This window comes from Tachypleus tridentatus, chromosome 5 (genome assembly GCF_004210375.1).
Source record: "Tachypleus tridentatus isolate NWPU-2018 chromosome 5, ASM421037v1, whole genome shotgun sequence".
Classification (NCBI taxonomy): Eukaryota; Metazoa; Arthropoda; class Merostomata; order Xiphosura; family Limulidae; genus Tachypleus; species Tachypleus tridentatus.
This window is the reverse complement of record NC_134829.1, coordinates 26,962,170-27,034,258: the sequence shown is the minus strand read 5'-3', so window position 1 is coordinate 27,034,258 and position 72,089 is coordinate 26,962,170. Positions and strand designations below refer to the sequence as shown.

Sequence of the window (72,089 nt, the reverse complement as noted above, 5' to 3'; positions counted from 1 at the left end):
GCGGCGTAAACCCTCTCACCTACAGCTGTGCCAGTTGGGATCGTATCGATTATACTAATATTTTTTGAAACACAGGTGTCCAAAGGGGAAAGGCGATCAATCCCCATTTGGATTGCAACTAAACATTAATTCCATGAACTGCCATACTTACTTGTAGGTTGACAGTGAAAACATTATCGTTTGTACAACCATAACGTATTCAAACGTTTTCAACAGCCAGTTTCCCAAAACAATGTGAATAGCCAAGTACCATATCATTTTACATCGTTCTGTAAAAATCACGTTCCAACCTACCCGGCATGGCCAGGTGGTTAAGCTGCTCAACTTCTAATCGGAGGGTCGCGGGTCCGAATCTCCATCACACCATTATAATGTGACAGTCAATCCCGTTATTCGTTATCGCCAAGAGTTGGCGGTGGATAGTTATAACTTGTTGCCTCCCTTTTAGTCTTACACTGCTAAATTAGGGACGTCTAGCGCAGATAGCCACGTGTAGCTATGCGCGAAATTCAAAAACAAACATTCTGGCCAGGATCAATCCGTCATATTTCCAAGGTGTTACGTAGATGTAACCAAATACTCTTCAGAAGGCTGTGACACAACTACGTATTCCGGACAGTTTGATACACTTGTAATTCAAATTAAATTACGTCAACCTTAAAGTAAACACTAAGGTGCTATTAAATTGGGGTTGGAATACGTATAACTGGAATATAAACAATAACTTAAATAGAATAAGAACAGATATCATCTAGTTTATTTTCAAAACTAGCATTAACAACTATTTCATTACGACTTGGTGATAATCGGATTTTATTTATAATACGTACAGTTTAAGATACATATACATATATATATACATCTACACTTATCAACGATAGATGAACCATAAATTAAAACTACCCCTTGGACCTCCCCTCTCCCAAGAAACTTCTAGTGACGCTGATTTGAAGGATATATATTTTATAACTATAAATATATTAACTAACTTACGGTTGAAATAACTAATAAGACTGAGCAAGTTAAACTGTGGCGGACTTCCATATATTATTTGACTTTAATGACTGATTTGATCTGATTTCTAGAAGTATTACAGCGTTTTTCGTAAAACGTGATGGAAAATTCTTGTATATTTGGTGAAAGTCATTCCACATAACGATAATAAATTAGTTCATCTTTATCGACTTATTATATACTGTTGTAACTAATAAGTTATAGGCCTAAATTTACAAATGACATTCAAAGGGAAATAACTCACTAAATGTGCTAACGAGTATCGTAAAAGTAAAGATACTTATACAGTTTTATGGCTTATTGAATATGCGTGAAACCCTACACTGACACTAAATATTTCACGAAATGACTGGCGCTCTACCAATTGGAAACAACTCTGATTGATTCTCTGCTAGCTGAAAGCAAAACATTGACTCAATGTTTCACTGTTTTGCGTAATGACAATCCACTCTCGTTTCTAGACACTCCTCGAATTTATTAGATTATAGACGTAAAATTTAGAACATTCTAGGTATTATATAGCTATTTTGGTGTTACACAATTTAGATAAAATTTAAATCAAAGTGTATAAAATTACAACAGCATTCATAAACAGTACTTTAATTGTGGTATATACGTCTCTGTGACATAAACTATACTATTTGGTTATTAAACGTGCACAATTATGTTATTAGGGCTGTACTTTAGAATCAATGATAATTAATTACGTTTAAAGATAAGGAATGTGTTTGGTAATATTTGTTAAATAGAATAATTTCTTAATGTTCAGCAATTGGTCGAACTTCATGTTCGATCTTCTCTACCAGCTCGTTCTGTTTCAACTTGGTTTCCTTGGTAACGGTTAGAAGTACTGGATAACAAAGTGAAGGCTTTGGTTTCTTATCTCGGAAGGCCTATGGTTGAGTAACAATTGATTATGGGAAAATACACTTTTAGTGTAAGTGATGTTTAATTGTTCAGACCTTAAAGTAGCGTCCTGAAATTTAGCAAGAAACGATATTGGATGATCTAATAATACTTGAGAGGACTGGCAGAATTTTGTAAAGCAAAAGCTATCGAGATAACTTCTCAAGTATTTGTCTCTTTCGGTCTTACGCTGAAGAAAGGTTAAGAGCACAAATAGCACCCTTCAATTGATAAGGTACTTGAACAAACCACAGTTTTAGAGACTAAATAGGTTGCTAAGCAAATGTACAAACTAAAAACATTTCTGACATTATACAATGATTACAGAATGCATCCCCCCAACTATGTAACTCTGATAATTATTTCTATGTATAAAAATACGAATAAATCAATGAAACCATTCGTGAGCTTCACCGCGCACAGCTATACAGAGAAGCAAGGTTAATTAAATAGTTTATTATTTACATGTTCAGTGTCAAATGAAAACAGATGTGGCTAGCTGAAGAGTCCAACCACCAAGAGGGATAAGTCGTAAAACATAAAACAGATGTGGCTAGCTGAAGAGTCCAACCACCAAAAGGAATAAGTCGTAAAACATAAAACAGATGTGGCTAGCTGAAGAGTCTAACTACCAAGAGGGATAAGTCGTAAAACATAAAACAGATGTAGCTAGCTGAAGAGTCTAACTACCAAGAGGGATAAGTCATAAAACATAAAACAGATGTGGCTAGCTGAAGAGTCCAACCACCAAGAGGGATAAGTCGTAAAACATAAAACAGATGTGCTAAAACGTCCCCCGCTGGTGCAGCGGTAAGTCTACACATTTGCTACGCTAAAATCAGGGATTCGCTTTCCTTCTGTGGACTCAGCAGAGAGCCTGATGTGTCTTTTCTATAAGAAAACACACGCCCACACACCATCCTCCTGAAATATTAAGTGAAACAAGAAAGTACTTTTGATGCTTAAAACGACCAAGATATTACTAGGTGATAACTTCAAACATAATTTTCCTTTGAAAAAATAAGGAAATTAGTCTAATCTCTCTTTGATGTGCGCACACAAGTTTTAAGTATAACTCTCTTACTTTATTCGATCCCCTTACCCAGCACTGAACAACGAACAGTAAGTAAAACTGCAATTCTGAAAAGTTGAACTTTCCTGCTGTAATCTACTTTGTTGTAGCAGCATGAATCACAGGACCAAGAACGCTAATGTCTTGAATTCTCAAGAGGCGGAACGCCGTTCCGAGCCGTTTCGCCCAATTTTAACCTCTGAATTATACTAGATTGTTCTTTGTGTTTCACCTAGATTATTCAGAAACAGAGTTATTTTTCATGTTATAAATCTTTGAAGAACAAAATGTAGCTAAATCTAATGTGACATCGTGTAGTTACATCTTTGTAATGTTATTGTTTACTGCATATTTAAACAATGTTTAAAGTAATAACACAATACTCTAAAGAAGTAAAACTCGTAGATTTTGTCTGTCTGTATCACTCTTTTTAAAAATAACTTGTTTGGTAAATACAAAGAGATACAGATGAAACTCAAACATCAGGTAAAGGTTTAAAGTACGTTTCTGTTATTTTTACTGTTTTTTTTTTGTATTAATATTTGACTGTTTAAAACTGAACGATTGAAATTCTTAGTTTTTGTCACATTACACACGTTTGTCTTGAAAGAATAAAATGTCGAACACTTTCAAGCCCTAACACCTTAAGCAATTGACAGAATACAAATGTTGAACACTTTCAAGTCCTAACGCCTTCACCAGTTGAAAGAAGATGCCACAAAACTGTTAACCTCTGTAATTTTTATTTTTGTTCTGTTTTTTGAATTTCGCTCAAAGCTACTCGAGGGCTATCTGCGCTAGTTGTCCCTAATTTAGCAATATAACACTAGAGAGAAGGTAGCTAGTCATCACCACCAACTGCCACCTTTTAGCAACAAATAGTGGGATTGATTGTAACATATGACGCCCTCACGGTGAAATGGCAAGAACGTTTGGTTTGCCAGGAATTCGAACCCGCGACCCTCAGGTTACTAGTCGAACGCCGGGCCTAATATTTTTTGCCAGAAAAGGAAGCAAAATTTGAAGTTATGGGTATCGTTTGGGTCTCATAAAGTGTTGGAAATGGACTCAGTTAAATAACGAATGTCATAAAACAATCTGTTGTTTCTATTTTTGGTTGCACAAAATTACCTCTATTCACCGCTAGTGCCCCTCAGTGGCAGAGCGGTATGTCTGCGGACTCACATCCCTAGAAGCCGGGTTAAGATATTCTTGGTAAACAGAGCACAGCTAGCCCATCGTGCTTACTTCTAAATAAACAAACAAACCACCTCTAGAATCGGACATCGAATTTCAGCGTTTTAAGATGCTAAAGTTACCGTTAACCCACGTTTTACAGAAGTTTTTCATGAATTAATTGCGAGATATTGGCATCGGAGAGAACACATATCCTTTTAATAGTTATAAATATATATACATGGTTAGATAAATATATATATGTATCTAAAGGTGGTTGTAGAGATCCAGAAATACAATATATAAGAGAAAATTGCAGAATCTAATGGAAATACGATATGCAAAGTCCCAAAGTTATATTTACTGAACTTTTTAATAACCTACTCTAAATAAATAGTTTGTCAACCGCTTGCTTTATTAGTACGTTAATTTTCACAAATTTAAAACCGTTAGAGTTGATGAAAATATTTGATTAATCTCATACATTAAAAGCCTATAGAATATTTAAAATATTTACCACCTATAGTTATTTCTCAGGTAATTTGTGACTCGCTTTAATTACGATTCAAAAATCAATTTGTTATATATTAAACCTATTTCTAAATGTGCATCAAAACCTTACCGTAGAATATGTTTTCATACCAGTTGAGTCAGTTGGGTAGGGGGCGCCTCGCGTAAGCCTTTTTTTTCGTTGTTGTTGTGTTTTAGGGATTGTAAAACGTCTAGTTAAAGGTGAATTTTACAGAAAAAAGAAAACTTTGCAGTCAAAAGAACTACTCATACTGATTAACATTGCAGGTTCACATTTTTTATAAAACATATGTGCTAATAAATGAAACATAGAACTTGGTGCAGAAAGAGCCCTTTCCGAGCGGCAATCCGAACGTTTTAGTTTTTACGTTTTCCGCCAGGAAAAGTACTGTGACGTAATAGTTGCCAAACAAACCGCCAACGCCAGCGCATTGAATGTAAATAAACATGGCCAGTGCATACAGAGAAACAGAAGCGGAGTCTGTTTTGACTTTGTGTTCTGAACAGTGTTGAGTAGCGCCATATCAATTCGAACCAACTCTGAACAAACCTATAATAGTTACTTTTGACACAGATCTGACAAGTTCTAGTGATGAAAACAGTTCCACGAGCGAGAGTAGCGGAACTGTGAGTGATACTGAAGAAATAAGATTATATATTAAAACAACATGCTTTATGAGGTTTATGAGATTAACATTTAATATGACAATGTCAAAGTACTGTGTTAAGATTAATTTTATTATGATGAGTTATAGAAATATGTTATGGAGTTTATATTTGATTTTTTACAAGTCTACAATGGTTTTTTTAATACATAATATGTACTTGATTACTTCAACATGTTAAAGACATAGTCTTATTTCAATTTATCTTGAAATGCTAAATTTGAAAAATGGTATTCTTTAAACTTTTCCATATGTAAAAATGATACAAAAACATCTATAGAATGATCTACCAGCTTTTAAATTTGGAGTATACTCTATTTGCGATAGATTTGTCCACTGTCTAGACTAGGAAATCAAGGTTTCACTGACTTTCAGGTGCCACAAATGCCAAACACGCTCATGAATGTGAAATGTGTATGTCTAGTTACATTCTTCAAAAACTTGTACTTTTTAAATTATTATATTATACTAGTTATTGTTTATTACTTTATATTGCACACATACCTTTAAGTTTGTTCTTTTCGTGATGGCAAAGGATGGCTTCAGAGGGGTGGAACCTGTACGCTGAAGGCTGAGATCAGTCCTCAGCTCCACATGAGGAAAGATGGTGGGGACGATCCTGTCTACTGCCGATGGATTTTTCAGTCTCAACCAGGCTGGCTTGAAACCCACGGAATCTAAAACAGTGGGATCCGACACAAAACATGAGCGTTTAAAGTGATCTTAATAACGCTTTGCATGGTGTGAAGGAGTCCAGTTCTTCCGATTGACCATCCGCACCCATTGTCGCCACCTTGCCGGTTCCTTCTCCATGCACGGAAACGAAAAGAAGCTTTTGCCCGATGCCGAACCGTTTTTACAAACATAAGAAACGCAGTAAATAATGTTATCATGAAACAAACATAAAGTAGCAATATCAAAACAAAACTTTAGTCTCACAAAGTATTTAATCCGAAAAAAGCACCGATAGATTTACATAAAACACCAGCACTGAATGTAACAAAATGGTCGGCGCGCAACGATTCGTGTTTGGCAACTATTACGTCATAGTTGTAAAACGTCACGGGAACGACCGAGAGGAACTTGAGTTCAGGATCCGCATGTTTTGTTTCATTTTTTACTCAAAAACTAAAGTGTTTAAAAATATGGCAACCACAGAGGAATTATACCTAACCAAAGTACAGTTTCTAAGGCAATTATTAAATTTGTTGAAAATTTACCTTTAAAGGGCTGTGTTTATACGAAATTACCAATATGCAAGTTCAAATTCAAAATTTCCATGATTTAGGTTTGTTTCTCATAACTCCCTATCTCTTGCGTACTTACTGCAGTTGATGTATGAAATTTGAAATGCGCTACGTCATCATCAATTCATGTATTTTATAGAAATTAGGGTTTAGCCGCCGTAAATTTTGTTTAATGGCGCCACTGTTTCACAGCAAAAAATGCTTTCTGTAATTCTTTAAAAAAATAACAAGAATAATAATAAGAAAATACATCGTACCCAAAAAAAGGCCAAGAGAAATTCCGTGATTAAACTGAAAAGTTTGAAAAACATCGTTATTTAAGGAAACAGAACTCTCTTAATAATCTAAAAAAGGAATGACGAAATATCGTAGCCCCCCCAAAAAAAAGATAATTAAGATATTCTTAACTCAAACAAAGGATAAGAATAACTTTGCATAATTCAAAATAAAAGACGAACTTGCAATATAAAGAAGAGGACAAAAACTTGTAGTTCAATGACAACAGAAAAACTTCTAATTTGAAAGAGATAAAAACAATTTGTTTTGCATATTAAAATTAAAATTTTGTTAAAATCTTATTAAAATTATTTTGTTTATTGCAGTATAAAGATTTACAAATACTTTAGGATAAGAAACTTTAAGTTATTATTATTTTTACCTTACGAGAACTTAGTAACTCAGCGATAAGTTTGTGCACTCATAACATTCAAAATCGGGCTTCCATATCTATGGAGGACATAACACACACAGCCCATTTTATAATTTTGAACTAACAAAGAATCACGTAATAAAGCTTTTTATTAGCATTAATGTATTATAATATTTTTTATTTCTTACATTTTGGATTAATTGTTTGTTTGAAGTTAAGCACAAAGCAACACAATGGGCTAAGTGTGCTCAGCACATCACTGGTATCGAAACCTGGATTCTAGTATTGTAAGTCTCCAAACATCCAGCTGTGCCACTGGGGAGTGTTTGGATTAATAAAAGTTTTTATTTTATCTTTTCAGATTTTCATATATTAGCTGCAAGTGTTGTCATCGAAAAAACATTATTTTCAGTAGCTACAACTTTATGTAGATTGGTAGATAGACACCTATATATAAAAATACTTATAATACTTTTCATCCATTTTTATCTTTGGTTTAAATTAGAAGGTGTTTTCTTTATATTTTTTATTCCATTTAGATTATGAATTGCGGTTTTTTATTATTCATAGAGTACTAATTAGAAGGGCCATTTTATTATTAATACTTACGTTTGTCTCTTTTGGTTACAGGTAGTTTTACGTCATGAATAGTTTTTAGTTGTTTGAAATTGTCGCGGTTTACCTGTTTTTTCCAATTTTTGTTTGAGACAATTCCATGTGTGTTTTATGTATAACTGTAGAAAACACTTATTTTTTTGCACAAAATTACGCAAATGGCTATATATCCATATGTGGCCTAAATTTTGGATTGATAAGTTAGAGGAAAGGCAGCGAGTTAATTGTACCCACCGCCAAATCTTGGCTACACTTATTACACTTAATAATGGGACTTGATCAATAATCTTCCAACTCATCAACGGCACCTAAGTGCGGAACACAGTTTTACCATAAAGATGTTAGTCACTAGACCATACCCTCTTGTAACAAATTTAGTAATAATCTCTATTCTTACCTGCATACGTTACTACAAAATATGATGATTCTCCAGGTTTTAGTGAAATTTGATTTTAACTATGTTTTTTTGTTTTCAAATCTGTATAGCATATTTAGTTTTGATAAAATAATTACGTAGTTTCATAACTTTGGCAAAACTAACGTAATTTCTTCCTTTCAGGTTATTTTTCTTTCCAGTCCTTTCTTCGCAAGACTATATGTACATGTGTACGATATACATTATTCCTCCTTTTGCTAGTCCGATGGATTAAGTAAATAGCCCGATGTAGCTTTGCTATAAGAAAACACACACGCGCTTTTGCCCGTCGATTTACTGCTAAATCTATGGTCACTTTCCGGATTTCGATCGCAGTTTATTATTAAGATGAATTGATTTCCTTTTTGGCTCTTAGATTCCCTCAAATACTAGTTTTCTACCACAAACTACATAGAACCTTATTTTCCTTTTCCAACTTTATATCTTCCAGAAAGGTAAAGTGCTCGTTTCTTGTCACTTATCAACCTCACAAAAAAATCATATTTATCTTTTCATATCGGGTCAATAAAAACATTCATTTCGATTTCCAAAATTTCCAAGTCTCTCATTATCTGGCCCGGCATGGCCTGGTGGTTAAGGCGCGCGACTCGTAATCTGAGGGTCGCGGGTTCACATCCCCGTTGCGCCAAACATGCTCGCCCTTTCAGACGTGGGGGCGTTATAATGTGATGGTCAATCTCACTATTCGTTGATAAAAGAGTAGCCCAAGAGTTGGCGGTGGGTGGTGATGACTAGCTGCCTTCCCTCTAGTCTTACACTGCTAATCTAGGGACGGCTAGCACAGATAGCCCTCGAGTAGCTTTGTGCCAGATTCCAAAACAAGCAAACAAACTTTTTTTGTATATCATCTATTTGAATAAAAAATGTGACGTTATATCCGTTGTCACCTATTAATTCTGCAAAAATACAGATCTTTTATTTCTAGTTTACCTGTGCGATCAATACGTATATATAATCATGTGTTATTTTATATTAAATCCAAAGCTTGTTTTAGATGTTATTTATCAAGTATCCAAAGCGTGTTTTACATGTTATCTGTCTAGTATCCAAAGCTTGTTATCTGTCTAGTATCCAAAGCTTGTTTTACATGTTGTCTGTCTAGTATCCAAAGCTTGTTTTACATGTTATCTGTCCAGTCTAAATAAATTACTTTATTTTTTCAGATTATATTTTTCTGTTGAAGTCAATGTTGTTGTTTTTTAGCATTTTTACTCATCTCGTAGAAACAGTGAACTCGTTGATGCATTATTATATATTTAACGTTTTTAGGTATAAAATTTGACCTATGCCAGTCGTGGAAGGGAATTAAACCCAATATTTCAAATGTTGATTATTAGGTATACAGGCCAGTTTCTAGAAACCTGGGGCGCACTGGTAAAAATTGAAAATATAATGTTTCTTAGCAGCTGTTTTACAACTCTGTAATTTGTTGGACGTTACATCACAATAACATTACCAGTTAGTAAGTATATAATGTTTTGCCAGCATAAGGCATTATATACCACGATAAATGTCTGATAATTTGTATTGGAGACCTTAGAACGGACTTAAGGGTTTACAATGGTATTGGTCTTTTAAACTTTATCACCATGTGGGCTAAACGACCATGTCTGTTTGTTTTTGTTTGTTTTGAATTTTGCACAAAGCTACTCGAGGGCTATCTGTGCTAGCCGTCCCTAATTTAGCAGTGTAAGACTAGAGGGAAGGCAGACTAGTCATCACCACCCACCGCCAACTCTTGGGCTACTCTTTTACCAACGAATAATGGGATTGACCGTAACATTATACGCCCCCACGGCTGGGAGGGCGAGCATGTTTAGCGCGACGCGGGCGCGAACCCGCGACCCTCGGATTACGAGTCGCACGCCTTACGCGCTTGGCCATGCCAGGCCATCGACCATGTCAAAGACACTTTGGTTTCAGTTTTAGTCGTTTCCTAGTTTTTAACTACTGACCACAAAAAAGTCAGTACCCGTCACCATAAGAAACTTATCGTATAACATGACTCGTTATCATTTTTGTAATGTGTCCATGACTGGTAGTACATAGCAGGTTCATCAGTATCGTGGTGCGAACCTTAAGCCTTTTGATACGCAGTCCTCTACGCTAACAACTAAACTGTCACATTTTAGTATTCGGTCACGAAAATAAAGTAGTTTTCTAAATTCAACTTTTTATTTCTCGAAAACTTTGACATCTCTATTGGCGTGACAAACTAAATAAATGATGATTTGTTATTTCTTTAACTATAAACAAGTTAATGTTATTTTTATGTTTAAACCTGAGATTAATTTTTAGAACAAACAATTATTGCCTGCGCCAATGCCACCATGTTATCCTACAATAAGAAGTGAACAGTGTGTATGTTCGTTAAAGGTAGGAATCAATGACGTCCAAACCGTAACTTAATAAATGCACACACACACAACAAATACATACGTTTCTGCGTGTATATATTTACATACATACCTTTATAGTTTATGTATCAAAACTTTGTGTATAGTGAGCTCTGTTTTTTTAAACATGTATTCAAACTTGCGCCCAAATTTGGTCAATAAAATTCATCTGAATTTTATGTGAAATTTTATAACAACATAGTATAATTATGCTAATAATTCTTTAGTGTAATAGCTACAAATGATAAAACAATCCTAACTGAGACAAACAACTTTCACTAAAATATACTGATACAAAGCAAACAGAGTAAAGTGTCAGCCATTTATTTATTCACTTTGAAAGTGTAATATCAATTACTTTGATTAGACAAACAAAATTAAAAATCGAAATAAACCTTGGCGACCTGAGAGCTCTAATTTTAACTTGTATCAGTTATATTAAGACTAGAGGGGTTTTTGGTAAGATCATAAATAATTTTAACATAAAAACATCCACTATACGTGATCAATCATTAACAAATCATGTCAGAGTAGAGAAGTTATACTTGAGATTGGTATAATTAATTTGTTATATCTCCAACATTAAAACGTTAGGTTCTTTTATGTCTACTAAATTTGTTATAAATTGTGTTATAGAGTTTATATCTTTGGAATCTTTTTTGTTGTTTATGTGTATGTGAAGAATTGTGAATAACAACTCCATATTATCGTGGTATCAGATTATAATATGGTGTTACTGAAGTAATTCATTTCATTAACATTATTACAGTGACTCAGACTTAAGAAACTGTTCACTATAAAGATCGGTAACATAAATAGAACTTTATTATGACAGTACCCCTGTTTTTATTTTCTTTCTAAAGACATTTGATACCATAGAAACATTACAAATTCTCGATTTTCTGAATCTATACATCGCGAAATGCTGTTAAGTAGTAGACTGAAGTCATGGTAACTGTGAGAGAGTGCATTGTTACAACAGTCACCGAATCGTGAAGTGTTGTTTAAAAGTTGCCCGCAGTCATGGAAGCGGTGAGAAAACCCATTCTTACACCAATCATCTGAGATGACAATGTTTGTTTTGGAATTTCGCACAAAGCTACTCGAGGGCTATCTGCGCTAGTCGCCCCTAATTTAGCAGTGTAAGACTAGAGGAAACGCAGCTAGTCATCACCAACCACCGCCAACTTTTGGGCTACTCTCCAACGAATAGTGGGATTGACCTTAACATTATAACGCCCCCACGACTGAAAGGGCGAGCATGTTTGGTGCGACGGAGATTCGAACCCGTGACCCTCAGATTACGAATCGAACGCCTTAGCCCACCTGACAATGCCGGACAAAGATGACAATGCATTATGAGATGGCCTTCCAGCACAGAGATGGATCTATCGTCTTCTGTCGTTGTATACTTTATACACTAACATCTCCAAACCTCACTCGAAAACATGAACAGCAGAAGATGTACTTTCACATTTCGCACGACTTAAAATTTATTGGTTATCCAGGTGACTCAGCGATAAGTTTGAGGGCTCAGTAACGCTAAAATTTGAGGTTCCATCTCTGCTGTTAGCATTATAACGCAGATAGCCCGTTGTATAGCTTAGTGCTAAAAACAAAATAAAAGTATATATTTCAATATTAAAAGTGCTGAAAAATTTTATAGCGCATAAAACGATTAGACTTTAACCAAAATTACCCAAAGGTTTAACGTATGTGTGTGTGATGGGCTGTAGGAAGGGAGATTTTGATCCTGACTGAGAAAGCTTCTTTATCTTTACCTGTTTGAACAAAGCTTGCTTTTCCTTACAGAAGAGAAGACTGACTGACTAACATGCCATCTATGTTGAAAACCCCCGTCTCGCCTTACGCTGTGGGGGCGCCAACCACGCGCTCGTAGAATGTCGCATGTTAGGTGATTGACCTGAATCACGAGGCCTTTGAATTGCACGACGAGTTCTTGACATGGGTCAGGGTTCTCTTGAATTGTACGAAAAGCAGTTGTTACAGGACATTATTTACCTGCACAATAACGTAAGCCTTGACAAAGGCTGTTATTTTCTTCTTGTATAACATCAGTCATAATTTTATCGAGCTGCTTGGAGAGTACTTGACGAATGGTGACTATGCCGAGTTGTATGATGAATCTCGACACACGATTCAAATACAAAGAGTACTTACTTGTTAAAGGTTATAATCCTCATAGACTGTAACTTAAGTCGCAGGTAAAAATTATCTTCAATTACACATCGAGTAGGTTATCCTACGACTTAAGGAGATTGCTTGACACGTTCGTCCATATGATAAATGTTTACACAGGTTATAATCCCCTAAATCATATAGAAGCTGCAACTTAAGAAGAGACACGGACTGTTGTTCTCTTTATTTGTACCGTAAATGCTTGATACAAGTCTTAATTCTCCCGACTAGAAACTTGTTAATTGAACCATTGTTTGAATATTTGTGTGTGTGCGAGTGAAAAGCAGAAAAAAAACAAAAAAACTTTAAGTCTTCTCATAAGTGGCGAGCCGCTGGACCGATTTTCACCAAAATTGTCCTGTACCCTTAGGGTCCCCCTTGGGGTGACATGGAACATTCGAAAGGGGCCTCTTTGCAATTGGACGCGTACTAAAATAACTTCAACTGATGTTCATCGGTGCGCCCTGTCCTTAACTAACTATTGTGATGGTTGACTTCTGCTTATTGACGATGGTTGAACATGTTTAGTGGCTCGAAATAGCAGTAAGATTTTAAAATGCAGTAAGACAGTTTCTATGTAACACATTCTGTAGTTAACCAACAATTTACTGTAATATGAATACAAATACTTCTGGTTTTAAAATACGGAAAGAAATTCATCAACTAGCAACTCTTTCTCAGGCTTAAATATGAAAATGAAATTACGTCTGACGAAGATCACTTGTTCGAAACCCTGGTGGATAAAATACATTGGTTTCTATTTCGATTATGTGTATTTGCAGTAATTTTACTTTATTACATTTATCTGGCCAAGCGTGTTAAGGCGTTCGACTCGTAATCTGAGTGTCGCGGATTCGAATCCTGGTCGCACCAAATATGCTCGCCCTTTCAGCCGTGGGAACGTTATAATGTGACGGCCAATCCCACTTGGTAAAAGAGTAGCCTAAGAGTTGGCGGTGAGTGGTGAGGACTAGCTGCCTTCCCTCTAGTCTTACACTGCTAAATTAGGGACGGCTAGCGCAGATAGCCCTCGTGTAGCTTTGCGCGAAATTCAAAACAAACCAACCGTCTCGAAAATGCCAACTGAGTCAATACAACGTTCTAGGTTTACAGTCAGCGTTTAACCAACCGCGACGCTCGAGTTAATTGAAGTAAAAATAAATAACTCGGTTGAAGTTAATAAATAACACTGATTTATCAATCGTTATTATAATTCTAATATTTAAACATATTAAATTTAAACATTTCTGATATATGTAAAACAATAAACTATACCAGTTAATCTAGTTCACACCTTAATAGTTGTTATACACGTAGTTTGTCTTATCCACACCAGCCTGATTCAGCACTTTTACTGCAAGAAATTCCTCGTTAGCACTGGATCTAGCAGATTTAAAGTGATTGACATATTGTTATACATTCTTAGTTATTTTCATTGTTTTTAAAATCACTGCAGATGTTATGTTTTTACCTCTGACTACGGTCTGATCAAAACAAATGAACTAAAAGATTCCAATAAACCATATTTTAACCAAAACATTTTGTGATGTCATAATTCTATACAACCGCATATATCATATGAGCGTTAGGAAACTTCTCTTGTTTTTGTTTTGTTTGCAGTTGAGCACAAAATTACACGAAATCCTATTTTTAGAGTTGTAAATCCATAGACATCACTCTGAGCCATTGGTGGTACAAGCCGCGTGGTAATTAGTGTTAGAAAGTGTGTTTTGTGTGTGTGAGTTCTATGCTCGTTAAAAGCAGCACAGTTGTATACCCATTAATTTTAATATTCTGTATGGTCCGATTAACCAGTGCTGTAACTGCCTCACATAGTTTTTACTGAATATTATCATTGCGCTACCTATGTAACTTATTTTAAACTCAACTTAGTATTGCCATTAATCAGTGTAATTCGGTTACATCGTTCTAGATACTATTCTGGTTTTGTTATCAATCCTAGTAAATTAAGTATGTATCCAGACAATTTAAGAATCTTAGTATTCAGTATTATTGTTAATATTAATGTTGAGAATTGGCCACTCTGTGGATTAGCTTAGGATTTAATGTTCATCATTCAGTATTGTCATCATTATGGTTACCCTTAGTATTTAGCATTGTCATTATCACTAAAAATATGTCATCATTATGGTTACCCTTAGCATTGTCATTATCACTAAAAATAAAAGTATTTGCATTGTCTTCAGCACAAAAAAAAAATCAACAAACTATTTCTAAACTTCAGGCGGATACTGTCTACAAAAGGCGCCAATATTGTTTACTCTGCTTGAACCATACTTAAAGCATGGCTCAGTATCTAACACAGGCGTGTAGCGTGATGTTATATTATAATTAAAAATGAACATAAGTTATATTAAGATGCTACACGTTTATATTAGACTAAAGTTGTCCTAGCGGCAGTAATCAGATATTTCTCAGGTGGCCATAAATACAGCGGTCAGCAACAATGTAGCTCGTGAGTTTCTGTATTTCTTCGGTTAGTTGTACCATCGAAGATAAACTGGAAAATATCGACAAGTGTTAGGAGCTAGTTTACCTTTCTAGTCTTCATGACTATCGTGCACGCAACACCTGTAGTTAAGCAAGCTTTTCTCATGTCTTATGAACATATTTTATCTTCAATATGTTTTAATACTCTTGCGTATATGAATCACCAAAGGGTCAAGGTCTCGCATTATGGTTATAGAAAAACTGGTATTAGAAATTTCCAGCCTGTCTCAATAGGTTGTGTTAGAAATATTAAATTAGACAATTAAAAGTTAAGAAAAAACGACCTATACATTTAAATATAAATGCATGAAAACTATAGTAATCACGATACATACCTGACTGAAAATTGTATTGTCAATATAAGTTGATATAAATTTCAAGTTGCATAATGTTTATTTATCTTTAAGGATTCTAAATCAAGAAATACAGTTTAATTTTTCACTGGAATCCACACAGTTTAATACTGAACACCGTATGCTGTATGCCGTATGTGTTTTGATTTGCACTGTAATTTAACTTTCTGACAATTGGCAGCGCTGATTGTTAAATTATCAAAAGTACCTCTCCCTATTTTACAATCTCCTTTCTTTAAGACTAGATAACTGAATTTTTTTTAGATTTAACCTTAAAGAAAGTTTATTAAAGACTTCAGTTGGAATAAATATTTCCAGCATGTTTAAGCTCAATAGTTAAATAATTATCAAGTGACTAGCAAGTCTTTTGAAATAAACTTGTTACTGGAACATTCAACGAATAAAAATTATTAGCGCCATTATATTATACTATTGATAAAACATAATATTTTGGTTTATACAACTTGGACACGCCGAGTATAATCTTCCCATAGAACAAAACTGATTGATTTTTTGTAAACGCCTTCAGTCGTGTGTGTTTAATTGTAACGAATATCAACATTTACGTATTTACAGTTCAATTGTTTAACACGTCTAGTGTTTGCTTTCGTAGTGTGATCACTCTTACTGAAAATTAATTTAAAATGAAAACATTAAACACATATAATGAGCTTCTCGATATATTTTCAAATATATAATGCGTAAGTTTTTACATAAAATTAAAAAATTATAGTGAAAAAGTAGATCCTCCGAATTATTATTATTATTTCTATTTTAGCTATTTATTGCTTTTAGTTTTATAGTTTTCTTAAAATACTTCAATTCATGAAATAGACATGTTATAGGCTTTCCACAGTATTACTGGAACGATGATAACGTTCTAATTAAATGACTAATCAACTGAAAATTGAATCTTACTTAAATGGTTGAAAGCTGTTTTGTTGTTAAAATGTTCAGCTACTGTTTAATTAGCGACTTAGGCCACGTTTTAACCTTCTGATATTTAGTTTTTTGTTTTGTTTTGGACTCTATGTTAATAGTTGCATATGCTTAGCTCATTATGACATAGTTTTGACTATTATCAAGGCTTACTGAGTTATCCGCTATTTTAGTGTTAGCATATAATATATAGATTTAATGAGTTAGGTTTAAGCATTTGATTTGGTTACTATTTAGGCTTAGTGAGTTACGCTGCTGTTTCAACGTATAGTTTTCGAGATCAAGGCAAAAGATCTCTTAAGTTCCATGAAAATACACAAAAAATGACCCAGACGACAAAACACATTTTAAATAGTATTTATTATGATATAAGTATATGTTTTTAATTCTTGTAGATCATACAACAACAAAATAAACAAAAACAAGTGAGTTGTTCCATTTTAATCATATATGTATTACTGAACTCAACAAAATTCTTATTTCTCTATAAATATGAAAATTATCTGTTAACCACAAAATATTCTTCATTAAATTTATTTTTCAAGAATCTAACAGATTACAAATCTACCTACAACGCTAAAATCAGGGGTTCTATTCCCCTCGATAGACTCAGCAGATAGCCCGATGTAGCTATGCTATAAGAAAAAAACACACACACACAAATTTATCGGTGAGAGCGATGGTATAAAAGAAATTGCAAAAAATGCTACATCACACTTTTTCGAATAAGTTACCTGTTTTAAGATATTATTTTATTAGTTGATATTCATACAACAAACAACTAACTTAAAACTGAATAATAGTGGAATTCCTTACTTTTTACAATTGCTTATCTACATAGACAGTTTGGAAAGAAAATAAGATTAATTTTAGAAATTATAAAACACAAAATGTTAAATAGCAAGTTTGTATGTATCTCTACATGGACCAAAGAAACCTTCATGCCAAATTTGGTGAAGATTCGCAAAAACATGTCTAAGTAGTGGTGAAATGTGCAAAAACACCCATAAAAATTGCAAAATGTAAAATGCAAAACAGAAAATTTGTATGGATCTCTCCTTGATACCAAATTTGGTTAAGGTTCATTCACCGGGAAGTGAGGTAATGGTAATAAAAACGCTGTTAAAAGCAGAAAAACGAAGAATGGAATACTGATAATTTGTATGAACCTCCGTGTGGATCTGATACACATACACACCAATTTTGATGAAGATCTATTTACGCCCTGCAAAGTAGTTGCATAGACACCCAACAGACAGCGGATTACTATTATATTTATAAAGATTTCTGGTGCAAATTTAATTTAGTTTTAGACTCACTTGCAGTGCTTTTTATGTTTTTAGTTTACTTTATGAAATGTGCAAAAGTATTTCATTTATTTAAAACCTACAAATGGCAATATATTATATCTTGTTAAAATCTGAAACGTAATAAATATTTGTTGTTTTTTTCAACTAAATATGTATGCTTTCTTTTTCATGGAAAGTAGTTAAAGTTTACACTGTTGCAATAGTTAACAGTATACGTATTTATTGCTAATAATTAAATAATATTTCTGAAAATTACTTAGTGACACGTTATCAAAAAATTATTAATCTGAGAGTCATTCTAACTGAAGTCCGGCATGGCCAAGTGGTTATGGCACTCGACTTGTAATCCGACTGTCGCAGATACGAATTCCCGTCACAATAAAACATGCTCGCTCTTTCAGCCGTGGGGGCGTTATAATGTCACGGCAAATCACTAGCTGCCTTCCATCTAGTCTTACACTGCTGAATTAGGGACGGCCAGCGAAGATATTCCTCGTGTAGCTTTGCTCGAAATTACAAACAAACAAACTATTGTGACTGTCGTTTTATAATATTTATTCTCATGTCTGACGACCCCCTCGCGAAAAGGAAGCCTCAAAAGAAAATAAATAAATAAATCGGATTTCGATAGATGCTGTGGGCATAAAAAGATAACCCTTTGAGTAGTTTTGTGCTGAACGGCAAACACACTTGTCATTCTTACAATGGTTACTTAAAACCAAGAGAGAGCAAACACTATTTGTCCTGAAATTCTAAAATTCTTTTAGACAAATTTAGGTTATTTTTTAAAATTAAAACTCATTATATCTTACATTTAAGCAAAGGTACATATAATCAGAGCTTTCCTGTGGCTTATCGCTAAATCTGGAAGCACATAATGCTAAAATACAGGTTTTGATACCCGTGTTGGGCACATAACAGATAATTTATATGCAAAAACGGCTCGTTTGGGCTGAGAAAACACTTTACATAGAAGAGCGAACAACGTTTCGACCTTCTTCGGTCATCGTAGGTTCACGATGACCGAAGAAGGTCGAAACGTTGTTCGCTCTTCTATGTAAAGTGTTTTCTCAGCCCAAACGAGCCGTTTTTGCATATAAATTTCTCAACAAGTGGGTTTCTCGTCATCACTGATTACATAACAGATAACTTATTTTGTAGCTTTCTGCTTAACAAAACCAAAACAACCATAACCCGAAAATTGCTGTTGCATGAAAAATAGTTTGATAAAGAACCAACTTGATAAATGTAACGTGATTTGAGTTTAAAACAGAGAAGAGACAACTATAAGTATGTTTATCAAGTTGCTCTCTTGAACTGTTATAAACGTTTAACGTGTATCAGAAGGTATTTATTGAGACCACTTATTTGTTTTACGACTAACAGCTGACTCCAACTCATACAGCTGGGTTCCAAAGTTTAGCATTATCGTTAGAAGTTAGGGTAAAACAAAGACTTCATTTATAGAAGAAGGTTGTTAAACCGAGGGTGCGTTCTATACGATAATTCTAACGCCGAATTCAATTGGTGCAGATAATGTGTCTCTTATGATGTTGAGTTGAAGAAAAATCTGGAACTGTGGTAGATATAAACTTGTCCATAAAACTATGGTAAACCAGTATGCTAATTAATGGATTATACGGATAAATTATGAACTCAATAAAATTTATAGTTTGTTTGTTTTTGAATTTCGCGCAAAGTTACACGAGAGCTATCTACGCTAGCCGTCCATAATTTAGCAAAAAAGGTGAGCATGTTTGGTGTGATGGGGATTCGAACCCGCGACCCTCATATTACGAGTCAAGCGTCTTAACCACCTGGCCATACCGGGCCCAAAATTAATAGAAAAAGAGGTAAGGTACATCAGAAAATATTTATTCAGACCACTTATGTTTGTTCTGGGACCAACAGATGACCTCAACTCAAAAAGCTGGGTTCCAGAATTTAAGATTATTGTTAGGGTAAAACAAAGACTTCATTAATTGGGTTCTGCACGATAATTCTAACGCCGAATTTAATTTTTAACTGATAATTTTGGGTTGATCACGCTCAAAGTTCAAATATGTTATACTTCTGCAGCTTGGTATAACCAGGTGGTTAGAGCGCCAGACTCTTACTCTGAGGCATATCTAAAATATGGTGTGAGTTCTGTGTATAATGTGTTAAATTTTATTTATGAAGTAAAAAGGCCAAGCATAATCAAGTGGTTAGCTTGCCTTGACTATCAACCCTAGAATTTATAGTTTGTGATTGTTGCCGCGAAAATGTGCTCAACATTTTCTTGCTGTGGATTCGCAACAGGATCAACGATCATGTTTCATTATTTAGTCAGACAGTATCATCCAAAGAGTAGGTACTTTTGTTTGTTTAAAATTAAGTACAAAGCTATACTATGAGCTAGCTATCTGTGCTATGCCCACCACGGGTATCCCCGGTTTTTAGCATTGTGCTTCTAGAAGGCACAGTAAGTGCTGTTAACTAGATACCTGTAGTTTTAAGAACTTCTAACAAACAAATCTGAATTTAAAAATAAAAAAATACTGTTTTTTTGTGCTACTTGGTAGTACACTGCGTTCCCAAAATGCCAAGTGAGATAATAGGCTTCTTAAACATGGGCAAAATTTTCTTCGATAATATTACTATTCCGAATTGGAACAAAAACTGAAAACTACTGAATTAGATTGAAACTGACGGTCCCAAACATCTTAAACTGAAAGTGAGCACAATACACTTCGACATGTGTTTTAATTCATATTAGCGTTGGTGTTTGCAGAACTCGAGATATAGCTCTTCCTCCAGTCTGAATTGGGTAAAAGGGAAACTTTACAGTTTTGTAATACTGTATGTTTGTTTGTCAAATTTCACCTAAAGTTACTTAACGTCTATTTGCGCTAGCATCCCTAATTGTGAAGTAATATACCTGATAGAGGGAAGGTAACTATTCAGTCTGACCGATTAACAGTTCGAATAGTGGGATATGATCGTCACTCTTATAATGCACTTGAATGTGAATTATTTTTGGGTTTTTTTAGGCGGTAACGGGGCGCGAACCAAAGAACCTCGGATACGCAGTCCAATCAGGCGCTCGCGGCACTCTTTAATAAATGCTGTATAACTGGTATTTATTCAACTCTGCTGCAGCCTTTCCTACCTCCGAGATTGTTTTGATATTCTATATACACTGTATTGGCACGATTAAAGGGTACGCCCTCTACGTCATTCGTAAGTGATCATATATGATTAATAATATGTTCAACACCTCTTCATACCAAATATTACCTTACTACTGTGTAAATCTACGGCCTAGTAGAGGGTTGCAAGGTTCAAACTTCACACCGTCATTAAGTAATTGGTGAACTACGATTGGTAACTTGATATATCACCTTTCCCCACTGCCTTTTCTCTCGTGTTTAGCAGTTGAAATGGAAGGACTGGGCGATATATCCTGCTTCGCGTTTGTTTGTTGTTGTTTTTCAATGATCCACAGGTGCTAAAGACGAATTTCGTTCTACGAACGCAGTCGCAAATGTCACTAGACGAATCATTATCATAACAAAGTTATGTGCTTACTCATTCAAATTTGTGCTTGCGTAACGACAAAATTATAGCCACGTCCATTCGTCTTTCCTATAATTTATGGGAAGCTTATTTTCTTTGAATATGTCTCCAGCTTTCTCGTGGACACTTTTCATCCTTTTCCTTACTTGAACAATGTTTTCAGAATAATATTTTTTGCGACAAGGTCAGCAGTTGGTTATGTTTACAGATTTATACACTGAATGAAATAATTTAGCAATATTTGATAAAACCGAACACAGGCTAAATGGACAGGTTCAGCGACTCCCAGGTTTAGGCATAATCTGGAACCAGAGGGAAGGAAGCCAGCTAGCAGCAGCTGGTTCCGCCCATGAAGTTACTCTTTGTAGAATAGTGTGACTGACTATCATTACTTATAGCGCTTCTACTGCTAAGAATGGAAACCGTGTTCAGTATTATATCGAGACTTGAACATTGGACCTTCAGATACGACATGCTAACCACTGTATTCTGGAATAAAAAATGAAAATCCCTTAAACTGTGAGATTGAGACTGTATTTGTTGTTAATAAAACTTTTCTCCCGTTTTAAAAGTCTGATGCTAACATGTATTTAAATTGGTGTGAATATAACAATTATAATCCATCGCTCATTGTTACGTACCTTTTTACATTTGATGTACAGAATTAACAGCATTTTAAAGATAGATAAATCCACATGTCGATTCGGTGACATAATTTTGTCACATCTCACTTTTTCTAGATAGGTTTTGATTTTGATGTTTATTATTAAGCACAAAGATATAGAAAGGGCTATCTGTGCTCTGCCCACCACGGATATCAAAACTCGGTATCTAGTGGTATAGTAGGGGAATACGTTTGTTTGTTTTTGAATTGCGCACAAAGCTACACTAGGGCTATCTGCGCTAGCCATCCCTAATTTAGTAGTGTAAGAATAGGGGAAGGAAGGCAGCTAGTCATCATCACCCACCGCCAACTCTTGGGTTACTCTTTTACCAACGAATAATGGGATTGATCGTGACATTATAACGCCCCCACGGCTGAAAGGGCGAGCATGTTTGGTGCGACGGAGATTCGAACCCTTGACCCTTATATTACGAGTCGATGAGGGATAGGTGTTATTCGGTATCTTATCAGCTCTACAATACAATGCTGTTTAGTATTAGTAACAATAAAAACGACTCATCACTGTAAAATGTAAGTTACCAGAAATGATGATTCTTGGTTACTTTTTAATTCAGCTTGATTACCTTAAACTTTGTATTCCAGACGATTTGTTGTTAGTGTAACAAATACCCTGTGTCAATGTTAATTGTCATAACGACAGATAGTTCTTGCTGGGCTTTACCAGGATGTCATTACAACAGATAGTCTTGTATAAGTTTTAGTTGCCATAACAGAAGATAAGTAAGTGCATACTAGGATTGATTATTCTATCATAAATTTTATGAAATCTCTTGCACCCAATAATGATGATGTGTTAGCCCAAAGCTACACAATGTACTCCCTCCACTGCGAAGAACCAAACCCCAGATCTTAGAGTTGTAAGTCCAGAGCCTCACCACCGACCTTCTACACTCAATTTTATTAAAGACATATTTTTAAGTGGAGTTCTTTACACGTTTACCACGTTATATATAAAATTCCTTTTTAATTTGTTTAATAGATTCACAGTTTCTAATCCCGAGCACCTTTAAAATACATGTCCATTACTTTTCAAAAGTTGTTCTTTGGAAAATTGCTCATCGTTGCTGCTAGTATGAAAGATCTTTCGAATGAACAACGGATATGTAAACCTAACAACCACTTGGTGTCAGCTTGGTTGGGTTAAGTTTGGTGTAAAGGTTACACGGTAGATAAAACCTGAGCTGCTCTCGTGCCAATCGTTATGATTTAACACTTGGTTGGACCTCGGAAGTTCAATCCGAGAGCAGACCTACGACTCGTGACTGTACCTGCACCTAAACCACAAGCTGGTTATATGTTGCGTGTAGCAGAACACAGACTTTCAAAGACTTAACACTTTCCTCTAGCCAGCGGTGGAGAGGTGGACCAAAACTGCGTTACAAAGGTGTAATAAATCGTCACCTGATCACAGCTGATATATCTACTACCAACAGGAAATCCCTAGCCAACGATAACACCAAATGGCACAAATACATCAAGACGGTTCGGAGGTTGCACAAAAAAAGCGAAAAGTCTCAGAGGATCGAAGCGTCCCAAGACACATGTTGCCCACAGTTCCCCGCACAGTCTAGTTGACAATCCAAGCATTGACGGGTTAGCCCCACCTCCACCCTCCTTCTCCACGTCGTCTTCGATTACACTGCACAACAATTTTTTTGAAAAGTTTTGCTTCCTGAAAAGTTTTTGCTGATTGTGAGAGGTACCTGGTGGGTATGAACAAATATAGTTTTGGTTTTGCCTCATCATGTAGGAACTTTGAGAAATAGACAGTTAACTGTTTATCGGCAATAACGTATTTAATTGCGTTTATGTTTCTAATACGCTATTAAGTTCAACATAATTAAAAGTGTTTTGCTCCTGATTTTCGTTTGTATTCAATGTCCGGTGTATCACATTGCAGTGTTCAACAGTAGTCAGCAAGCATTGACGGATTTCAGTTGCCCTAATATCGTTTTTCCATTGTAGCAATGTCTTGGTGAAACCTTCAACCGTGTTTGTCACTGACAGCACCGAGACTTGTGGAGAAGAAGTCCATGTGTGAGTGGAGAAAATGAATCTAGAGTGACATGTTGCACTTCATTGTTTTGTATGCTTTGAGAAGTTTGTCTACCAGCTGAATGTAATGTGGGGCTCTGTAATTGCCAAGAAAATTGTCAACAACGTCTTTGAAGGCTTTTCAGGTAATATTTTCTGGCCCAACTAACAGATCTTCGAACAGCTTGTCACTCATAACATGTCTGATCTGAGGGCCAACAAAAATGCCCTCTTTGATCTTGGCCTCAGTTATTCTTGGGAACATCTGTCTTAAATAACGAAAACCTTCGCCTTCTTTGTTCATTGCTTTCATGAAATTCTTCATAGGTCCCAATTTTATGTGAAGAGGAGACAAAAAAATCTTTGCCGGGTCGAGAAGCGGTTCATGCGCCATATTTTTCTGTCCTGGAACTAACTTTTTTACGGAGTGACCAGCTCTGTCTAGAATAATGTGACTTTCTGGCACGACTGTCCCATTCACAGATGAAACAACACTACTTTGTATAGCCGAGCTGCAGTCCCAGTAATAGAGCAACGACTTTCAGATCTCCACAAATATTCCAGTTGTACTTGCTGTACTGGATGTGCTTCAGCAACATTTCCATGTTCTTGTAGGTTTCTTTCATATGTGCTGCATAGCCAACAGGTATTGAAGGGTGAACGTTGTCAGAACAGCTTTGAAGCTTAACATTGATGAATCAAGAGACGCCACTTGCGGGTCATGGTTACAACCCAAAGCAGAGAAAAATCCTTAGATGTCAACACAGAAACAGAGACTGTTAACTTGTGCAAAGAATTTGGTTATATAATCTTGGCGGCTTCGAAAAACAGAAATGTTCGTACCTGGTGACAGCAAACATCATTCCTGCAATCTCGAACCCAGCAATTCGGCTTTTGCTTTTGACAGACCCAAATCTCTGACCAGATCATTTAATTCTGACTGTGTTATGAGATGTAGATCGCGGTTCAAAATCCGAATCAATGTCACTTCCCTGCATTGCAGTTTCTTCATCTGGTTCGTCTAAGGTCCACTTCTCTGGTGGTTTCGGAATTGGAAGACTGTCGTTATGTGGCACGGGTCTCATTGCTGAAGGCAGATTAGGGTATTCAATTGACTTCTTGTTTTTGGCAGAAAAACCAGACACATTAGTCAAACAGGTGTAACAGTCCATCACATGGTCTTTCTGTTCTCGCCATATCATCGGGACAGCAAACGGCATTATCTTTCGAGTGCCTCTGAGCCAAGCTCTCAGACAGACAGCACATGTCGCACAACAAATGTGAGGCGCCCATTCCTGGTCTTGATCACCAATTGTACAGCCGAAGTACAGATGATATGCTTTCTTCACAAGAGCAGTCATTGAGCGTCTCTGATGAACAAGCGTATACTCGCCACAAATATAGCAGAATGTATCGCGGCTGTTACGACATTGACGAGACATATTGACCGACACCAATCGTTCTGTAAAACGTCTACAACATCTAACTTATTTGTTACAGTGCTACTGAGGCAATGATATATTCTGAAATAATACGTACACACTATAAGGTCTATATTAATCCAATGAACAGCATCCGTGTATGCAAGCCACTTTTATAGCCTGCTGAGACAGTGTCAAGCTGGCTCCCGCCTGCCCAGGCATGCCCGGGCTGCATACTTCCCTAGAACAGCTTCCAACCTGGCCTAATTTCATGCCTGGACATGCCCAGACTGCACAAAATATTGTTCATAGGTCTCTTACAGAAACGAAAATATTTGGATAGAAATTTTAGAAAAAACATGACAAATGTGAAGATTTCGATAAAACGGTTCGTGATGGGCAAATTTGGATGTGAGTTTCGTGATCAGCAGCCAAAAATCTATAAGGAACGCCAAACAGTGTTCAAGAAGCAAAAACTTTGTTGTTCAGTGTTATCGAAGGGCTACCGACAATACGATACCTGTTTGGGTTAGACTGATTTGCTATCAAGTATCACGTTATTTTGAGTGGATTGAATTTATTGTTAAATGTATACTGCACAGTTTTAAGTGGGTTGTATTTAGTATTAAATTTAAAGTGTATACGGTAAGCTGTTTAGGATGGACAGCATTTAGTGCTAAATATATACAGCACATTGGAGGACTGTATTTAGTGTAAACTGTATCTGGTACAATGCGTTAAATCATGACTCTGAGCAGAGGTGTAAGGAATAGATATAAGATATGTATTTTAGCTTTACGTTTAGTACAAAGTTAAAAACCTATATCATTAAAATCGCGTGATTACTTTCACTTAACCTATCGTTTGTCAGTGTAGGTGCAGTATTTTATAAGAAATGAACATCGATAATAACAACAGAGTGCAAACCAAAAAAAGTATGATGGAAAATCTGCTGGGGGTCCAAGTGTCATCAGTTTTTTTAACGAGCTTCTGAGCCATATTTGACGGCGTGTACAAGGACTTAAATGAAGTTTCAAAGAGGTAAATAAAAGAGCAATTTACGCCCTCATGTGCTAAACAGCCGTACTAATCTTTTGGATTGAACATATGACCGTATTTGTATTCTGAGCCATATTTGACGGCGTGTACAAGGACTTAAATGAAGTTTCAAAGAGGTAAATAAAAGAGCAATTTACGCCCTCATGTGCTAAACAGCCGTACTAATCTTTTGGATTGAACATATGACCGTATTTGTATTCTGAGCCATATTTGACGGCGTGTACAAGGACTTAAATGAAGTTTCAAAGAGGTAAATAAAAGAGCAATGTACGCCCTCATGTGCTAAACAGCCGTACTAATCTTTTGGATTGAACATATGACCGTGTGCATAGAAACCAAACTTTTTATATGAAGAAGAGAACGCTGTTTTTCTGTACTGACAGAAATATAGTTATTTCCGTATAATGTCATGTAATTTAATATGGGAATATATTTATGAAAGAAAACGTTTTGACATAATGCATGGATATATAAGAAACGTTTAGGTGTTAACAAATTAGTATAGCTAGAGCAATAGATTCAAGCTTATGGACTCCGTGTTTTTCCTATGTTTAAAAATAAGTTTATGACCTTTACTGGACGTAAGCACGGTTTATTCTTGCGCCATCTTCTTTTATTAATTTATACAATTTTGTTGATAACATATAGGCTTCGGTGGAAAGATGTATCTAACTATATATTTCATTGACTTGTAAACACATTCTAAGCTGGAAAGCTAGAACACCTAGAACTATGATGTGGGGGCTTGCCTCTTTCATCCAAAACCTAAGCTAGAGCACCTAGAACCATGATGCCTCTTTCATCCAAAACCTAAAGATTAGATCCTAATTTCATTCAGAGTGACAAAATGGGAGAGCTTGCAAGATAGATCAGCGGTCAGTGAAACATCTGTTGTAACCTGAATTAAGTTAAGGAACACATTATCTTGGCTGTCATAGATTCAACCCCAAACTAAGTGTTAAATTGTTAAAATATTCCACTAGCTTGTGTCAAATAATCACCTTTTGAGAGAGTTATCAGTTTTCTCCTTTGTTTTCTAGACTTAAACAAAAAGAATCTTTAACACCTGGAGGGGCATTCCCCTCTAAGCAACACGTGTATCTATCTACAAGAAAAACGTAGTGGAAGATCCATTGGAGCGTATTTGTATTTAAAAGGAGTGACCACGCCACCTACTTGATTTCTAAGGGGCACACTTTCGCAGTTTCTACTTTTCTATACATATCTAAGTAACTAACAAAATATGGTATAAATACCTATGATCCGATTGGCCATAGTCTTTGTGCATCTGGTTTCTTTATAGCTGCACGGAACGTCACATCGCATACAGATGTATGGAAAGAAAACTAGAAAATATTGTCTAACCAATAGGTTTACTTATCATTTAGGTGACGCGTGCAGGGAGATTTGTTTGGCAGTCGTGGTTCTGGGTGTGGTGTCTGTTACAGCTTATCGAGTGCAGGTAGAGACGTCATCTTTTACTCAACATTTAATTTTACTTTTTTTTTTTTTTTTTGCTGTCTGTATTAGTACAACATTGTTTCTTCACTCTACTGCGTTGGCAGAACCATTCCTTTGTTAGGATTATTATAATTTCCGGCGAGGATTAAAATTTGATATTTAAATCTGAAAATTAAAACACATTCTAAGCTCGATATATGTTCGCAGTACTTATTTTTAAGTTGTAATACGTAGCGTGTGGATTTAATATCCTTTGAATTATTATCCACAGAAATAAATTAAATTGCAAAATCTAAAAAATTAAAGATTAAAGGCGTTTTTCGTGTGACAAGTTGGAAGCACAAAATCACAGCAAAATCATGCGAATAAAGTGAAATCAAATCATGTTTGAAAATCATACCAAGATATGATTCAAACCATTTCTCCTTTTATAATCTGCGTCTTGTTCTGAATAACGTCTCTTGTTTATAACCTATTGCTACACCTCTTGCTTCCCCATTCTGGTACACGTGTGCTCCTCCAACGTGCAAGTTCTCCAAACCTCCCTACAGGTGGTGGTAGAATGGACTAGCCCGAATGAGCCAGTACGAGATGGCAGGAATAGCCATTCTTTCGCATCCTGTAACTTGTGTACTGATTTCCTCGAATCTCGGTAGCCGGTGGATACATTCAAGTAAGTTAAACCGAGAAAAGTGTAACTTGATTAAGGAAACTTAATTGAGTAAAAGTTTTAGCTTGTTTTGTTCTGAAATTTCCCCCCCTAGTGAAACTTAACTTTAGGCAAGACAATCTCTCTGCATCACGTGATATCACTCCAATTTGCTTTTCTCTGGGTTAAGTTACAACAGTAAATTTGGACATAAGCGTAGAACAATTTGAGGTTAAGAAAGTTCTGAAATTAAAGCGGTTTTTAATGTGTTTTTCGACTCTGACATTGTGTTTCCAACGTAGATATTTCAGCAATGTTATGGTTACATTAGGAAGTAATGTTTCATAAGGTTTTAGACTTTTATTTAAGGCACAAATAACTTAGATTTGACTAAGCACAGTATTTGCTTTCGGGTACAAATTAAACTGTTCGATCCTATGATAATCGAACTGATGAATTATTTCTTCACATCCAGTGCAACGAACTCTCGTGTTGTTTTTTGTTTGGAAGGTGTAACAACAATCACCTAGTAACGTCTCCGTATATCAGTACTTGTTTTGCGTGTCATCCTTTGAGAAGAGCTTGTCACATGTTAATTACATGGATTGTTAGTTTTGTCTCCAGTTTTTCTTCTCTAATATATGTTTTTAGAAGCTGGCTGTCCTTTAAGCCTCTTTAGATGTATCATGTGTAATTTGTTGGAAGTGAGAGCAGTCAGGCGAGAAACCTGATAACCAACCACCTCAACCTGACACGGTTAGACACGAAAGGATAAGAAGATGGAATACCCATTTATCTCGTGATACATCAACCCCTAACAAGTTCGCTGACGTCCATTGCATCGTCTTTCTTCCGAAAGTCGGTGACAGGACACCCGATCGCCGTCTTGCGCTCCGTGCAGTCAAATCTGTTAACCCTGTAGCGTGCAGTCCTAAAAACAGGTGTTTAAAAGAATATTCCAGCATCCGCATCAAACCACGTGATATCTCATCCGAGATATCTACTCGAAAGTTTTAGGCTGTTATTTTCTGTTTGCTACTTGACGTAGTAACCACATAAAATGGCGCTGTTTATTCCTGATTGAAATGGAGGACGTGACAGTAAATAATTCACACGTATACAAAGGAAATGACGATATAAATCCCCCGCGTTTAGCTGTATTCACGGAAAGATGTTCCTAATGTGATTTGAGAAGGTATGTAACAAGTTCTACTTACTGATAATTAACCTGGCAACTGTACCCTGACCTCCAACATGAAGAAAACAGATATGCAGTTCAGTGTTTAATTCTCTGTATTAAAGTGTTGCTTCTCGTGGAGATGTTATCTCTAAAGTAAGAAAATACATATAATAGTTGTAACCGTACTTAACAGTGAGTACGTGTATTGTTGAGTTGTGGTGTCACTTTTTACTGAGTAGATACTGAAATTAGTTGATAAACTAAAGCCTTATGTTTGATTTTTACCTGACAGTCGTGGTCGTTTTTTTGTTGATAAAAATCGACATGATATTGATATCAGCGCCACGTTTGTGCTAGTAAGGAGTTTGTGATACCGTATTAATACCGCCTCCTTTTGATGCCACGCTGCCGCCATACAACTTGCTGCTTCCTGCACGCTCTGCTCTTACAGGGAGTGGGCAGTTTGGATGGGACGTAGCCCAACGAGAAAGAGAGCACGTGCAGTGTGCGCGCGTGGTGGATATACCAAAATTTGCCAGGAGTAGCGTCTTTAGGTAGCAGTGTCCATGTTACGTTTTCTTGTTGGCGAGCTGAACCTTTTTATCGCATGTACATTCGTACTCGCCACATCTTGACATTTACGATCCCCGAGCTAGATATGTTTGTTTTAAGAAAACGCATGCGCACTAGTCTTTCAAATGACAGACAAGGGGAGGTCTATTAGCCTAAAGTAGTGATAAGTTATCTGGATTCTGCCGCGATCACAAACGTTATCATAAATGTATTAGCAAAGGGAACCCGGCAAAATTACTTTGAGTTAATGTATATGTAAATATAACTGAAGTCAAAATACATGGATATTCATTGAAAATTTAAAGCCCACATATCAAAATAAGGAAAGGCGAACTCAAGTTTTTTTATTTCAATCGAAGTGATTTCTCAGCATTAAAGTCGCACTTTAGTCAACAACGAAACGATTTTTCAACACTTTGACTGAAGGTTCTGTGAGATTTTCACTTTATTAATATCTTGGTCAACAAGTTGGATATGATAGCAAATCACACTCTCATGTGTAAGGATAGCTAAAACTGAGGGACACTGACCAGATCTTAAGAACTTAGCTCAAATAGCTTCATATGGAGCTGTTTCAACGTACTGTTTCAATGTCAGCTATCACAAAACCTGGAAGATTGGTTTGGTTTGAATTTTGCGCAAAGCTACTTGAGGGCTATCTGCGCTAGCCGTCCCTAATTTAGCAGTGTAAGACGAGAGAGAACGCACTTAGTCATCACCACCAACCGCCAACTCTTGGGCTACTCTTTTACCAACGAATAGTGGGATTGACCGCACATTTTAACGCCCCCACGACTGAAAGGGCGAGCATGTTGGGCGCGACGGGGATGCGAACTCGCGACCCTTGGGTTACGAGTCGAGTGCCTTAACCATCTGGCCGTGCCGGGCCAAACCTGGTAGAGAGCTGGATTAATCAAAAACGAAATTGGGTCGTTATTGGCTGAAGAGCTGTTGTGAAAGTTCTCATGGTTAACTTGGATCTCGTGCCACTTCAGTTTGTTATTTATACATATGTGTAATTTATATTGATGATTGTTCTTATATAAAGGTAAAAACTGTGTATCCTTTTTTATGGTCTTAAGTGTAAGTAATCTTATAATTTTCTTCTTTTATAATATTATCCATTCTCTTTTTTGTTTATATATATATTTATATATTTATTTTTATAATTTTTAAAATGTTCTGTTGAAATTCCTTATGAGTTACTTAATGATCTGTTTGTAGTTTTATCATCGAAATAAATAAATTGTATGTATCGACATATGGATTTAAGGATATGTTTATGTATAGCCTATATAATACTTAGCACCTTTATTATTTGAAAATAGAAACAATTTTTAAAACTTATGTTGTCAGCTATTATACCAAACCTTCTTTCCGTTTTCACTGGTTTAGCTATTTTTTCAACTTATTTGCATCTTTCTGAATACCAGTCAGACTGTAGTGGCGTTTACTGTCGATGTTACTCGCTTTTTATTAGTGCATATATAGACAACAGGTCAAAGGTGAATACAACGATCAGTGTGAAACTTTTCTTACTCTTTCTTAGATCAACCATCAAGGTTGTCTCTGAGTGTCGTTTATGGCAGAATCTCTAGAGTCCTTCGTAATTTTAAATGTTCTGTCTCACCGGTTTTCTTGCTTGATTTCAGAAGTACTATTACACAAATACATATTTGTAATAGCTCTTTTCTTTTGTTGTATTTAATTCGTTTGATTTGTAAGACTTAGCTTCATGTATAAAGGGATACATTTGTACTACTACTAGTTGTTGTTATCTGTGTGAAAGAACACGTGTACATTGGGAAGAACAACGTTTAGCATGACACACATCACTAAAGATTCTTTATTTCAATAGTTAGTTTCAAAGGTACTGAAAGACTGGGTTAACTACACATACCCGTCCTTAATTTTGAAGTAGTAGACAAGTGAGAATGCAGCTATGGTCGGACAACACACATCTTTGGGCAAGTTCTTGAGCTTCTCTTGTTTGATCGAATAGTAGAATCTGACTGCTTCTCTTATCAATGCACCACGACCTCTTAATGCGTAGCGTATTTTCGTTGCAGTGGATTTCGAACCATGAACACTCGTATTTCACAGTCCAGACACGCAGATACTAAAACATGTCCTGGCCCATCGCCAAATGAAAAACAACTTTGTTCATATTGGGTATGAATAATAAATATATTGTGACATTCAAAATTATTTTAATAGCACAAACATTGTTGACGGCAATATCTTAAACCTCGAAAGGAAAAAGAAAAAAAAAAAGTTCAATTTCAGTTCCCATAGATCAACATAGATGTAAATACTTAATATTCAAATTAAACATTACATGTACGTTTAGGGTATACAACGTTTCACTTGTCTCTGATAGAGGTATCTGAATGTTAATACTGTTAGTAACTTTCTTTGAACATCGAAATTTGAGTAAACCTTGCTATCGTTAGACACAGAACCAGACCTGACCCTTGTATAACATAACTTGGTTTTGTAAATGTTATTTATTTTAGTCTTGAACCATTAGAAAACCCTCAGGATAAATATGCTGAAATACAAATGCCAGTCCGACATGGCCAGATGGTTGAGGCGCTTTGAGTCGCGGGTTCGAATCTCCGTTTCACCAAACATGCTGGTTCTTTAAGCTATGGGGACGTTATAATGTGACGGTCAATCCCACTATTCGTTAAAGAGTGGCCCAAGAGTTGGCGGTGAGTAGTGATAACTAGTTGCCTTCCCTTTAGTCTTTCACTGCTAAATTAGAGACGACTAGTGCAGATAGCCCTCCTATAGCTTTGCGCGAAATTCAAAAACAAACACAAATGTCAGTGTCATGGAATGTAATCATAATCTAACGAAGCAACACAAGGATTATCTTATCTCCGAATGGCTGCTCTATTTTTAGAACTAGTAGATTAGGGGAAGGGCAACTGTATTGTGTTTCACAATTCTCTACAACTAAAATTGTGGGCAATTCTCTGTGTGCTGTATGGAGCTCCAGGTGGTGTTCTAATTTAATTTAATTTACTTAAATTTCGAGACCATCTCAAACCATCACACAGACGTTTGGTTTCGTAGCACCCGCCCTCTCTCCATTCTTTCTGAAACTTTCACTCGGCGTCTTCCAATTTTGAAATTATAGTGCCTACGTTAGTTGGGGAACTGTCCTCTGTACGATGTTTTGGGTAAGTGGTAATAAATTCTTTAGACTAGTTCCTATTGTGTAACAAACATGTATATCAGTGATCTTACGCTAGTGCATTGAAGTCATATGACACAACTTTAGTAACACGTAAACGTTTCTTTAATCACGTAAGCCTGTGCAACTTCGTGTTGCTTACGTCCGGGTAAGAACAGACCCATGTGCTTTTGGTGCACCAATAAGTTAAGAGCCAGTTTTTGCACACCCAACCCCAGACTGTATGCACAATACCTTAGAGATTTCAACTTTACAACAAAAGTCGTCTTTTCCTGAAGAGAGAGGAAGCTTCTTTCCCGAGTGAATAATAATAAAAAGGAAGGACATAAACTTCCGATATAACTGAGACACCCAGCGTTAGGCGAGTTCGAAGAACTCTCTAAGTCTGCTTAGTACTAGTTTGTTTTATTTTGTTAAACAAGTTCACATAGAAATTAAAGTTAAATTGTGTTTACTTGCCTCCCTCGTTAAGCCTCGCAAACATGGATATAGATGGGTACGATGTAGAAGTAAGTATTACTTCCTACGAATGAAAAGGATTTCTTTTCAATTAGAAAACGCAGAGAACACATAGAAACTATGGGCTCAGAAAGTTATTTATAAAGACTTAGGGTATAGAAGATACAAAATTGAATGATCCTGCTCTCCAGCACAAACATAATTTTATTGTGCCATCTCAAATAGTGGAACAAACAAGTACTTATTTCATAGTATCGAAAAGGTAGAAGATGTATTATTGGTAACTCCATTTCTTAGTGTTATCGGCTGTGGAACGTATAGACCGGCTTTTGCCTGAGGAGGGGATAATTACGATTAACTAGGCTAATAATTAAATGTTAATTGTTATTCGGTTATACTTTAAAACGTATTATTTATTTGACAATCAACTAATATTAACGTGTAGTACTTATCTGATAAAACTTTAACACAATGGTATAACCTTTATAAATGTAATAAATTTCGCAATTAGTTCACGCAGAAAAAAGCAAACGAAAGCTAACATTGTTTTTGGTAATTAGAATCTTTCAGTAATTTTTAAAGGTTTAGCATATTATAAGTGTTAACACTAGAACCCTAAAAACATACTTCACACGATGAAAGAGTTGAAGTTTTAACATCTTCTTTAAATCTTTTCAATCCACTCGAATTTCAGAAATTAACCGACCTTTCCAGTTTTGTTTTATCTCTGAAAAACGAGACAAAACATAATTTTACGTTCAGAGTAACGGTATCACAATGGCAACCGAGATGGCTCCTGCCTATAACGTATTTATAGATAATGACTAATATTCTTACCACGATTTGTGGTTTCGGTCGCCTCCACGTAAAGTGACTTTTTTTTTTTTTTTAACCCTGATATCTCCCGTTATTATACAAAGATTTGTGTTGTAGTAAATTTACTTTTATCATTACGTTTACATCAGATCAGTTAATGTTTGAATACCAGTGAATCATCCGAATAATTAGATTAGGACATTAAGAGTCGTGAACATATACGGTATACTGACTGCCCCCCATTTACTATCATTTTTCAAGCTTCTTTATAATTAGATGACACACTAGATGTATAAAAAAGTGTATTATGGTGCTAAACTTAGAATTTATAATTTGACAGCAAATAATTTTATACAATTGTAAAATAACTTTCTGCTACATCCATGACAAGTTAATTGAAGAGTGGGGAGGGACCTCTGTTATCAAGGTTTTGAGGGATACTACAATGTACATACAACATAATCCCTAGTAGCCATAAGGCACAAATACCCCAAAATATAAATGCATGTTATTAATACCTAGTTACCGTCTATTTCTCGGATGTTTATTTCATATTCTTTGACCACTGGGATCATTCCTTTTTATAGATCTTGGTATGTTTAAATACATTATAAAGGTCATTACATCTGTGTCAGTTAATAATTACGTGTTGTGTAAGTAAGAAGTATTCTATTACTTTTTAGCTGTGATACAGTGGCTCATAGAATGATTAAGTTTTTAAAGCGCAAAGTTTTAGCTCGTGGGTCCGTCATCTTGTGACCGATTTCAGATATAATTACAGTTTTGGACTCAGGAGGTCCAACCCTTTCGATTGATGTATTTGACCACGCCAAAGTCTTGTAAATTAAGTTATTCTTATCCTGTCTAAAATAAGTTCAATTTGAGGATGGGCTATTATAGATCCTGAAGAGTAATAGAATTGGCAACAATACTTGGTATTGTTGGTGCATAAAAATATAGCTAATATAAAGGTCACGGGAAGGTCACGTAAATTAATCGTATTTAAAAGAATTTCAAATGCCTCGGCTTCTGAGGATTTCTACTTCATTGTTACTTTAACTGAGTGCATTGGTTAGAATGTGATTATCTAATTTTGTAAGTTTAATTTTCATTATTAAGGATATTTGTTATAGGATATTTGTAATATCTTTGAACAGCGAAGGTACCCAATGGGTGAAATAATTACGAGTGAGAACAGGTATATTTAATTAGCTACACTTACTGCCAGTGTTTAGTTTCGCTGTAAGTAGGTAGCTATTTTTAATTGCAAATTATTATTAATTACGTGTATTATGAACGTCAAAAAACTGTTATTATGAAGTTAAGCTCGTGATCTGTTTATATTCGTATTGGCTTCTTTCACATTCAGTCGTTTTAGTCTATCGTGGATCATGCCTTAAAACTTCAAAACCTGTTTACCTCGCTGGAAATGACGAAATCTCTTTTTCGAATGCCTGTGTCTGTCGTTCTATAGCGCGCCCTCTTGTTGCTTTTAAAGTTATTTCATATTCAGTTTTAAACTTTATTCAATGTATATATATATTGTGGGTGGGTTGGAGGTGTTTTTGGTGAATTTTCTAGATCAGTCGCCCACAATTATTTTTTCGTTGCTTGTTCCGCCTGTACCCCACGCTAAAATAAAATTTAATAATAATAGTGCTTTATCAAACTTTTTATTCGCAAAATGGATCGGGTTGCAATGACACATTGAATTGTGAATGCATAAAAAAATTAAAAATTTTATTCCGTCGGTTGAAATACGTAGAAGGATAGCTGTGACTTAACACTTTTAATATAAGCCATACCCTGCTTCAGTGAACATGATTTTTTCCAAGAGTTGTGATATTTTCTGTAGTCGTAATGCTTTAACTTTTATTTCGGTCGATTACACTCCTTTGTCTTGTGTTGCACGAATAAAGAAAATTCCGATTCGCGAAATTTGATGCTTGCTTTATAAAGAATTGTCGGATTTTTATTTTTTTGTTAAATCTTCCAGGAAAGCAAAATATTTTAGAAAGCGCATGCACAGAAACACTGGTCTAAGTAACATACACATTTAACTTTGAATTTTTAGATTTAGATGACCCCAAGTTTTTGAAAGATTCTGTAACACGCTTCTGGTTCCTCGGCGGGTCAATGGTAAATTTGGGGATATAACAACGCTAAAAAATGCGCGGTTATAATTGCCCGTGGTAGACAGAGTGTAGATAATTCTATTGCGTATCTTTTTAGTATTTAAAAAAGCAAGTATACTGTTGAACTTTCCTTGAACATTCAGTCAAAACTGTTTTAAAGAATAAGGAAACCTACGTTGTTTTCATGTTGTCGAATGTCATGATAATCTTAAAACAACAAAATCTTTATTTGAAGATAGATAATTTAAATGAGAAGGCAAAAACAAATCTTACGACTTACTTTAATGTGAAGGATGAAACTGCTTTACTGAAACAGTCTTGCGAATTTCTTGGTAAATGTTTGACAGTTTCAAACGAAGACTCGGATCCACACTTATCTTATTTCTATACTTATATTTTATATTCGTCAATTCAACAGGAAATCAACTGTCTTGTTTGTTTTTTTTGTGATCGGTAGGCAACTGTGCCAGATACAAAACTAATTTACATAATTTATGTTAATTACAATTATTAATTTGGGATTTATATATACACATTACCATATAGTCTTATAATGTCTTAGCATTTAATTTATTCGTTACTCTTTTAGTAAATGGTAGTTTCATAAATGTGATGTATTACTGCGGACCATAGTTTGGGAACATATGTATTACACTGTTGTTAAAATTGTTTTTTCACTGTGTTTATTTGTGCGTAAATATATATTTTTAACACGTTGACTCCCACATGACCAACTCACTGGTGAGTCGTGCTCCGTTTTCATTTTAAAGGGCTACTTATTGGCTGGGACACAACGGCTACGTATATACTCTTCTCTGTAATATTTATAAAACATTTCCATAATTGGTCATACTGAAACGACAGAGTTTATCCTATGTCCAGTTTCCAAACCTTTGTTAAGTGTGATTTATGGAAATGAACAAGAGGGGTTATATCTTCAGAAGTTCTTTTACAGTGGAACATAATGTATATCAGTAAGAAAGTTGTAAGAGTTCGTTATTGACTATTTTCAAGGCGGTTCACTTGTTCCCTTTGAACTTTACCTATCATAATCGGGGTCTACAAAAGGTCTTAGGTTTAAAGCCAATCACCTGCATCATCTCACACATATCCAGATATAGTTTTTATTCATCTACCTCCTTCAGTGTTGTTCCTCTTATTTCCCAGTCACTTGTTCAATATTTTATTTCAATTTTCCTGTGGGCCTCCTCGAGGTGGAATCCTGCACGTGGTGAGGGGGACGTTCTCTATTTGCAATTTACCTCCTCTGGAAGCTGAAAAATCCATCCACGTGTTTGTTTGCCAGGCGACCAGTGAAGGGAAATAGAAGATCCTGGTGGTTGAGGGGCCAAACCCCAACACACCACTTTGGCCTCGAATTACTCTAGACGAGTGGCCTTGGGGTTCCCATCACAGGGCCATTCGGCTGGTTCTGTTGGACTAGGTTAAATTGAGTACTAGTGTTGGGCGTTCTAAATGGGTGTTGTAGACACTGTGTCTGACGCTGGTGTGTGACTATAGCTCTCACAAAACCCTGGTGTTGCTGCAATGCCCTTGTTTGGGATTGTAGTAAGTTCTTTTATAGAACTTCATGGTGGGCGGGCTCAGTGGGTACTGAAATTTCCTCTATTTATTATGAATATCTCAGTCCTTGAAAAATAAACTATTTATATAATAGCAACAAAAGACAACTTATAGGTAATCGACCACACATAGACGACTCTGTTACACAGTCAATACCACCACCAGATCCTGTACCTCGATTTTTAATCCTTCATTCTATATTTGACAAATGCTTAGGGCAAATATTTCCTTTCTTAATTAAAAAGGGATTATAGAGGGCTTGCTGGCTTTCCCAAATCCGTCCATAAGCTACATTCTGGGGACATCTTGGTAGAAACATCTACGATAAAACACACAATCTCCTACTGAATTCTAAGGCCTTTGGGGATATACTAATTGAGGTTACTTTCCACACTACTATGAATTCCTCCCAAGGAATAAGCGTTGAGAATGAGTTGAAGAACATCCCGTAGTTGAAGATCCTCGCTGGCTTTACCAGCCAAGACGTTTATGGTGTGCGTCGTATCCCCATTCACAGGGACAGAATTATGTTGCTGACCAGTGTCTTAATTTTGACATTTACATCGCCACGTCCACCTGCCTCTGTCAAGGCAGGTTATCTGACCTTTCACTTATGGCAACATTATTTCAAACTATTTCGGATGCTTTCAGCGCTAGTGGTTCGGTCATTTGGAGGCACCTTGTCGTGGTTCTGTGATGTGTGCTCGTTGTGGTGGCAAAGATCACGACGCGCTACTAGAACAAAATGGATCCTCACTGTGTTAATTGTAGTGGTTCCAATCCCTCTTACTTTTGTTCTTGCCCCAGGTGGGTGGAGGAGAAAGAGATACAGCGTTTAAAAATCAATAACAACATTTCTTACCCCGAGGTTCGGAAGATATTGTTCCCAACTCCATCTTAGGCATATGCTTCTGCACTACGAGCCACTGCTACAGTGGAAGTGCAAACAAGTCTTTCCATTGTTCTCCAATAATGTGAAGAGTCTTTTTTTTTTACCCTCTATGGATAAGCAAGTTGATAACGTCTACTCCTGTCTCTGTTCCCACCATTCCTTCTAGTGACTGCCCTGGTCTATTTCCTCTAGCTGCGGCTTCTGGCGTTTGCTTTGGTCCACCTTCTTCGGCCACGAGATGTAGAAAGAGTCCTGCTCCTTCGGTCCAGGGTAGGATCCACAGAGGTCGATAGACCTCCTCCTAATGAAGAAAAACGACGTGTTCGTATATCAAAGGGTTTTCCATCCAGTTTTCTTCCACCTAAGTAAAAAATGGCCTCTTTGATACAGTGGTAAAATTTCCATTCTCATTTGAATGACAGTAAGACCTTGATTTATTCCTCTCATCCCGTGTGTCTTTCCTTACAGGAAACATTTCTCAAACCTGCTGGTGCAATCACCTTTTGAAAGTTTTCTTTATACCAGAATGGCAGGTTGTGTGATGGACGAATGCCTAGAGGTGTGGAGTGCCCTCTCTATTTTTGCCACTCGATACACTTTTGGAAGCCGTCGCAATATGTGCTTCCTTGGATCATACCATCACTGTATGTTTTCTTTACCTGTCTCCTGGAGAGACTTGTGATCAATCAGACTTTGATGCTCATGTTGAACTTTTGCCGTTTACCTTTTAAGTCCTGGGAGACTTTAATGGACACAATCCCCTCTGGTATGGTGCTGATATTGATGGGATGGGTTGCTCTGTAGAGGGTATGCTCTGGGATCACAACCTTTTCTCTTCAATACTGGTGTTTATACTTACTTTTATGCTCCTAGTCAGTTCTTTACTGTCATTGATCTATCTTTCTGCTCTTCTTCGCTTTTCTATCGCTTTTATTGAAGGATTGACGGTGATCCACGGGGAAGTGATCATTTTCCTATCGTTTTGAGGGAGATTGAACGAAGCCGATACCTAGGTGGAAGTTGAACCAAGCCAACTGGCCGTCTTTCACTGTTCTCTCAGAACGTGATTCTACTGTCATGTGTCTTCAATTGATAGACGATTGCGAGGTAGCAGTGACTGACTGTATTGTCCAAGCAGTTGTTCAGTCTGTACTTAAAACCTCGATACATTTACTCAGTATCTTCGTCCACAGTGAAGTCCTGCCTGTAAGGAGGCGCGGAAGGTTCAGAAAGTGGCCTGGGATGCCTGAAAAAGGCATCCCATTTGTTAACTGTATTTCTTTTCAGTGTTTCTATGCCTGTGCTCAGCAGATTAGACGTCAAAGTCAAAAGGAATCTTGGATTAAACTCACAATCAGCATCTCTTCTACCACCAGTTATAAAATCACATGAAACAAGATATGGAAGGTAAGTGGAAGGTATACGTCCCATCCTCTTTCTGTCTTGGCCAGGATGTTGGTGCTGTCTAGAGCATTGCTGATACTCTCGGCGAAGGCTTTTGTTGTGCATTCAGCACTTCTGTTTCTTCTATCTGGGCCATCAAATCTCTGTCACTGTAAATGCCCCTTTACGTTGGTGGAGCTTAATAGTGCTCTTCACCTGCAAGCTTACTTTCATTCCTCACATCAAACATCTACGTGTCAAGTGTACAAGGTCACCGAGCATCCTCTCTGTCCTCTTTTCCACCTCTTTGGGAGTGGATCAATGTTTTATGTTTATTGATCTATCATGCATTTATTCGATTCAAACTGGACTATGATTCTCAGGTATATGGTTTTTCCAGGACCTCAACCTTAAATATGCTGGATTCCACTCACCATCTGGGTCCTGCTCAGGAGCTGCTCAGTCCTGCTCAGGAGTTTTCCACACTTCTCCAGTCCAGAGTTCGCAACTTTCTTTTTACAGTATACTTCAAAACTGCGATCCTTAGATAGTATCTCACGTGGGGTTGTATCTTCCTTCCTTAGTGGGCTATGCTCTTTCAGAATAGATGGTTTACTATTCTTCCTTTTGTTCTTTGTATCTGATTATTGCTGACGAAATTATGTATGTTACTGTATTAAGTTGCTGTCTCAACTGATCAGCTCATCCAACCATGGCTTATTACCATCCCCACCTGTGGCCTTACTTTGAGCCATCTGAAGATGGTGGATACTCCTGATTGGAAGTACCGTCTTTTCTTTGCTGAATATCATACAAACCATTCTTTTATACCCATTTATACAGATGGTTTAAATTCAAGTGACTTTGTGGGCTGTGCCATAGTTTTTTTTGTGTGGCTAAATGGTTGCTCACAAGATCCTTTCTACAGTTTGTGTTCACTTCCGAGTTTTATGCCATTTCTTTTGTTCTGGATTTTGTAGAATCTATGTAGTTCTATGTAAACTCTACTGTTTACACTGATTGTCTTAGCTCTCTACTGGCTGTGAAATCGCTTAATGTTAGTTCTCGCCCGATTCTCGTTGATATTCAACAACGGCGAGCCATTTTTCTTTATCTTCCATTTCTAGCCAGTTTTTCTCGATACTTGGCCACGTCAGTATTCGTGAAAACGAGTTTGTTGATACAGCAGCTAAGTTCGTCAGTTCTGGTGCCATCGAAGCCATGCCTTTCCCAAATATGGGCTATCGTATTGAGGCCTTAGCTTCACATCAAATCAAACTTTCTGTTGTTCTTTGGCCATCTTGTTTCCATAAGGATCGGACAGAGGAAGTTGTCTTAACTAGTTTAGGTATTGGTCACAGTTTTTAACTCATCGTTTTCTTTTTAGCTGGGACTGATTCACCAACATGTGATCTTTGTGACACTTAAGTAACAATAGCCCACGTTTTATAGCCTAGATAGCCTTTTTGAGGCCCTGCTTAAGTTTCTAGAGCAAGTCTCTTAAATCTTTCTCTAACATGCTAATTCTGTTCTAGGTTCTCAGCTAATACTATTCATGTGTTTCTGGTTTCCATATAGTTAGCTACAAGTCATTTATCACTAGAACGTCAGTATCCCTGTATTTTAAGGGTTGTTAAGTTTAGTAGTCAAGATGATTCGCGATTAGGGTAGAGTTAATACTGCAGTAATGTAAAATTAAGCCTTTTAATATATTTTTAGTTGGTGAAAATAAGTAATTACTACAAAACATAGCATTTTAATGCTTATCCATTTATTACATTTCGTAACTTTACTCACTCATTTCACCATAATTATTTAAGGAGGCATGAATCACAAATGTTTGGAAATGCTGGGCTATCTTTAAGTTACTATTATTAAGTTTTCCAAATTATTTAACGTAATCTCAGTAGTGTCAGAAAGATCAATTCTTTAAGAGATATAATGTGAGAAGTTGGTATTCATCCAGCTCTAATAGTAACCGAGCTCGGTGTGGCCAGATGGTTAAGGCACTCGACTCGTAATCTGAGGGAAGCGGGTTCGAATCCCTGTCACACCAAAGATGCCTGCCCTTTCAGTCGTGGGGGCGTTATAACGTGACGGTCAATCCCACTGTTCGCTGGCAAAAGAGTAGCCCAATAGTTGGCGGTTGATGGTGATGTCTAGCTACCGCCCCTCTAGTCTTACACTGCTAATTTAGGAACGGCTAACGCAGATAGTCCTCGTGTAGCTTTGCACGAAATTCAAAACAAACAAAATCGTAACACATATCGTAGCATTGGGGGTGTTCTTTGTATGAGACAATATCCAGAAATGCGCGAAATTTAAAAACAAACCAAACTAATAGTAACCACATTTTTATTTTCTCCTTTCCTATCTTATAAAGTGTATTTTGGTCCTGCCAATTTTGTTGTGTGTGACTTGAATGTCTGGGATACCTCATGATTACAAAGTGGTCTAATGTTATGAAAAGCCACGTTCGAGCCACTATAAACTCACTTTGTAAGGATATAACTGACTTGTGAATTAACTCTGAGCTATAAAAGTAATATGGTCACAATATAAGTATTTTTAGAAAGTTACGAACAATGACATCATCAGTATTACTTGCTTAATTTTAGGATTTGAAGATGCGTGTCAATAATGTAAAAATATAATTAATAACTTACGTATTCGGTATTACACGTGAGAATTTGTCTGACTTCCCAATTGGTCAGTTAAAACTGTTCGATGATATCACGAAACGTATAATAAATATCATTCATATTATTCATTATTTATGTCAAGCTTTGACTTGCGCATTAGCAAAGCACGTGATAAAACATCGATGACTTGAGCGTGTCGCTTTGCTTTTCCCTTAGCAACCAGGAAATGAAGCGAACACAAAAGTATGCGACAAGCGTTGCTAAACATCGCATGCTACTATGATACTGAATGCAAAAACACTTGGGCACAACGTCCGTCATATCTGGCTTTATTTAGTGAGACAAATATTATTGATTCTTGCACATATGTGTTGGAAGAAGAATTAATCACGATAGATCTCCAACACCTTCGTTGGAGAACTGTTACACATGGTTCTGTATTATATCAATCAATTAGTTAAAGCTCGGATAGCAAGGCAAAGTAAACCGAGAAATAATTACAAAATTATTAACAGGATGGTACTGAACCTTCAAAATCTCGGTATTCTCTGAAAATGGAAATAGAATTTGAAGTTTAAAATTATTTTTATAGGACTAGAATTTTAGAGATTGCTAAGTACATTTATACTATTCGACAATACTATGATACTGTGTCTTTGAGGACGAAAAAGAGGCTAAAGCGTTTATCTGTGTTGTGTACAGCGATAGTATGGAACCCTAAAAGTTGAAGTTATAGCCTTCAAGCTTACTGCTGAGCCATCGAGGGAGGAGGGTAGGTAGGTGGCTAAAAAGTAATTTAATAATCTGTATTATTAGCTACCGCTATGAAAAAAAGTAAAGACGAAACACAAAGAATATGAATTATAAAATAAAATATTTTGTATTTTTAGCGCGAAGCTACACAATTTGCTGTATGTTAACTGTGGGGAATCTAATTCCAGTTTGATTTGGTTTGTTTTGAATTTCGCGCAAAGCTACACGAGGGCTATCTGCGCTAGCCGTCCCTAATTTAGCAGTGTAAGACTAGAGGGAAGGCAGCTAGTCATCACCACCAACCGCCAACTCTTGGGCTACTCTTTTACCAAAGAATAGTGGGATTAACCGTAATATTATCATGCTCCCACAGCTGAAAGGGCGAATATGTTTGGTGTGACAATTCCGGACTTATGCGAAATAATATGGTTTTAATAAATAACAAACACTTTTGACCTATTTGTAGTTTTTGAAAAGACAATTAAATCTTGTATTTTTACAGAAGTCTAACATTATTCGTTCCTTTGAATATTTTCTAGAAAAATAATGGTTTACTTCTCTCCAGTGACAAAAAAATCTTTGATTTCCAAAACGATAACGTTATATAAAGAAAACAAACTATACGAAATGCCACATATTCGACGTCAATACCTAATTGAAATATATGTACAAGTAACTTTGAATTAAACGTCATTAATATTAAATATTTGTATATCTTGTCATCATGTTTCAAAATTTTCAGAACATGGTGTTAGTTCACCGAAAAAAATGATGAAAATAGCCAAACATTGACCTTTAGTGGCTCAGAGGTAAGTCGCGAAGCTTATAACGCTGAAAACTGGTTTCGATACCTGTGCTGGGCACAACTAAGATAGCCTATTGTGTAGATCTGTGGTTAACACCAACGAATAAATGCCACAAATATCTTGAAAATGGCATGTAAAAAGGTATGATCTCACACACTCTTGTGATGTCATGGTTACAATTAACATGGATGCGTTGATATTGTTACCAGTATTCTATTGAATGATCAAAATAAACCATTAGCAACCTTCTTAACTCGTTCAGATTTCCGTTGGTGAGTAAAATAGTCTTACGATCTCAAAATAAAACCTTTTCAGCTATAGAAATAATGTTTATTTGACTGTAATTTCATATTTTTTTTTGTATTTATTCGAAAGTTAATTTACATATTCTATATGGGGTTGCCTTTTTTATATGAATAAGGTCTCTGTGCCAGAGAATGTTTGTATATTACCATATAATCATACTTTCGTGGCAGCCCGTTTCTATATATCAATTTTAATAAAACAATAGTAGAAAACTCGTGCTTCGTGTACAAAACATTTTATTTTTATTGGCTGTGCTATTTTTTACTTGAATACAAAAAGCTTATGAAAACTAAAGGCAGAGTTGTACGTTGACAGTAATTAAAGCAGTTAACACTATGTAACAAAATTTTTACTTTTTCTTGTTCGTGGGCAGAAAGTGTTATTTCCCAATTGCTTATGCGTAAAGTAAATGGGAAAAAAAAAACTATTTTTCTCTTCAAACTTTGCTTTTGTGACCTGGGTAATGAAATTTTCAAATTCACCCATTTTTCCAGAACATTCCAGGTTGAGTCAGTGCCGAGTAACTGATAGTTTTCTCGAACTTACAATAATTTTCAAGAACCTTTCAGAATTTTCTAGAACTTATATATATATATATATATATATATATATATACAGGGGATCACCACTCACCACTTCAGTTTAGTTCTAGTTGCCTAAGTGAATACACAGACCTATCTGATTTTATCAGATATGGCATCAAGAAGCTGCAAGCATTCTCCAGACGCATTCTGCTATGTATGTGACCAATTTATCAAGACAAGAGCGGAAAAGTACTCTGTGACAGCATCTGCTAAAATGTTTGACGCCTACAAGGCATATTTCGGCATGCCTGTCGTGGATCAAGGTAAACCATGGGCACCTCATTTTACCTGCGAACACTGCAAAATATTCTAGAATTTAAGACCGACAATTTTTACTTGCTTGAATAGTAAGATTTTATATTATGCAAGTTTTAGACCTTTTAAAATTTCAGTATCTTTCGGTGTACCTTAAAGAGGAATACAACAGCGTCAAGACCTTACTAGAAACCTTGAAGTATGATGAATATGGCTGGGAGGTTATCGGAGACTTCAAAATGGTGGCATTCCTGATGGATCTCCAAGGAGGCTTTACCAAGTTTCCCTGCTATCTTTGCCTTTGGGACAGCAGGGACACCGCAGCGTACTACAAGAGAAAGCACTGGCCACAATGGACCGAGTACTCTGTGGGAGGCAAAATGTCAAGTGTGAGCCATTAGTGGACCTCCAGAAGGTGTTGTTCCCACCACTGCACATAAAATTGGGTCTTATGAAACAATTTGTTACAGCTTTTGATAAGGGGTCTGCAGCCTTCAAGTACCTTTTGAGACTTCTGTCTGAGGCATAGGTCAAAGCTGGTGTCTTCATTGAGCCACAAATAAAGAAGATCCTGGAGTGCACAGAATTCCCCAAGAAGCTCAGTAGGAAGGGAAAAAAAGCTTGGGGCAGCTTTGCCGCAGTGGGTCGGGGCTTCTTGGGCAATCACAAGGCCAAAAATTACGTATAACTGGTTGAGGCTCTGGTGAAGAACTGCGACAAAGTGTGCTGCAGGATGCCCCTGAAAGCTCATATCCTTGACGCTCATCTTGATAAATTCGAGGAGAACATGGGAGCATGCTCAGAGGAGCAAGGCGAGCGCTTCTACCAAGATATCCCGGTCGCGCAAAACATGCTCGCCCTTTCAGCCGTGGGGGCTTTATAATGTGACGGTCAATCCCACTATTCGTTGGTAAAAGAGTAGCCCAAGAGTTGTCGGTGGGTGGTGATGACTAGCTGCCTTCCCTCTAGTCTTACACTGCTAAATTAGGGACGGCTAGCACAGATAGCCCTCGAGTAGCTTTGTGCGAAATTCAAAAACAAAAAACAAATCTACCAAGATATACTGAACTTTGAACGTTGCTACCAAGGAGCGTATAACGAAAACATGATGGGAGACTATATTTGGGGGCTAATACATGAAAGTGATTTACATTACAGTCGCAAATCTCGAAAAACTACTGGCTTCTAAACATTTTTATATAACTTTAGTATAAATACATGTAAATTTTGATTCATATGTTGTTTTATTCAGACATTAAGTAAATGAAAATGTGCAAATTTGCCCGTTTTTACATATAAAATAGGTTAATTTCTAAATTTCATTATCCAGATCACAAAAGCAAAGTTTGAAGGGAATAATGGTCATTTTCTGTACTTTTACAAGCAATTAATAAATAACACATACTATCCAGGAACAAAACTTGTGTTACATAATGTTATCGATATGCATAAATTACTCTCGCATGAGGTTAGGCACGTTGAGTTCTACAGTAGTCTTATGTCTGTGCGGAGTGTCTCAGTGGCTACTAGGTTAAAACTAAGTGAATTAAAGTTATTTCACAACATGTGATATCCACCAAGCATCTCTCGTGCAAAAGGAACTATATGGTTAACGGTCTGATAAAAAATGACGAACCAGTCGAATTACCTAGTAAGAGACACCAGATTTAGCTGGGTACAACGTGGAAGTATAAATCCTCAACAGGGTGGCAGTAAAGGTGCTCTAAGTGTCTATAATCAAATGAAGAACTACATACACTGTTACCTGCGATGGGGCTCTGAGGAATGACAGGTGTATGCCCCATCTAGTGCTATGTCATGAAACCCTCCCTTATCCGTAAATACCTATTTCTAATTTAATTTTTTCGTTGTTAAATAAGTTTTAAAATCTTCTTACGAAGGCACACATGTTACTCTGTGAGTTTAAATAATCAATAATCGTGTGTACGTGTTGGATAATTTTAAAGTGATAGAAGAATTATTGCATCGCTGAGTTTGTTTCACACATTTCTTGGTTCCTGTAGTTTGTTACGAGATTATGCGTTGTGGAAGTGTCAGAACCAATATAAACCGATTATGTGCATCGTGTGGTTTAATTTATATTTCAGTAATCTAAACACATATATGCATCTGTATTAACAAGCCAATTGCGACAAACGAAAGATGACAAAAAGTACTTGGAAAGTATGAAAATGTCCTATTAGTATGAAAGCTTAAAGATAACGTAATTAATATAATTGATTAAAAGTGACCACAGTGTCTGTTTCTTGTTTTGTTATTTGGTTGCACCCCTTCTGGCCTTGATAACTGTTTGATATCACTGTGGCACAAAGTGCACTAGTAACTGGATGAAGACAGATGTGTTCCTGATGCCACATGCGGATCACGTCTTCCTGGTGTTTATAGGTACTTCTCGATTTCTTCTCTTGCACTGTGTTACCTATTACCTTCAGTGGTTTATGATATGGTTAAGATCTGGTCAGAGTAATTTTTTGATCCTCTGTCTCTGAAGATGATCTTTCACATGAAGCGATGTAATAAAACCTAGAATGTAAACGTTTTCAATACCTGTAGAGTGAAAATTCTTCTTTATTTGACGTCTTTTGCATACAATCTATGAATATTGCCGATTATTATACTCCTGTGGGATGGGGCAGAGCCATCCTGGAATGTGTACTGGTCAGTTTTACCAAAGTGATCCCGAATTGTTGGCTTTCACTGGGACTAGAGATCTCGGCATTGAGAATACCTTTTACAGCATGTAGACTCCCATATTCTGGTCTGAGATACATTTTTTATATTACCTGACACTGTGGAGCATCCAACATGCCAATGTGAAATGTTTCTTTACACAAACGACGTACAAACCTTTCTCCAACAGACCCGTATAGGTTGAACTTTAATTCATTTGGGATCACTTTGCTCCACATTGTATCAATCCAGTCACCATGCTTTTTGGTCTAATTGAGATCCATATTCCTCACCTTGTTGGTTCTTATTTGATCATCTTGCTGGAAGACCAACTGAACACAGGAAAGGCCAGAGGGTATAGTGACCCTAAAAGTTTCTTGCTATGCTCTTTTGAGATCTATGGACGACAGTCGACGATTCTACAAGTTCACGCATTTCAGAATATATTCGTTAGCTGCTGTGGAACTTTTCTTGTCACCCCTTCCCTTCCGCTGCTCCATACACCCAGTCTTTCTATATCCCTGCACTCAGCGGCTCACAGTAGACTGGTTAAATTTAATTATTGTATAAAAATACTCTTTTTCTCAATAAAACAATGCTCGCTTTTATCAGTGCAGTTAACTCGTAACCCTTGGCCATTGTAGCATGACACTCATAACAGATAGGCTTTTAAATTGATTCTCGGTAAGAACTTCTATTTATAAAAAAAAAAAGAGAGAAAAAGTTGAGGGAACCGAGTGATGCAACATTCAGATAGCACATAGAACTGCTGATGTAATAATTAGATAGTAATTCATCATCCATGAGACACATTTGCATCTACATATATTAGAGCCTCAAGACAGACGGATGATTTAGAAGACAAGTGTGAATAAAAATTGGGTGATGTAATAAATCTTTTCCCTGTTATAATAACATGCCTAGTTTTATTAAGACGTGCATTTAAATCATTATTAATAATCGTATGTGGTAAATGCTGAATAATTTCACTGAGTAAAAGGCAAAAGACTGATAATAGCTGGTAAATGGATATATTTACTGATCCAGATTTGAATTTTCGTCTGATTTGGGTATGGTATTTACTTCGCACATATCAAAACCCAAAACGTGACCATAATAATACAGTAATCCTCCCCTCTAACCAAAATGATGCTTACAAACCATTTAACTGGAATCGGGAATGGATTTATTCGCCTTTTACACAAAATTATCTCTTTTTTTTTTTTTTTACCAGGAATTTGTTTGGGAAATGGGTAACTAACTGGCATTATTTGAAGATCGTTACGTTAATATTTCGTCATAAACCTTGAAAGATATCTACTTTAATAAGTTTAATCAACATATCATAACATTGTAATCTGAAATAAAAGTTGAAAAATCAAGCCCATATCTCTTCGAAGGACGACCTTATGGAATTTTCGTGTCTGTCGTATAAACAACTTAGTTAAAGGCCTGCGGACGTTTTATTTTACCATTAGAGGTCACTTCAGCGTTAGTTACTTCGTGGAAAATTCTTTTAATTTTTGTTAATAGATTTTAGCAAATAGTTTAAAATAAATTTTATATAACACTTTTAGTCCACCCTGTGATTAATCGTCTACTTCTGTTGTATCATATCTAATCGTGAAAAACTAAAGATGTAGATTGGTTTATTTTACGTTAGAGCAAGTTAATATGAACTGGAAGATTGAGTAAAGATTTTTAAACAGCCAAATTATAAAATAGCAGAAATAAATTCGTACACAGGAAGATCGACTGTTTTCTTGAAAGTTGTTACAGATTCTTTTTTCTTAACAGTACAAAATGTCATGCAAAACTGGTATTCTGTTATGGGTTTCGAGACAATATTGACCCCAGAATCACTGATGATAGTCTATATATCCATGGGATGGGTGTGGTATGATTGTGGACTCGAGGTCCACGGTTTGCGTTCCATTACTGAAATAAAAAAGAAAATAAATTGAACTTCGCAGTTTCCAGGTCTGGGGGAACATAAAACTATCAAATTCCACTATTCGATTATAGCGTTTAATATGGTAGGTTTTGGCTTTAATAGTTTCAGTGACACTGAACCGTTTCATCAAGAACAAGGAACCCAGCAGAGGGATTGAGCTATACCTTAACTGTTAAATGTATCAAATAATGCCTAAATAACTTGTAATAGTAAAATTCCCCTTTATTTTTGGTCCTTTCAAAACGACAGGATCAACCATCAATTATTTTACGTGTAAATTACAATTTTTTATTCTTTTATAGATCTTTATGTAACAGTATGTTTAGCGGAGAAGCCAAATTGTTGTATTCAAATGCTAGTACAAGTTTTAACAAAAGCATATTCGGTCAATGACAAGCTATGCTTGGACAACGCAACATTGATGTGATTTCACGTTAAACAAGTTTGAATTGACCTAACAGTTCGTTCTTTCAAAATGTATATGATTAAACTCAAATAAATTTTCGAATACCTTTCCCAGTATCCTATGCAACACGGACGTCAGATTACTGAATCTGTGAAATGTGATAAATAATCATGATGGCGAACGCCCAAGCATTTAGAACAAAAAAAATTATTTGTTATTATGGTGTCCTTCACTATCCAGTTATCCGAACAATGGCCATGCATTCAGTGTTTTTAAAATCGAATTTTCATTTTAAGAAAAATTATAACATATTTTGTGAAGTATATGCATATAAGCTTATTCACCTTATAATTTAAAGAGAATAATGGAATTCTATCGATTGTACGTTAAACCAACTATTATTGTTAAAGAAAAAAAGAGCTACTGTTTTCCTTCCTTATCATTTTTTGTATAGACCACTTGTTGCTCTATTATTTCACAACTAGTACTTTCAAACATATAAAACATCATTTCTAGAATCTTCTTTCACAGCGGTTCCTCCGACCTTACTTTTTTACTCGTAACCATTAATTGAATATTGTAGAGAAGAACGTCTTGTGTATGTTTATCATTTACAAAACTTACAACCATGTCAAGTAAACAATGAGGTCAAACAATTTTTCTCTCTTTAGCCACGGCATATCGGCTTATAAAATGGTTTCGAATTTTCTTTTTTTTCAAGTACAAATTTTTACCTCATGGATCCATCTATTGACCGATTTGAAATTTAATTACAGCCGCAGTTATTGAGGAGTTCTTCTTGTTATTCCTCAGTTTACCAAGTTATAATTGACTTCAAACGTTAACGACGAATCAGTCAACCTTTAAAAACTTAATTGGAATATCGTGAGGAAATTATTATTTTGTTTCGATGTTTTTAATTGCATTTCGATGAACATTTGTTAACACTTTCTTATGATCATCAGTAATTGTAATATGTTTTAGTTAGGCCAATAAACGTTAGATAACATTCTAAGCCTTAGAATCTAAGGTTAAGGATAACGAAAGGTACGAGGCTACAAAATGGGGTATCTATATTGTACCCACAACGTTTATCGAAATACGGTTTTATGGGGTATTTATATTGTATCCACAACGTTTATCGAAATACGGATTTATGGGGTATTTATATTGTACCCACAACGACTATCGAAACACGGATTTATGGGGTATCTATATTGTACCCACAACGACTATTGAAACCCGGTTTTATGGTATATCTAAATTGTACCCACAACGACTATCGAAACACGGATTTATGGGGTATCTATATTGTATCCACAACGACTATCGCAACCCGGTTTTATGGTGTATCTAAATTGTACCCACAACGACTATCGAAACGAAACCAGGTTTTATGGGGTATCTATATATTACCCACAACGACTATCGAAACCCGGTTTTTAGTGTTATCAGCCTCCAATCTTACGGTTGAATCACTAGGGGGCTAAGTTAAAAGTAAATCTTGTAGCGGTAGACATTACTAGCCCATGTCCTATGCTTTAAAGTTGAAATTAATAATTAACCAGCAAGCTAAAAACTTCACAAAGGTGGAGTATACCATCTTTTGTTTGTGTTGTTGCTTGGATTTAAGAATAATCTTGAATGATTTTTTCTTCCAATTATTAATATTATTCATCTCAAAGACGAGACTTGGGCTGATTATATTGTTGAGATCGTGGAAACCAGATGTCATTACTTTATAATTTAATCCTCAAATTACGGATTCGTTTTTATACCGTTCACTACCACAGAGTCCACATGTTGCATCATATTAAATAATATTATGCGTTTGCCTGTTAGAACACTCTGGATAAAGAAAAATAACTGAGCCAATTGGGGAAAAAAATTACTCGGTTTCAATAACAAATATCCAGAGGAATTTAGCGGGATTAACTATAGTATTGATTATACTTTAAACTGATTTCTTGTGTGTGTCTCGTATATCTTTAATGAACATAACCAGTAAAGTCAGTAACTACAAGCAGTTATCGGTTATTCTAGAGTTAAGTAGCAAACTTATTGTTAAGCCTATTTGATCAAATTATGATCATCAATTAGTTCAGGGATCTTTTTTTCATTTGTTATTTAAAACTGAAGACCATCAACAAGTTTTCCAACTTAAATACTGTTTTTCTGTTTGCCAGTACCTTATTCGTAATGGTGTTCTATAAAAAGAAAGCCAAAAAATCTCCGCCATCTTGTATGTACGCTTTCAGTTTGTGGTGAGGTTACGGAATAGCTTGTGAAAGTTGGACCTCGTTCTAAGTGAATTCTTCAGTACGCTTGTACTGCTTTCAAACAAGAGTCCTGCGCAACCAAAACTACCTGTTAAACTTGACAAACGATATTAACTCTTTTTATCAACCAATGTCCTTAAGTGTTATCAAAAGTTTTATAGATCTTTTGAATACCTTTTAAAACAGCAATAATATTACACACAAAACCCTACAGACGATTTATAGAAGTAAATTATTTATTAAAATTACTTTTATTTTTCTGAAATCTGTTCTTTCATTGGATGTCAGTTAGACATGGAAAGCTTTTAAAATTAAAACAATTGCTGTTGCCAGATGTATAATCAAACAGTTTTTGTTTTGTGGCTCACTATCTGAAAAAAAAAAAAAAAAAGGCGATAGGTTTAGGGAAGCGCCTCTATTTTTTAAAATTATTTTTGAGATTCTCTGTTGTTCTGACTTTTGGTTGGATCTGGTGGCCAACAAGTATACTGGTTATTTTATGAATAACTTATTAATAATATAAATAATCTTTAAAATATGAAGAATTACTAGTATACAGTAATAATAGCTATTCGTAATGAACCATATTTTGTGTTTTGATTTCAATTTTGTCTAATGGCATCAAACATGCCTGCGAAAGAACAGTATGCTATGTGATTCTTTCACTAATGGTTGGCTGATATGTCGCTCACAGGAAGTACGACCGTAGCGAATCGAAACGTGAAGAGAGTGCAACACCAGGTAAGTTATCTTTCATTGATCGTCCGGTATCTTTGTGATCTACTGCATCTAACGAAGGGTCGGGTCTGCCGGTCTGTGTACAGGATGGTTGCTATGGTAACCCATTGGGTTACCATTTGTATGTTGAGCCATTCGGTACAATACCTATATAGTTTATCGGTTTCGTCGCCGAAAGAATGAAGTTCGAAGCTTTTGTGTCGTTAAGACAAAGCATTTTGCGTATAAGAATATTAATAACAGCTGAATTCCGTTTGAATAACAGTTGATCAAATCGACAGTAAAGGTATGTGTTAATCGTCATCCGTGAGGTTGATCCATTAAGTGTTACTACACGGTCAGCACTTCTACGGAATAATCCTATTTTATAATCTGTAGTCTTCTGGATTGGAAACCTAAATAACTTTTATAATAAATGTAATATATTACTTGAAACTGTTGGTTACCTTTTCATAAATTCTTAGCTTGAATCTTTACGAGAATTGCCACTTAACTATAGGATGCTACGTTTAGAACCTGTGTGAAAACGTAAATATATTTTCAGCTTGATATTAGTTTACAACAGATTGTAGTTAAAAGCTGTCTCTATATTTAATGTTTCTTTCACTTTTCTTTGTCATAACAAATAATCTTCCTTTATATGCTAGATGTATAAGTAATTTGTATTTAAAACGTCTGTGGTCAGCTTAGAATCGCAAGTTACAACAAATTGATTTAACTCGAAAAGATGGAAAAAAAAGTCGTCCAATCAAGATAAATCGATATTTATAATTACTACTTGAGATTTATACTCCATTAGTTTCTTTCCAACACAATTTTAAGTCTATTTATGCAAAAGATTGCTTTTGGGTCCATGAATTTGTTGATAGTTAGGATTGTAATAATTAATGAATCTAAAAAAACAAAACAAAAAACGAAATAGATGAACAAAATGCTACAAATATTGTAATTAACTCTTTACTGGCTATTGTTGGGATTCGCTGTGTATTTTACATAGCAAAATGAGTGGTTTCACCCAGTTCATTTGGTGAGTTCTTACATTCCGTGTTGTAGGAGGTAAAAGAGTAAAACTACTCAATATGATACTTTATGGAACTAATTGGGTGTGAAAGTTATAAATTGAAGGAAAAACGGCAATATGAGAGTTATTCACAGTATTCATATGAGGTCACTCCTGTGTCAGGGTAAGGTAGAAACCTATGGATTGTTTTTTTTTTTTTAGAGGATCTGCTTGAAAGAGCCACAGGTATTGTGAAGTGATTCATGTGTGGCCACGTTACTGGAAATACAGTTTTGTCTTTATTAACTCGCTTTTTATAAAACTTAAGATTTCACATGTCAAGTTGATTTAGAACTATATTATTTCGTCGTAAACAAACTTGAAAAGTAGTGGTTTGAACTACTTATTTGGTTGTGGGATTTACGTTTAAATCGCATTTTAACGTTAATGTGCTAAGTGTTTTAGCACCATTTTTAGTCTTGGGGCGGGAGTAGCCTAGACTTAACGTGTACGAACTTGGATTCAATGATTCATAGCTTGTCTCCCATTACCATAAAAAAATGCGTTTCGTCCTTTGGGACCGTGGTTGCATTATAAGAGTGACAGTCAGATCCTACTTTTCGTCATACAAGATCAACTCAGGAGTTGGCGATGGGCACTGTTAACAAACTACCTTCGTTCTGGTATATTATTTCATAATTAAGAACGACTTTGCACGGACAGCCCTTTTATAGCTTTAACCTAATTCTAAAATATTGAATTTCCACAAATCCTGACTATAGGTATTGTCTAAAGAGAAGATAATGAGAGAAAAAAATTATGTACGGGTAATTAGTTAGTAACTCCAAGTTTCAGGCATAAGGAAATCTTAATTTAAATCGCGTCTGTTAACGTCATGACTTGTTCCCTGATTAGAAGTTTAACTTGCAGTTTTCCTGAATACCTTAGTTTAAGACTTGTCTGTTATCGTAACGACGTCTTGAATTATTTAAAGTTTCTGGTAACTTGAAAGATACCTGAATTATCGACCTTAATCGTGGTAAGTATATCAGTAAAAAGGAATTGACTAAGTTCAGAACTGTAATTAGAACTCAAATCGGTCAAGAGTTGAAGCATCTATGAAATAAAAGTTTGTACTTGAAAAAATCAATCATTCTATGAGCCACTATGCCGCGGCTGAAAATATATACGAATAACAGATAAGAAACGTACGCTTACACGTTATTTATAATAGGTTGGTTAATGTCCACAACGAAGCATGAACGCAAGTGTTTAATTTTTTTTCGACGAAAGGTTAAAGCTCTCCGTTATACTGAAAGTCGCCTTATTATGTGCCAGCGAAAAAGAACAACAACAAAAACGAATACTTACTTCAGAAGTTATTTGACTTTGAATGAAATTACTCAAAGAATATTTGCAAAATTGAGCGTATTTTTTACTGCTTTCGTATTTTTTCAGTATCTGTCGAATCTTATGTAGGGGTCCGGCATGGCCAGGTGGTTAAGGCACTCGACTCGTAATCCGATGGTTGCGGATTCGAATCCCTGTCGCACAAAACATGATCGCCCTTTCAGTCAATCCTATTATTCGTTGGTAAATAGAGTAGCCCAAGAGTTGGCGGTGGGTGGTGATGACTAGCTGCCTTCCTTCTAGTTTTACACTACTAAATTAGGGACGGCTAGCGCAAATAGTCCTCGTGTAGCTTTGTGCGAAATTCAAAACAAACCTTATAAAATTCAATAAATATTAGATAGTTTAAAAGTGGCGTTGGCTGTTTTGTGATAAAGTGTCCGGATCCTCTTTTGTTGTGTATTAAATTATTTTGTGATGTAAAGATAACCAAAAAAAAATTTACATTTAACTGAAATGACAGCATTGTTATTAGAACCTTGCACGTAGTTATACGTTACGTTAGAGATTGCACCGTACGATGAAAATTAGATACTTTTATAATTATTTTTTAAAATTAAGTAACGTTAGTAAGGTATCATTTGTTCATATCAACTAAATACAGAAGTGTCGTATGCCATGTGAAGTGTGGATCTAAAGGGATAACGCGCGTATGAAGATTACGTCATGATGATTGAGAAGATACAACCAAAACTGATCAGGTGTAATTAACAGTGTTATTATTTCGAACTTCAAGATCCTAATCAGATTGCAGTCAAAATTGTACAGAGATTTATGTTGTATTCCTTTTCAACATTACATTCCTGGTGCAACACTGAGCAAATAAGAGTATACAAATCCTAAGCGTTTAAGACTGAACAAGAGGTCAACGGACAATATTCAAGAAAAATGTCCCAAACGTACTCGCCCGAATGTTGTACCTGAAACACAACCACAAGTATGTGGTTCATGATGTTATCATACCTGTTGGAGGCTGGTGACGTTAAATACAGCTGGACTGAAAATATTATGATGTCTGGCTCCTGAGAAAGTCCACACCAACTATATCGGAACGCACATGTAGTAGCAAAATGATTAGGGGTAATAGACTTTAATAGGCCTCACAAGATAATCCTTTAATCTGACAAGACTGACAAAGTTTCAGTTTGATGCTCTGTCTTTGAGGATTACTCGTGTAGGATAAGTATGAATCTCTATGGGAGGCTTGCATTTAAATGTTTTACTAGATTATGTAACAGAATTGTATTTATAGTAATGTTTATTTGTTTGTTTTTGAATTTCGCACAAAGCTACTTGAGGGCTATCTGTGCTAGCCGTCCCTAATTTAGTAGTGTAAGACTAGAGGGAAGGTAACTAGTCATCATCACCCACCGCCAACTCTTGGGCTACTCTTTTACCAACGAATAGTGGGGTTGACCGTCAATTATAACGCCACCACGGCTGAAAGGGCGAGCATGTTTGGCGCAACGGGGATGCGAACTCGCGACCCTGAGATTACGAGTCGCACGCCTTAACACGCTTGGCCATGCCGGGCCTTTATAGTAATGAGGAAACGCTGTAGGCAGAAAAATGAACTCGCCCTTTGATGCTTTTGTAAATGACTGTGCCTCTCTTTATTTTAAATTTGGACATATCACTCCTTGGATATTAATATCTAATCATGCCCAGTTTTTTGCAATAGCAGAGAAATTCCAAATATACATTTCAATGCTGTGGTCATAGTGTGTACAAGCATCGTCCACTTGTCAAACCAGTGTTGATTTTATTCATTGTTAGGCACGTTGCGTCATTTTTTATTCTATATCTCGTTAATGAGTGAGGTAATAAAACAGCGATTGCTCATCATATATTTCACAATGATGTTGGAAGCATTCACATCTATATACAATCACGTGATTTCGGAGTACATTGGTTCTCTTTTGCGAACTAGGTGTGACAACTTAAACATATTTTCTGTAAAAGGAACGTAAGCAGCATCGTACAGAGAAAATAAAGCATTCCTAGGTTTATCACAAAAGTGAGTATAGTAGTAAAAGCTTTAAATTGTGTCGCAAAACTATTGGACATAGTATTTACCAACCTGCAGATATATTCCTTTTGTAGTGAATTATGGGAGAATTATCCGTGCACTCTCCAACTGGTATCAACCTGCTTTTATTCAAAACTTAAGAAATTGATTTTGTTGGTACAAAGCACTTGTTCGAACTGGAAAACGGCCTAGTATACTTGATCAAACTGTGAAGTTCAAAGGTTTAGCGTGAAAAATGTCGATATGGAAATATATTGAAGCAAACGATTTAACATTATAGACTTTCCATAGTTATCTGAAAAAGTCTGAGCTTTTACACTGGATGTAACCAGCTGAAGCAGACAGTATCATATACCAAAAACACCTGTCTCAAGATAAAATGTGTGACTTATGAATCAATACTAAAAATGATAGTTTCCTCTGTGCTCTTTGAGATGTCTGTTTGCAGTAAGGTGTATTCTTTTAGGGCTCAGTACGATTCACCTGTACTGCGTGTGTCGCGCAGGCCCAGTAGCACTGTATTGTGCACACGTGGCAATAGTTATATGGTTCCAAAAGGCGCGAACGCACAAAATAAGCTTCCGTACCTGAACACTTTCAAAATATTGTAACAATCACTGATGACGTTTCCTTTTAATCCTACATTGATTAAAGGATGATTGTGAACACTTAATGTATATTGTGTGAAGTACTTTTTATGTGCGAACTATGAACAAAATTAAAAGCGAATTTCTGACCGTTTTTGTGGTTTCAACGTTTCTAGGTTTGGGTGGAAATATTATTTGTAAATAAGGAAATTCGTAGAGTTGGCAAAATTTCCACCTTATAGACTCTTGCGTTATGACAGAACGTGAGAATTATGAAATGAGGAAAGGCATTTTTAATGATATATAAAAAATCTGAAATTTTATGCCAGAATATAAATATTACGTGGTTGTACATCTGTAATATTTATAGACAATTAAGTATTGTTACGTAAGTACAGCGTGCAAGCAGCTATTTGACGAAAATAATACATACTATCAACGTTGTGTAAAAAAGATATTACCTGGTGTCCAAGAAGGCAGGACCCATAGGGAAGAATAGACAATTTAGCTATTTATTTATTATTCAAATTCTATGCCATTAAGCGCCATACACATACCAGTTCGTGGGAGACTATGCCATCAGGGTGTTTTATTTCTATCTACAACTGACATTAGAAATACATATCAAGCTAAAATGGGTTTTGACTACTGGTTGAATAAATATATTTTTCAATGTTTTTCTTGGAATAAATGTTATTATTAATGTTATGTAAAATGATTATTGTTTTAACATATTTGACAGATTAAGACACTGATCCATGTTATTTATTGGATGAAAGGTATTAATCCATTGTTTTCAATGGTTTTTCAAAATAGTAAAATGCTCTTTTATGAAATTTATATTATTATTAGAGCAGTACGGTTAAGCAGTTAGAGATGTTTGACCTCCGACCTCAAGATGGAATCTTGCACGAGGCACAGCTGTTGGTTATCTCGTTGTGTTCTAGAGAGCATCTGATTAACACGTTCATTAGTAATATTTCAGTTGCTAGATTTCTTTAAGAATGATATTTAGTAATTATAATGTATAACTTACAACTGCTAGGACCTAAATTAAAAATCTCGTGTAATATAGGCATTCGCACTATCCAGACCCGAGTGACAAAGCTCGTGTGTATAACGGTTCTAGCTAACCTCACAACCAGGACCCAATTGACAAAGTTTGTGTTCGTATGGAGGCCCGGCATAGCCATGTGGTTAGGACACTTAACTCGTAATCTGATGATCGCGCGTTCGAATATCCGTTATACCAAACATGCTCACCCTTTCAGCCGTGCGGACGTTACAATTTTACAGTCAATCCCAGTATTCGTTGATAAAAGAGTAGCCCAAGAGTTGGCGGTGAGTGGTGATGACTAGCTGCTTTCCCTCTTGTCTTACACAAATTAGAGAAGGCTACTGCGTGAAATTCAAAATAAACAACAAACATTCATATGGATACAGACAACCTCACTTCCAGGACCCAATTGACAAAGCTTGTGTACATATAGGTGCAGACAACGTTATTAACAGGATATAATTTACAAAACTTGTGTTCATATGGATGCAGACAACGTCACTAACAGGACCCATTTTATAAAGCTTATGTTTATATAGGTGCAGATAATCTCAATGTCATAACCCAATGACAAAGCATGCGTTCTCTCATGGTTGAACGAGTCCTAACACAGCTGGTAATGACATCATAAATATACTGTCAGATATTTTGACCCAACAAAAATAGCTTATCTGTAAGGTATAGGAGTATCCCTCTATGTTTTTCACCCATTCTTTGTAAATACACAATAAGATGGGAAATATCTTTTTAATGGCTGCAAGACAAGTTTAGCCTAATGTCTTCACTACATCAATCAATTTCTCAGGCCTGGCATGGCCTAGCGCGTAAAGGCGTGCGCTTCGTAATCTGAGGGTCGCGGGTTCGCGCCCGAGTAGCGCCAAACATGCTCGCCCTCCCAGCCGTGGGGGCGTTATATTGTGACGGTCAATCCCACTTTTCGTTGGTAAAAGAGTAGCCCAAGAGTTGGCGGTGAGTGGTGATGACTAGCTGCCTTCCCTCTAGTCTTACACTGCTAAATTAGGGACGGCTAGCACAGATAGCCCTCGAGTAGCTTTGTGCGAAATTCCAAAAACAAAACAAACAATCAATTTCTCAATAAGATCATCTCTCATTTGTTTCATGAAAATTCTGAAGTGTAGATATTTTCGGTAGACAGTGATCAAATCGGTACAGAGAACATTATTTGACAGCACATAGGGGTTTATGAGGGTTTGTCTGTGCCAGAGTCTTTTAACCTCACACACACATATACTGATAGAATCAGTGATGTCGAGAAACCCACTTATTGAGAAATTTATATGCAAAAACGGCTCGTTTGGGTTGAGAAAATATTTTACATAGAAGAGCGAACAACGTTTGTTTCGACAAGATAAAAATACTGATAGAATGTCCCCCTCCGTGCACTAGCAGTAAATTTACGAATTTACTGCATTATATTGAATCCAGAGTTCGATTTCTCATGATAGACAAAGAGTAGATAGCCTAATGTGTAACTTTATTATAAAAATCAACAGTGATTAATCCCACTTTTTGTTGGTAAAAGAATGGCCCAAGAGTTGACGGTGAGTGGTGATGACTCGCTTCCTTCTTTCTAGCTTTCACAGCTAAGTTAGAAACAAATAGCGCAGATAGCCCTCGTATAGCTTTGCACGAAGTGTAAAAGCAAAACAAACCTTCTCATTTGACAATCACGTTATAACGCCCCTTCGGCTTAAAGGGCGAGCATTATCAGTGTGATCGTGAATCGAACTCGCGAGTCGAGCGCCCTAACCAGCAGGCCATGCTGTGCTCAAATTACGACTGTAAATAAGGAAGACTTAAGTTTTGAAATGATTAATAAATTATAAACAACAACTTGTAGGCATTTTAAGATAAGGTTTCGTATATCGCTGTTTTTCCCACTTGTTTTTCCTACATTTATAGGTATCCATTGATGAAAGATTTCCATAAAGGGAAAAAAAACAACAACAACAACAACATTAAATCCTTCTAAAGTACTCTGTTTATTACAGAACATCCTTAAGAATACCCCCGCGAGAAACAATATCGGCCTGTGTTACTCGAAGGGATCACTCACTTACACTAGACCAACAGAGAAAAAGGTACTTACCAGCCTCGACTGTTACATGGTGCACCAGCGAATGTCATGAAGCAACGAGCAGTATTGAAGAAAAAGAAAAAAACGGGCAGAAACTCACAGAAAAAAAATCCTAATTTGAATGATAGAGGTGTGTGTCTCAATAGGTTTTGGAAATAACATAAACTTTGGAGTTGTGTGTTTATGGTGTTTTTACATTGTTATTGGGTGAAAAACTGAATGAAAACAACTAAACAATTTAAAAGAAAGAAACCAAAACAAGCCTATTATATAAAGATTATAATATTTTTCTGCGTTAGAAAACGGTTTATGTAGGATATTTATGTAATTTTCATGCAGTTTGCTTTGTTTTTGTGTTTAGCTCATTGTTCAGACAAGTTCTTTCTTTCAGTTGCCTTCTAGTGGTACAGCGATGTGTTTGTGGATTTACAACACTCAAGACAGGGTTTTAATACTGGTATTGGGCAGAGCACAAATAGCCCATTGTGTAACTCTGTGCTTAATTACAAACGATCAACGAACTTTCTCTCATTAATACAGTATTACATCTTTCCTCAGGATAAAATATTTAAAATTATAGTTATGGTTTATATAAAGTGAATAATTGAACTATATTTATATATTAAGTAACAGGTTCAAAAATAAGTTCTGTCAGTGTTGAAAATGGAGTTTGCACAGTACTATAGTTGACACCGTTTTTAAAGAGCAAGTGAATAGAATACGGGATTTATTAATAAATTTGTAATTTTCCTGAGAAATTTCATTACTTTCTTCTTATTCTATAAAAGAACCAAACAAGGCGTCTACTGGTGAAATCAAATCAGTGGATCCAGGCAGAAATGAAGAAAAGAGGTTGGTGGAAAACAAAACTATAATTATTAAGAAGCTAACCACGACTTCCGACAGGAAATACGTATCAAAGGAAGAGTCGAATTACGATTTGTCAGCAGTAGAAAGAGGTGGAAACAAAACATCTCCGACTCGAAAAGGGACCGAAGAAAAGGTGTTTATTGATATTTATGAAAATACTCTGCATCAAAGACACTGTGACCCGATGTAATAGTTAAAATTAAAGTGCAAATTGCATTATTTTAGTATTTTATCATATTTACAACTTGTTATTTATGTCATATTTTAATCAGTAAATGTGTAGGCAGAAAACCATAAATGAAGGGTCTATTTTTTTTAAGGAAAATGGAAATTAGTGGCGAGGTTATACTCGGGAGTCTGAGAGAATGGCCCCTTGTATAAATGTTATAGTTTTCATATTGACTGGTGGAGTTTGATGGTATATAAGACTGTTTTTTGTGTGTGTTTTTTTAAATTTCACATGTCGTACATACCTAAGTTCACTTTGTAGAGCATGATTGAACCCCTCCTGCCTACACGCATGTGTTGATTATTCTATGGAATTGGCCCGACATGGCCAGGTGGTCAAGACATTCGACTCGTAATCCGAGGCTCGCGTGTTCGAATCTTCGTCACACCAAACATGCTCACCCTTTCAGCCGTGGGAGCGTTATAATGTGACGGTCAATCCCACTATTCGTTGATAAAAGAGTAGCCCAAGAGTTGGCGGTGGGTGATGATGACTAGCTGCCTTTCCTCTGGTCTTATACTGCTAAATTAGGGACGGCTAGCGCACAAAGCTCTCGTGTAGCTTTGTATGAAATTCAAAGCAAACCAAACCAATCTATGAAGTTATTGTTATAAATAAACGGAATAATAATTTTAAAACGAAGAAAAGTCATTGATTAGTTGTTTGACTTGTGTTTACACCACCATCTTATACTTTTGATAAGATCCGTATATTTGTTTACTTGGTCTGACGATTTGTTTATTTGAATGTTCTTCTTGTTGTAGGCCGCATTCGAATGTTCGCAGTCACAAGAACGTCTTTACTCGTGCCCTTTGTGTGAAGAAGTGGTTGACTCTCCACATTCATTTACTTTTCATATCCGTCAACATAACCCTAACAACTACAACAGAACTTGTCGTGTTTGTGGCAAAACTCTCAGCTCTACTAGTTCTTTGGATCGACACATGCTTGTTCATTCAGGGGAACGACCTTTCAATTGCAAAATTTGCAACATGGCGTTTACTACCAACGGAAACATGCATCGCCATATGCGAACCCACAGTGCTACAGATAAGTACCAAGAAAGTAAAAATATTTCAAAAGAATCTAAATGTAAATCTAAACCCAAACGAAATATTTATAAAGTTCAAAATAATGATAATTCAGATGCTGTTATAGAGACATTATGCACGAGTTCTGAAACGGTAGACAAACGCAGCGATAATTCTTGTAATTTTCCCGCATTTGAAAAGCGTTCAAACGAACATCAAAATAGCGGAGATACAAAAAGTCGCGAATTATTTAAGTTTAGTAACAGTGTTAGTATTGCGAAAGACTGTAACACAGCTTCTATACAACGCTGTTCAACTACTCCGGAAAGTGCGAAAGAATTTGAATCACGTAAAGCTCTTGAACCAACGGCTGTCGGCTTTCATGATGTAACCTTTGTTGATTTTTCTTTGGATAAGTTTTCTTTAATTGCAAAAACTTATTGTGAACAAAACAAACGACGTCCGAGTAGTGCCTTTCATACGTTTCAATGTCCAGACTGTAACAAAGGATTTCCTTGTGAAAGTGCCCTTCGCCTGCACAAAATGAGCCATGATAACGAAACGACGACCCGTTGCACAAGCTGTCAGTGCTACTTTGATTCTCCACTCTCCGAACAGCTGCACCGATTAAAACATGTGGCAACTGAACGCTCCTTTGATGATTCGCATTTAAATAAAGATGCAACAGATTCAGATTCGAATTATATGGAACCTAAAAAACAGGACTTCCTTGCGTTATTAGAACTACAGAGTAAGGGATTCGAAGTTGCACTGAAACCACCATCAAATCGTGAGATTCGAGAAGGACTTTTTGAGAATCCGTCCTATTTCATTTATGGAAAATCAAAAAAAGAAGATCTAAAGGAATTGGCTAATGAACCAGCTAGTGACTTTGCTGATATTCAATCAATTTTGTCTGTTACTTCCAAATCACCACTGTTGTTTAACATTCACTCTTCCCATGTCGCTTCCCCACTTAATTCACAGCCTCACCCTGTCAGTAGCGTCTTACGTAAATCCCCTCTGGCAGCCAACGAAGCCGCAATCAGCTCTTCTCTATCTAAAGGTGACATGGTTTATTCCATAGAGAATACAAATGTTGACAATGAACCAAAAACTGGACTTCAAATGCGTGAAAATAAAGGATTGTTTTGCAAATATTGTAACGTTACCTTCAAAAGTGCAAGTGCTTTCAAGAGACACACAATATGCCACACTCAAGATAGCACAACTTACTCCTGCTCCATGTGCTCCTATACCAGTTTAGACAAGAGCACACTGATCCGTCACTTACGAACTCACAATGGGGAGAGGCCTTTCCAATGTGGTATATGTCAGTATGCTTTTACTACCAAAGCCAACTGTGAACGTCACATTAGAAAACGCCATAAAAAGGCCAACAAGACGGAGATTCGAAATGCTATGCAATACAACCCTAATATGGCGGAACTGAAGTCACCCAAAGAGATTAATACGAAGACAAGCGTGTGTAAGTATTGCAATGTGGATTTCAAGTTCAATCGTGTGCTTCGACATCATCTGAGGTCGCTACACAATAGCTGTAGCCGAAAGCCCTTCTGTTGCACAATCTGTCATTTAGGGTTTTCAACGAAAAACAATTGTATCAGGCACGTCTCAAAGCAACACCCTGATATGAAAGATAAACTCAGTGAGGCTGTGTCTGCAAATATTACACATGACACGTCTGACCAAGATTCTCTTATTTTATCAGACAAAAGTCCACAGAAAAATAATTTCTGCAAGTCAGCATCTAGATCCCAGTCTGAGACTTCATCAAAAATAAACACACTTATGAACTTGGCCTTGCCTTTACAACTTACTTCTCCACCGCCAAGTAGAGCAGATAGTGCAGATCTAAGTAGTATAGACGATATTGTTTCAGCTGCCAACACTCTAGTCATCCTTTCAAACATGTCTCCTCCACAAGAGGAACCGTTGAATCTAGCTGTGCATGCATTGGATCTTAGAGTGAAACCAAGCCTGAAATCACAATCACCAAAACACGAAAAACCAGCGAACGTTTTTAACAGGATTGAATATTCATCACCTTCTTTTGTGGCTAATACACAACAATTTTGTGTTTCGCCTCTACTTTTGTCAGGATCAGAAACTAGGACAACAGAAAGTGATAAAGTTCTGTCTAGATCTTCAGATTCTCCTTACACAAGCGCTTTTTTATCAACAAATACTCCATTAGGACATAAACTTAAGAAGCCGAAAGGTGACGTTTATATAACTTTTAAAATGGTGAATGATAAGTTAGCACCAAGAAACAAGAGATCATTTACGTGTATCTACTGTTCTGCAGGTTTTACTTTAAAATCAAACATGGAAAGACACATTAAAAGAAAACATCCAGAACATGCACGACCAACAAGAAACCGAAATTTTATTCCCAGCTTAACATCCTCTGTGCAGAAACCTAATTCACCTACTCTTTCTAGTTCAACAAGAGCTGCTCTTAGAGTTCTCGTTCTTGGAAACAAAGCACAAGAGTTTAATGCTAACCAGAAAAGTAAAGACCAAATAGGGACTTTAGTGATGGGAAATGATGAACAAAAAGGACTTAATCTTATTGTATCTGAACATTCTGGTTCTTTTGAAACAGGTCGTATCAACGAAGGGCCTAAAACGTTGTGTGACAATCATTTGAACATAAGTAAGACCAATGAAATAGATTCATGTGATTCAGGAGCCACTGCAGATTTAGCTAGCGTTTCTTCACTCATTGATACCGCCAATTCTGAAGCATTTCACCAATATTTGATGGATGCTGGGATCGACAATAACCAAACTAGCTGTAACTGCGGAGTCTCTGGCAAGAAAGAAACGGAGATCAAAGAACAGAATGACACAAAGTCTGTTAGCAACAGTGCTCTTTCTAAAACTAAAAGTTACCGTATAGATTCTCCAAATAGTGTTTCTTGTCCATATTGCTCACGCAAATTTCCCTGGACAAGTTCTCTGCGTCGACATATTTTAACTCACACTGGTCAAAAACCTTTTAAATGCCCTCGATGTTCAACATGGTTCACCACAAAGTCGAATTGTGGAAGACACTTACTTCGTAAACATGGTCGTAACAATAATATTAAATCAATAACTATTTCTGAAAGATCGTTTAAGTGCAATCAGTGCCAAAGTAGCACATTTTCTACTCCAGGAAACCTAAGGAAGCATTACTACTTGAAGCACTGGTCCAAAAAAGGAAACTTTTTTGGATCTCGCCATTCAGGCTCTGAAGTAAATATTCATAAATGTTGTGAAAATCGGTCTGTTATTGTGACAACATGCAAGAAAGGAGATGGATTGGTGAATTACAGGGAAAGTAAAATAGAAGTTAGTGTTTCTGGTTCAGATTCAAAACTAGATGAAAATTTGAACGATGTCCACTGTCATTGCTGTGATAAAATTTTTCTTTCGCATAAAGATCTTGAAGCCCACATAGGACAATATTTGGATTTGCCCTCTAAATGCCACCTGTGTGACAACTCCTACGACAAGAAACAAGAGTGTCTTGACCACTTGAGGCTCGCACAAGTGTCTTGACCACTTGAGGCTCGTACATAACTGTCAATACCAGCTGTTGATAAGTAGATCAACAGAAATCAGACGAGGTCATCATACCATCATCGATAGACATGAACGCTTTGAATAATAATAAGGATGAAGAACATGGCTCCAAAAACAAGCAGTCGGATTATATTCAACGAAAGGTCATTTGCGTTTTTTGTTTACGTCGTTTTTGGTCAACAGAAGACTTACGGCGCCACATGAGAACCCACTCTGGTGAGAGACCTTATGTTTGTAGCATTTGTCATCGCAAGTTCTCTCTGAAGCACAGTATGATGCGGCATCACCGTAAACGTGGATCTACAGCTTTTCAGGATTGTACAGGTGAAGACGGTCCACCACTGAAATATAGCATCCGACAAAAATTAAGATCTAGAAAAAAGCCAAATCTAAATTCTTTACTGTTTCTGTTACCTCGTTCGAAAAATATGGATAATCGCTTAACGAAATGTACTACCACACGCGCGGTATCTGTTCAGAAGGAAATGTCATATGCGGATAAGAACTCTCAGAAAAGTATCACGGAGACAAATCATGGGAATACCTTGATTCAGAATCTTTTGGGAATCCAAGATTCAACAGTTATTGATAAGATGCTTGACTCTGCTAATTCCGCAGCTAAATTACTTGGAGTTCAAGAACTCTAGTATTCCGTCTTTATTTATATTGAGTCCACAATGATTCTTTCTTCAGGTATTCACCACTATTCATTCAAGTAACGTTTAAACAATGCTTAGGCATGTGAACTCATAGGGAAATATGGATTTTAAATTTGTTCCTCAACTTCTATAATATCATGCACTGAACATGGGGAAAAGACTATTCACAAATATGTATTACTTGCTGTTGAGAATGACATTTTATCTCCACAAGTAATCTAATTGTTTATTGGTTGCTTTTTATATAAAATATGTTCCTGATAAGCCGATTTCTCAGGAAATACTGTGATCGAGTCACATAACTGAAATGGTTATTTCATAATAATGATTATATTCATATTCGTATATTTATGCGCGTTTCTGTTTTATAAATCATTGCTGATTCTACAACGGAATGGAAATGAGTTTAATCTTGACCTGTGTTGAACATAGTAATGTTATTGCTCTGAAATTCGTAACTAAGGAAGATTTTAGTTCAATTTGTGGTTACGTTATTAGAAGTTTAGACATTTGTGCCTTTGTAAAATGGACCAAGTTTAAAAATTGATACCAACTCAGTTCACCTAGTAATAACGTCGATATTTTGCATTCAAGAAAAATTATCGAACACACAGACTATTTAAAGGAATAAAGACTAAAAATGAAAAACTGGAGAAAGATATTAAACAAAATGTGATATTTCTAATTAACATTCCAGCTACGGTTTGAAAGTTTTTGTTTTCCCAAAATTTTGTCAAAGGGAACGAAATATACTTTTTATTTTAATATTGCCAGATGTTAATATTTACCTCCGTACGTATTGCATATTTCAAGAAATAAAAAAGATAGGTTCTGCAGGAAATGTAGTTTTAAAGTTCATAAAATTTCTGGAGACTGGACTTCCTCTTGAGTATATATGTGTGTGTTATAAAGTGGCACTTCTGAAGTAGTCTTGAGCTGTAAATATACATTTCTAGAAAAACTTTTGATTTCATAAGAAGTGCGTTAATAGCTTTGAAGTAACATAGATTATTTTGTGTTAGAATTTGCTTTGATCCACGCATAACGCTAAGTGTCACATCAGCAAACTCGAGTATCCGTAACTTGAAAATACAAAATAGAGACGCTAAATGTGTCAGCACAGGATATATAGTAGCAATGTAAAGAAGGTGTATCTTTTAAATCTTTAAACAGCAACATATTTTGTCTTCAGTAATATACTTATGCTAAAATGATTTCTTGTAAGATTGTAATTATAAACGTATGTATATGCTTCTTTTTATCTGCCGTCCAGAAACGTTTTACTGACGATCAGCATTTTTTCTTCAAAGGAGTGAAATTCTTATAACTGTCAGTGATAAACGATTAAATGACGTCCATTATTTCAACATTTTTAAAATCTGTTTGATAGTACCTTCCCTTTCGTATAATTTTGTTTATTGCATAATGTTCGAATTACTTATATTGAAGTTATATCTTATTGATTTAAAATTCCAAAATTATTCATTGGAAGATGCAAAATTACAAGAAATTCTTTCTGGTATGTTAACGTACGAGACGTAATTATGGGATACATTTTTAGTTAGTCTGTGAAGAACACGATAAAGAAAGCTAACAAGTTTTACATTGTAAGATACTGCTGTGAAGCTGTGTTTGGAATTGTACATCAAAGTAATTTTGTGATAATTATATAATATGTCGTAACCTTCACGGTTTCAAGATTTTTTTGTTGTTAAATTAACCTTTTCGTGATCAGAACGGTAAATATTTTTATTTGACATTTTTTTTAACCCTTTTAAGTTCGTTAAAGACAGAGATTTGGTATTACATGAAACTATCACTACTTGCCTTTATTTAACCTATATTTCTCCGTAAGTTGATAGAACATTCTAAGATTAAACGGATTGTTATTTTTATATCAAATATTGATTTGTTAACCATCTTTTGTAGTTAATACTAACTGCCTTCAGTCTAGATTAATATTATTAAATCGCTGATATTTAAATGGAACTTACAAGCTTACAATGCAGTTGTATTCCTTGATTTATTAAAGATAAGTTAAAGGTACAAATAGTGACTTATTATTTGTATTCAGGCCCACAGTGGCTCAGCAGTAAATCTACTAAAAAACGTGTTTCGAAAACCGTAGAGATGCACAGTTGTGTAGCTTTTTTGCTTAACATCAAACAAGATTGGGTTTGCTTAGAGTTATTGGTGAAGGAAGAATCATGTTAAATATGAGGCACATAAGTTATTAGGAAAGTCTCATATTGCTTTAATAATATGGAAAGCTGAGATAGCTCTGAGACTAAGCTATATTAAATAATACAGGTTTGGAAAAGACTTCCCTTGGAAGGTTTCAAGAACCACCTACTACTATTATGGTAGCGCCATCTGTGTACATATTTTGAAACGCATTTAGCATAATTTTCCCTTTGTTTTTATTATATTTTTGCACATGACTGTTACCAGCCAACTAACGTTACATAGAGAACAATAATTTAATGTTCTTGGAAAATAAAGTACGCATGAAGTTGTGAATTGAAATCATTCTTAAGCAATATATTTTATTTGAGTGCGCCAGTCGAAAGGGTTATTTTCATAAATACAAATATTTTGATAGTAATTATGCTTCAACAATAAGACGATTTTAATGAAAATTTCTCAATCTTCTTAGAAACTGTGATTAAATTTTATTTTGCTCTGAGGGTTACACTTTGATATGCCTTTTAAATTTTCATATCATTTATTAAATCGTCGTTAAAACTTCCTTGTACATCAGTAGTTGAGCATGCACAAGAATAAACATGATCCTGATGGATGCTTTTATTGTCGTTGCTTAGTTCATTTTAATAGTAATTTTGTCAATCCATCGGACACTAAACAATTAATTCGAACTAAAATAGATAAAAGTATGTTTCTAGACCACAAATAATTGGATGAAAAAAAAAAACGTTTTTACTTGTACGAAGCGTTACTAAGTGTATCTAGTATAGTTTTAAATTATTTAAAATATTAAATT

At 36.0% G+C, this 72,089-nt stretch overlaps 2 protein-coding genes across 8 annotated transcripts; both read left to right on the top strand.

Annotated features, from left to right (window-relative positions):
- The first annotated feature begins 28,778 nt into the window (after positions 1–28,778).
- On the top strand, positions 28,779–71,884 carry LOC143250789 (ras-responsive element-binding protein 1-like). 7 transcript variants are annotated; one of them, XM_076501778.1, is made up of 4 exons: positions 28,779–28,910; positions 62,620–62,835; positions 63,494–63,708; positions 64,569–71,884. In XM_076501778.1, the coding sequence occupies exons 2-4, from the start codon at positions 62,754–62,756 to the stop codon at positions 68,403–68,405; spliced, it is 4,134 nt and encodes a 1,377-aa protein (XP_076357893.1). In that variant the 5' UTR covers positions 28,779–28,910; positions 62,620–62,753; the 3' UTR covers positions 68,406–71,884. The 7 variants fall into 7 exon arrangements, with proteins under 7 accessions (XP_076357893.1, XP_076357894.1, XP_076357896.1 ...); XM_076501779.1 differs by lacking the exon at positions 28,779–28,910 and adding an exon at positions 28,917–30,081; XM_076501781.1 differs by lacking the exon at positions 28,779–28,910 and adding an exon at positions 30,102–30,620.
- Positions 68,498–71,884, top strand: LOC143250790 (uncharacterized). The gene has a single exon (XM_076501784.1). The coding sequence runs from the start codon at positions 68,498–68,500 to the stop codon at positions 69,074–69,076; it is 579 nt and encodes a 192-aa protein (XP_076357899.1). The 3' UTR covers positions 69,077–71,884.
- Positions 71,885–72,089: the final 205 nt, after the last annotated feature.

What these genes read in the sequence shown, in the direction of transcription:
- LOC143250789 (XM_076501778.1), top strand. Translation starts at nt 62,754, where the DNA reads ATGAAGCAACGAGCAGTATTGAAGAAAAAGAAAAAAACGGGCAGAAAC. An exon ending in TCCTAATTTGAATGATAGAG is followed by an intron (nt 62,836 to 63,493) that starts GTGTGTGTCTCA and finishes ATTCTATAAAAG; the next exon opens with AACCAAACAAGGCGTCTACT. An exon ending in GAAAAGGGACCGAAGAAAAG is followed by an intron (nt 63,709 to 64,568) that starts GTGTTTATTGAT and finishes TTCTTGTTGTAG; the next exon opens with GCCGCATTCGAATGTTCGCA.
- LOC143250790 (XM_076501784.1), top strand. Translation starts at nt 68,498, where the DNA reads ATGAACGCTTTGAATAATAATAAGGATGAAGAACATGGCTCCAAAAAC.